Below are 72,089 nucleotides of genomic sequence, written 5' to 3'. Positions count from 1 at the left end.
GAAATCATGATTCTTTTATAAACTAAATTGGAAGAACATCATGAAAAACTTTGTAAACTTAAATTAGAAATAAGGACCAGTCACAGAATTGAAGCATGAAAAGTTCTGTGACTACTAAGTCCACTATAGACAATCATTCAATTTCTCTTTTTTTGATCAAATCACAGTGTCTGAACATATATGTTTATACATCTTTCATATTTTCAATTTTCTCATTAATCTAGCTTTCATATTCTCCTAAAGAGAACTTTGGAATATAAAACTGATGCTCTAAACACTGCAACAGAATTAAAACTGTCATTTATTTGTGAAATTAACAGGATAAAATTTGATGAGGAGAGGCTGAGGGACTTCTTGGCTGAAAAAAGATGCTCCTTTAAGGGAGCTGAATAGCACTTTTTTAATATTAGGGAGAAAGTCACCAAGTAAACAGAGCCAGGCTCATGACAGAAGTTGAAGGCAGGAGGGGAAGAGACAATGGATATTCATTTAAATGAGAGTTGTCATAAACAAGAATGTCTAATCTGATATAAGAATATATGCTTTCACATTTGTAATAATAAATAATAAATGTGGATAATAAAGCCTTGAAGGAGGTTGTCCAAAGAAAGATTTTTTCCCCAAGTTTCCATCCTTGGGTGTTTGCCCAACTATATAAATCTCTGAGCAATCTGCTCTATCTCACAACTCTTCCCTGATTTGAGAAGTTTTGACTAAAGTCCTCTCCAATCTGAATTATCCTATCAGTCTGTGAGTTACACTGAATGCCTTCCCTGAATATTTGGAAAACATTTTTCTCTCTACAGAAAACTGGGTAAGGGTGTTTTGAGCTTTCAGTAGAGATGTGTGGAAAATGCTAGAGTTTCGGTTTCATTGCTTGATTTGAGTTTTGGTGTGTGTTGGTTGGAGCTTTATTAATTTTATGGTTTGAGATTTTTGCTTTTTTTTTTTTTTTTAAATTTTTTATTTACATTGGGAATGTTGTGATTTATGAGATCAGGTTGTCATGCTGGTGAATTTATCTGATACGTTGGATCAGTCAGTAACCCTTCATTCATGCACAAGCCTCAGAGCTGTGATTGCAAAAAAAGCACAACTACCAGCAGGCAAAGACATCTTACATTATTTTGGAAATCCTAGCTTCCTGTTGGACAGCGGTTTATGCACAAACTTTCATGGTCATGGAAAAAAATCTCCTACCACTGGAGTTTAGGGCACAATCTAAACCAAGGCTTTTAGAGCCTAAAGGACATTGGATGGACCAGCAGGGACAGACCTGTAGAAAGAGAGGACAAGAAAGTCTATGTGTTTCTGCTCTCAGCAGTACTAGCAGCAGAAACAGCTGGACTGAGTTCCAGGTAGAACAGCTGATCATACTGGTTTGCCACCTTTACAATTTGCTGCTTGAATTGCTGCCAGAGGGAATCGTTCAACTGAAAGAGAATGGAAGAAGCATTTGAGATGCTAATCCCTGAGAGGTGAATGCATTTTATATTAAATATTGAAAAGCAGAATCAGTCATGGAAACAAAGACCACATCACCAGGCCACTGTTCCATAAGAAGTTTATCTTGTATGCTCTATTCTCACAGAAGAATAATATTTTTTGTTTATTTTTACCATTTATTTCTTGATTCACAAGTCCTGTTCAGATGATGATGATGATGTAGGATTTAGATGATGATTAGGATTTTAGCACAGCACTGCTCAGTACTGTTTCCCCATAACAGGACACTGACAGACCAGTCAGGCACAAATCTCACCTTTCCTGGGGCACTGACAGACAAATCCAACTCTAAAGGTTGAGGAAATCTCCCCACACTAAGGGTCAAAGACATCTCCCCATTTCACATGACAAACAAGTAAAAATGTGTTGGTGAGACATCTTTAACAATGTGAAAAGTAGTTGGAATTTTATATTTGTGTCTATAAAAACTGGGATAGAACATAGCAGAAGCTTTCAGATCTTTGTCAAACATGAGAAAATGATTTTCTTGCTTACATACTATGCAGGGTTCATCCTTGAATAACTTTATACCATTTTATTTTGTGGTTTTGTTTATACACAGGTAAAAAATGCATAATCTATAGAACTGCCAAATATTTGTCAGTGCATTTTGGTAGGATTAACCTCCCAGACATACTAAAATCTCTGAACACTGATTGAAGTTTCACTTGAACCACACACTACAAGAAAGTCATAAGGAAACAAATAAAAACCAAGAGAAAATTCTGGCCTCCCAAACTAAGCTAGGTGAACATATTTTTATCTTAACCTTTAAACATGTGATATATCCTGTAATATTTGAATTTCTATATATATATCTTTCATAACTTCTGTGTCAACTTGAGCCATTAAAGCAACAGGTCATTTTAAAAGTACTGAATAAAGTTCTTTGTGTAATAGTATCTGATTTTTTCAGTCTGTTAGAGTAAATGTATTTGGAGCTGTAGGATTGTTGACATAAAGTAGAAAGTAACCTTTATTTTTAAAATCAATATTTGTAATATAAATGTGCAATTTATATTTGATTTCAGATATTTTCTTTATCCCACTTTTTTTTGTCTTTCAACTCCTAAATCTAGAGTTGGTTTCATGTAGGAATTGATGAATTGTGAGTTCTCCCCCCGTTTTTAATCTCAGGACCAAAATTAAATCGTGTGATTAGAATTGGCTTCCTATTGACTTTTATTAGGAAGAGTTCTGATTTCTGAGTGAAACCCTGATGTTCTCCCACATTCAATCGACAGGGTGCATATTTTGGTGGCATTTTGTTATCACACAGACTTGTGTTAAACTAATTATAAAGACATATAAGTTTAGATTTATTTTAAGCAAAACTTCAGAACTACACCAAGTGCTCTCTGAAAGTTCCCTGAAATTGCTGCATGTTGGCAGGAGTTGACTGAGGGTATCAGATCTTCTGTGTGGTCATTGCTCCAGGCTGCAGTTTTTTTCCATGCCTACTAAGCATGGATAGTGAAGTAGTGGATGAACACTCTTGGATTTGATGGATCAAAGCATCGACCAGTAAGTGATAAAGTGCTTTCCCAGAGTGCTACTTGTTGCCCCGAGGTTGTCCCAGTGTCTTGCCAAATTCTTCTCCAGTACAAAGTGTAGGTTGAAAAATTCTTGGGACTTGATACACAATAGTTCAGAAAATACTATATATAAATCACACTTTACCTGTGCATTTCCTGTCTGCTGATTCACGGTCAAAAATTCATGTTGCTCTTTAGTGAGAAAGAACTTTTCTTCCCTTCCTTTTCTTTCCCTCTCTGCTTTTTCTGTCTGTTTAATTTTTTTCTCATTTTAAGTCAGCAACAGCAAGGATCATTCAATACATGATTGTGCTCATTTATTTTCTTTTGCTGTTACTATTTAAAAACAAAATAGACTAAGGTCACATTATTCTGGAGATTGCACAACTAGCACTTGAGAAGGCACAGTACTTAAACATATTTAAAATAAGGACATCACCAAGGTAAAGCAGAAGGAAACAAGAGAGACAGTAGTTTAATCCTATTTCTGGGAGACAAATACCTCAGCTTTACAATATTTGTTGAATTGGTTGCAACCCTAAAGGACCACAGATAATTCCCTCAACAAAGAATGAAAGACAAGAGCTGCCATTGTACATGGTTGTTGAAAACTCTTCTTTTAATACGAAAGATTGTTTGAACATAAGTCTCCAGAGTGCCTTTCTCAGAAAGACGTAATGAGGTCACAAAAGAAAGAATTTCAGAAGGAATTATCAAACAGAGGAACTTGAAAAGGAGGTGCTTTCAGGAAGTAAATAATGCAATCAAAGGGTGACTAATTGCAGCACATGGGAATCCTCTCAGGGGTAGGTGTAAGGATTATGTTTTAGATCTCAAACTGCAAATATTGTCCCTTCCAGATGTGCTTTGCAGCAGTCTTTGAAAAGTGAAGATGACCCAAACAGTTCCAAAACTAAGAGTTATCCAAGTTATACATGTTCTTTCTGCATAAAAACACCCTGAAACATACAGCCTGAAATTTTACCTATTGAGACATCATATTTCAAAGATACTTTCCAGACATTGAAAATATTTTGGAGATATTGCAATGCCATAGGCACTCACCAGCAAAAGTAAATCCCTAACTTTCAGTTTCAGCCATTTGTGTACTTCAATACCTAAACTCACTGCCACATAGCATATATCAGGCAGTGAAATAGGATAATTACAGAGTTTAAAGTCTATTATATCTTTGCTGTTCTCAGTAAGTTCTTTAAATATTAATCAAGGCTCCAGGAGATTACCAAAGGGATAATTCATAAAACATAGTTCTTCTAAGGAGATATCAAATGCAATATGAAATTATCAATTCAGCAGAAAAACGCAACAAAAAGAAAAAAAAGAAAAAAGAAAACATCAATATGGCAAATTTTTAGCTGTAAAATAACAAAACAGTATGGAGAAGAAATAATGTGAAGAAAAAATAATTAAATGCAGGGAAAAGCAAATATTTTAATCTCATCCAAATTAAAATGTCTTTACATGAAATTAAAAGACTACTTTTCTACAATGTGTAATATAGAATTTTGACTGGAACATAGATATAAGTAATTGTGTCAGTAATAAGGCCATCTATATAAAAATAGAATATGATGCATAACTTACTAAGTTCCAGTCAATTAAAAATATTTAAAAATATATTAAATCCATGTAAGCTTCAAACCTTATAGTTTGAAGACTACTTACATTAAATAACAATAAATTCTGTGCTACTGAATGAGGTACTTACTAGATTCATCTCATTTAGTAAAGTGCATTTTCTATATCTATGCACTGACTGCACAAGGCAAAATTGTATTAATTTTGCCAAGAAATCATACAGAGATAAATAAGAAACAGATTTGTGAACCTCATCTGGTTTTAAGCAACTTTTTCCTATTCTTGAAGTAGATAAGCATTTTTCTTGCCTATGGCAGAACATTTTTAAATTGTTTCCTATTCATACTTTATGTGCTCCATGTCCATAAATAAAATTAGTTCGGAAATTAGAATAAAGTTTTTCACAAATGTGTTTATGAAATTCTAGACTAATAATCCAGTAGGGGGATGTATGGATCCTAATATAGCTACTTTTAAGATGCTTCCATGTTAATCATTATGCTGAGTTTATATGGCACTGTTTTGGTAGTGAGAGGCATCAAGAGATTGTTTCTGTAAATCAATGGCAGAAGTTGCCCCCATGCCTAGTGCCAAACTGTGTTTTAGGGATGTTGAAATTAGGCCTTATACTACTTTAATACTCTTTAGCCAGCTTCTGTATTTCTTCTTTCTCTCCCATTGAGTTTTGATTTGGTACTGCGAAAGAGTATCTGCATCTGCAATGATAGTAAACCCAAAACTGATAGAGTTGTTAGGCTTTTTGTCTTAGGAGAATTTCTTGATGGAATCAAGGCCAATTACCCTCAAATTTTAGAACTTCTCCTCATATCCTTGATTCTTGTAAAACATCTCCTCTTTTTTTTTTTCCATTAAATAGCAAAGACCCTCTGAACTTGAGGAATCTATTTTCTCAGAATTTATGTTCTGAAAAGAGTACGTGCTCAAGATCTATTATTTGATCATTTCAAAATATGTTCTATTTCTATTTCACACCTTTCTTTGTTGGAAGAGTTAGATTTTTTTATATTTTTTGCTTTGGTTTATTTGTGTTTTGGGGCATTCTTTTGTTTTATGTTTGGGTTTGCAATGGGCTTTTTTCCTAGTAGTTTCATTTCTGTCTTCCCAAGGCTTATTTCAGAGTTTATATAAATTATGCTGTCACCAAGAGAAGAGTTTAACTTTCTGCTGCCTATTAAATCTGCACAACAAAGGATTTAATCTTAATTTAGTTTTTTGTGCAATGAAATTTCTGTTTGATTAGGAGAAAAGTTCCTGGTGGCACATGTCTCAGGGTCATTGAAAAAGGCTTCCAACTATGTCCTCTTTGTCTTGAAAGGATTCTAGTCATTCAAATCTGCAGACATATTCGCTGGCTCAGGATCTCCCAGACAGGGGAATTCTTAATTGGAAGCTGGATTCTTTTTTTGAAGTGATTTCCTTATATTCTCATTGTTTTATCAAAAATTGTATCCTAAGCATCTGCTATATAGATATATATTTCCAGTTTCCAACCACTGGTTATGAAGAAGCGCAGAATCAGCTGTACCTCTTAGTGATGTAGGAGGACTTAGTGTGAGCCAAAAAAATTTAGACATTTTATAAGCTTAGCTGTTTAGGTTTTTTTTCTATGACACACAACTTTAAATATTACAGAAATATTTAAAAAAATAATGAATTTCCTTTAGGAAAGTCAAATAGACTGATAAAGAGAGAAAAAGTGCCTTGATGTCCCCATGATTTTGCTCCTAAAAGGAAAGCTGGAAGAATTTGTGAAAGCTGAAACTACCCTCCAGAGCCTCAGTTTTACATCAAGAAATAGCATTTTTTTACTACTGCACTTAACATATTTTTAAATCTACTCCCAGTTTACAACTAAAGTTCCTTGGTGAATGAAAATATTTTAGTGTCTTTATGACCTAGGATACATTATTTATTGAATTCTGTAATATTTTTTCTACCTAAAAGGGAAAACTTTCACAGAATCAAAAACTAGGTCAGTTTGGAAGGGACCACAGTGCGTCATATTGTCCAACCTCCCCACTCTACCAGGGCCATCCTAAAGCACAGGGCACAGGATTGTGCCTAGGTGGCTCTTGAATGTCTCCAGTGAGGGACACCCTACGACCTCTCTGGACAAACTGTTCTAGTGATCAGTCATTCACACCACAAAAAAAATTTTCCTTATGTTCAGGTGGAATTACTGTGTATCATTTTACACCCATTGGTTCTTGTCCTATGGTTTGGCACAATCAAGAGCAGCCTGGTTACGCTCTCTTGATAGTCATCCTTTAGACATTTATACACATTAATGATGTCCCCCCTCAGTCGCCTCTTCTTGAGACGGAACAGGCTTAGCTCCCTCAGCCTTTCCTTGTAAGAGAGATTCTCCAGACCCTTGACTATCTTAGTATCTTAGTGCTTAGTAGCACTGGACCTGCTCCAGGAGCTCCAAATCTCCTTGTGCTGAGGAGCCCAGAACTAGGGCAGTTCTTCAAATGTGGCCTCACCAGGGCTGAGTAGAAGGGCAGGATCAGCTCACTCGACCTGCTGGCAATGCTCTTTCTAATGCAACTCAGGATTCCCTTGACCTCCCTAGCTACAAGGAGACACTGCTGGCTCACAGAGAGGTTGTTGTCCACCAGGATCTGCAAGACCTTCTCTACAGAGCTTTTTTCCATATTGGTTATGCTGCATTTTGTTCACTCCTACTCATACCTCATTTCCTCAGCAGCATTTTCTCCCCCTCTCCCCATTTATTACCAAAACTGAATCAAAGACCAAGATCCTAGTTGCATTTCTTTATATTTTTAAACTTATGATTGTAAAAAAAAAATACCCTTCTCCTCTTATAAATTGAATCACAGTGTAATAAAGTACTACATCTTACTGCTACTTGCAGTTTTCCTTTTCAATAGGAGTAAGACAGAAATGGCTCTCACAATTTTTCATTGTGAATTTCAGAGGATTAAAATCTGTGAAATAAACCAGTGCATCAAAAGGTACTACAATATCTCTGTTGCCTAATATCTAAACAGGTACCCTGTGAATGATTAAATAAGAAAAATTTCTCATGTGAAACAAGACAATGATGGTCAGGGGACTAAAATCATAGAATTATTTCGTTTGGAAAAGACCTTTGAGATCATTGACTCTAACCATTAAACCAGCACTGCCAAATTCAGCACTAAACCATTTCCCTAAGTCCTCATCTACATATCTTTTAAATACCTCCAGGATGGTGACTCAATCATTTCTCTGATTAGTCTGTTCCAATGCTTGACAACTCTTTCACGGAATAATTTTTTTCCTAATATCCACTTTAAATTTCACCTTGTTCAACTTGAGGATGTTTTCTCTTTTCCTGTCACTTGTTATCTGGGAGAAGACACCAACCCCCATCTGGCTAAAACCTCCTTTCAGGTAGTTGTAGAGAGGGAAAAAGTCATCCTCCAGTCTCCTTTTCTCTTGTTGGAAGGTATAGTTGGTCAGATGACAAAAGCTGAGCCATCCCTCACATTATAAACAGAGAGGGAGGTAGCAATTACTAGAGCAACAGACTGAAGCTCATTATAAGTTCTTCCATACCTCAGTCCTGAATTGTAGGCATTGTAGTGCCTCTATCTGAAATCTTTGGACAGCATTTTCATTTGTGCCTCTCTTCCACTAAGGGTAAAAAATGAAACTGCTGAACATAATTCAGCAAGAGGCCTGGTTATGTTACAGATAAGAGTAGGAAAGCAGAGTTGTGTTATGGTTCCATGATAGAAAATACTGTTTTGTACACCATGCTTTTAAAGCAGCTTGGAAAGCTATGAGGTATTTTTTATTAGACTGTACATGATAATCTAAGGAGATGGAAGGAATGAATGTCAAATAAAGTATATGCTCCTCTGGGGAAGATTTTAAAATGGCAAACTGCAGTGCATTCCTGTAACGGTCAGCTCTCTTCGCTTTTAATCATTTAATAACATCTACTCTTATGTAACAGAACTATGGACATGGAAAACAGATTTAAAGAATGATCTGGGAAAGAAATATAAATGACTACATATCACGGTAGTGAAAAGATATTCTGGTTCTCTCATGATATTTGGATGGGATTTCAGTTTCAGTGTAGAGTTTTTTCTAGTCATTAGATGGATAAGAACAGAGTTGATGGTCTTCCATGTTGTCTCAGAGTATAAGGAAAAAAGCTTAGTGGCAAATATGATGCCAAACTGAGCACTGTCATCCCCAAAAAATATTATTGGAAAACATAAATAAAATTACATAAAAATGTATTTTTAATTTCAATACATACATAAAGATGTATTTTTGATTTTAAACTCTCGATCTGTCATATTTAGCTTTTGAATGTACCAAACTTAAATCATAAGTACACTACTGCAAAATGTAAAACCCAATTTAGCGTGATACTGATTCTGATCATGAGCATCAATAATATTCTGGGCAGAAGTGCAACAAAATGAAAAGTGGTCATCCAGTTCCAATTTAGGTTGTATTACCATTTAAGCTAAAAACAAAAAACCCAGGTAACAGTCAAAGTAAGAAACCACACTTAGTTCCTCAGATAATTGATTCATTACAGGAATCTGAGTCAAGAAATGCTGCAAAAGCTTTCTTCACTTACAAGTGTTTTTTCATGAGGTCTAACATAACCTATATCTGTACTCTCTATCATATAAAAACAGTCATCAGCATCCACACACTCCCACTTGTGATTAGCAGGAAGAATATAGGAATTAATATTCCCTGATCTTACTCAAAAACGATGCTATTTCTGATAGGGGTGACTCCATCGAGCCAAAAGGCTATACGCAACATTTCCATACAGAAATTTCTACTCATTTATCCCAAGACAAAGATTTTTTAACTCTAATTTTGATTTTAATGCTAATTATGTGTCAATAACTTGCAAAGGGCTTGTGCATTCATTTTGAGATGACTTAACTGTGTAATCATGTGATAATTGAAGTTATACTGATTTTGAAATAGATCTCTGGATACCATTTGGGTAACAGCATTCTTCCTTCTGCCTTACCCTTTAAAACAAAGGCCAACACCAATGCATTTAGATAATTCACCAGGAGTCATGCTGACCACTTCATAGATAGCTGGCTTCTTAAAGAACTCATTATTTTCATCCCTTCTCATCTGGAGACCTGTGAAATCAGGTCTTCCTCAAGGATATAGAATGTCGAAATTATTGTAATGTCTTTCATATCTAAAGTTTTCTGAAGCTGAGCAACAATACAATCAAGTTCAGAAGATTCTCAAATTTAGTGAAAGAGAAAACAAAGACTCATGTGACCAAATCCACTGGAGGAAGATCTTGTGTTCTAGTTTCACTTCACAAACTCTTTATTGTAGAAAGTGAAGATTGCACCCTTCCTCTAAAAGCCATATCAGCTTACTTTTTTAATTTCTGCCATATACTAAATTAATGTCTTCAGTGAAATGATTATGGCTTGAAATTTCTCCTCAGTAATTTGCTGTATTTATTTATGAAATATAATATGATGATGAGCTGTGGTGAAACGTTCTGCTTCCTAAAGACACTAGTTAGAAAAGCAAGAGTCAGGCAAAAATAAAAAATTAAAACAGTGTTGATTACTTCAAAATATTCCATGGTGGACCTTATTTAGGAAAGCTCTATATGACTCCCAGGCTTCCAATGCCAGTAACACAAGGTCCTTGCTGAGGTAACTGACACAGCAACACGCTGTGTGAGTGCTTCAAAAAGTCAGGATGGATCGTTATTGATCATACCTAAATGCTGTCAAAAACATGAAAAAATCTTCTACAGCATAATCCATAAGTATCATGGATTGGAATAAAGTTCTGTTCATATTTTACATTCAGTGACCTTTAATTAGAACTATTTCTGCATTAATTATGCATAGTAGTAAAACAAACAAGTGCGCATATTTCTATGATAATTGTGCATTTCTCAAAAATTAAAGATAAAAAAAGCACATATCAAACCCAAAACCAGAATAAAACTATCTCAAAACCCAAAAGTCATTGTTGCAACCTGGAGCACACTTTAATATTCAACAGTGTAATTACAACAAATAGGTATAATTTATCACTATGTAGAAAATAAAACCATTTGATTTGGTATTAAATTATTCTTCCCAGTTGCATTCAGTAAGAAAACTCTGTTCAACTGAAGCACATAGGGGAATGGAAATACTTTGAGGAAATAGAGAAAAAAAAAAAGAGAAAGAAGCAAAAAACACATCCAGCATCAGAACTCTATCTTGAGCCAAATTTCACAAATGTATTCATACATCATTTTGCTCTCTGTGAGATTTGTTTGGGGGTGCATTGGTCTGTTCTTCTGTGACAATTCATACATTCTCATGTGGAACACTGAAAGGAATTTTATAAGACTGACATCTAATACAGGAAGTTAAATTATGCACTAGCCTTGCATTACATCGTCATATGCTGATAATGTGAATTGGTATGGAATGTTATTTATTCCAGTATTGCCCTTTTGTAAAATATTTTGCACATGGTACCTCTTTCATATAAAATTTTCTTTTTTTGGCAGGGCAGGTTGTGAATAGCAAATTGCCTTGCAAACAATTGTATTTTCTTGTCAGTGTTGATTCAGGGGAGTCTTGCACACTTCTGCATTTCAGGCCTGATTCTGTTCAGAGAGTTTTCATAACAGTAAAAGTCTTTGGGCTTTAACAAAATTCCTTCTCAGCCCACACTTTCTCATAGAAGGAAGAATGAAACTCTTCTAATGGTTTCCTGTGCACCATCTGCTCAATAAGATATATGACCTTCAATACATATTCTAGATGAAGACTGAGGGGCTGTTGATCTAAAATCGTTAATGCAGAATTGTTGAGTGGGAGTGAATTCTGTAAAATTTCTGCTGGCTGATTAAAGGATGGAAACTTTTAATTCACAGCAATGCTTTTAATATTTATTGTTATAGCAGTAAATGAAAATATATTTATAGTTTTAACTAATAAAAACAAAATAAGTACCTTTATTATTGTTGATGTACACAGTATGGACAATACAAAAATAAAAGGAAAAACCTCCAAACAGTCCCAAAACAAACAGAAAGAACACACCTGAAAACTTTATTTCAAGGTATTTTGGCTTGACTGACTTTGGCTCTTTTTTCAAAAAAAAAAGGAAAAGGAAAAGAGAAAGAGAAAGATCCTGCCTCATTTTGTTATTTAATATCCTTGGAAAGAAATTCCAATTTCTGACCTGTGAAGAGCATAAAAATACCGAGTACTTCACACTGTGTGTTAGTGATAAAGCCAAGAGTTAGAGCTGGGAATATGATGGACTTTGTAGAGCTGACCTAACACAGACACCCTGGTCTTGCTTTCAAAACAGTCCTGCATGCCCCAGTTCTGTCACTCCTCAGACACCTTTCTGTCATGTCTGAATCTGCTGTTAACGACAACATCTTTGGGACCTTCTTCATGTTTCTTTCACTATCACTATCCTACCTCTGGTTCTTTCAGGTTCTCCTTGTCATGCCAAAATCTACATTTGAATTATATGTGTCTTCAGGTGTCTCAGATACCTGTAGAGCAATCATGCCTGTCATGTTGTCTGCCAGAAAGGTGGTGCCTACCCTGTCATTATTTCAGCTTTTTAGAGCAGGGTTCTTTCTAGCTGTACCTTATGTTAGCTCTATCCTTCATTGCCGACCTTAACAATTATTTTTTATGACTTTTGAAATTAGGTGCTGCTTTGTATTACTTACGTAGCACCTGCTAGACTTAAAGATTTAGTAAAATAATCTATTTGCTCTTTCTCAATGAAAACAGTGTCTACTAAACTGAAGTTCCAGGGGCTTGTACATCATATTTAAAAAATCTTAGTAATGTTAAAAATGAAGAGATGTAAGATTCATTGTCTGCAGAAAATAAATTTCTGACTTAATAGAAGACTCTGCAGAAAGTGGAAATTCTCTTTGAAAATTTCTAATGCTAAATCAAGACGGAAATAGTCATTGAATAAAACAAGACCAGTGAAACACTGCTTCCCAACTCTGTTAAAGACCAGCTGTTGAGTTGTAGGGCTACGTTTTGAACACAATTTTTTTTCCCTTTGTAAAGTCTTTTATTAATCTTGAGACTGACTATCAGGAGATAATTCAGTTTCATTTGATATGCAGGGCTAGGTGGATTCTGAAGCACAGTAGTTGATAAATAAATCAAAATATTATCCATAAACTAAGCTAAGCAAATTTGCTGTGGGATCTGTGAGATGCAATAAACACAAAACCCCACAGAACCATTTCATAGTCACTTCATTGTAAAACTACATTTTAATTTCTCATTCCATCTGCTATATTGCACCCCTATAAAGTGCTTTGAGATGCATTTTGCCTGAACAGTATTAAAGAAAATTTAACTCTGTTTAACTCAGCTGTATGAGCTGCAGGTGTCTATCCACAAAAGAATCGAGGCATTTTGGAAGTAGTTTCCTAATGGATCCCATTCAACCAAGTGATAATCTGAAAATATTTCATTAGAGATATGTTTGGTATACTACTTAAAATTTTTCCATGTAGTCAAATGTCCACAGTTTTCTGATTTATCATCATTCCTTATCTAGCATTGGATGTAAGCCTAAATATTATATACTCAGTTGTACTGAAGTTGCTTAAAATTAAAAGGTGATGAAAGCTGGATTAGAAAATCAAAATAATAAATTTTTGCTGTAGCTATAGATCTATGTAAAATAGGGTTACAGTGTACCTGTGTGTATATATACATTTTAACAAGTGAAATTAACTTTGAGAAAAATTGATATTTCTAGTATTGAGAGAATAAACTGGTCCGATTTCCAGACTGGAAACCTTTCTCTTTCCTCTGTGAGAACAGAAAAATATTATTTAGAACTTTTGAAAGATATATATGGAGTCAGTAATAGATTCTCCTTTTTTATTACTGAGGTTGCAGGCCTTGTCTGGACATGAAAATAAGTTGACGATTACAAGATGGAATATTGTAAATGTGCTATAACCTGGGTGCTTTAATTTTTGCATGTGTTTACTAGTGCATCTCTTAGTTTGAGCTATTTTAGTAGTTTGCACATGGCTTCAATAGCAGGACCGAGACACTCTCTGTGACAGACACGGAGTGTATATCCTAGAACACAGCCTGTACTTGTCAGAGTGATTTGCTGGAAGTTAATGAGTGTTGAATACTAAAGCAAATCCTCTCCCCTCTTAGTCGTAGTCACTGATTCATAATCTCACCTGTATGAACAGATATAAACATATATATAGATATAGATATAGATATAGATATGCATATATATATACATAATTAAAATGAATTAATGGCTTCATCTGCCTACTGAATTGTTGGGTTAAGCAGCTTGCAGTTGTATAAAAGATGCTTTGCTGAGAGGAATTTCTTGACCCTGAGGAGTTTAAAACCAGAACACATGGAAGAGCAGGGACTTCACTGCACTTTTGACTACACAATGTCTGATAATTACAGACTAAAATTTTCTTTAAAATAATAAAAAAAAAAAAAAGTTGATGGGCTGTGTACAGTCTTCCACAGTTTTCTGGAAGGGACTGGTATCATGGCAGTAATTTCCCTATCTTGTCCAACTGTATACCAGGTTTTTTCATTACAGGGCAGTAGGTTTTTCATTGTCTGCAGCATCCAAGTGAAGATTCTGTGAGAGTCTTCACATTCTTTGTGAATTCTTTAGTTGGGCTTGAGTCTAAATATAAAATGAGCATGCTATTTGTAAATCATGCAAAACCACAATGTTACAGAAGATTGATGTTTGAAGTTTCATCTCAGCACCTGAGAAATATCAAGGTTTAATTAACAAGCCATGCAATGGTGTATAGAGTATTTGAATATTTATGGCGTCATTATAATTTTTGGAAGAAACCAAGACAAGCATGACATGAAACTAGGGAATATTTTAAAATGTTTTAAACAAAAACGTTTGCTAGCAGATCCAAAACAAAAGAAATTGAGGCATTGATTTAAAAATTTAAAAAAAATACAGAATGGCTGATGAACTTCTAAGTGATTGAAGTTTGTTTTTCTAGTGAATGTTTTTGGGATTTATCTGTTTTATGTTATGAGACATATAGTGCATGCAAATCAACATTCCTAGGATTTGATTTTTCAATTAAGCATGCAAAATGAGAATATATACCCAGTAAGACTGTAAACGCATCCCTAATCCACCTCCAAGTACATATTATTGAGGGGTAGGTAGTCCCTGTAGCTTGTGGCAATCTGTGTGCATAGTAAAAACCAAATGAAAACTCTCACTGCCAAGTCTTTTTTATTCCATAGAAAAATTTCAGCTTTATCCAACAACAACACATACTTCTCCACCTCAATTGTGGCTTGCTCGCTGATTTAAAAATTCTTCTTCTATCCTGTATAGAGCTGATTGTCTGAGATACCTCGATCCTTTGATTTTAAAATTGTAATTCTATTTTATGTGAAAAAAAGGAACTAGGGCATGAGAGGAAGAACAGATTGAACAGGAAGAAAAGAAAAGAAGTTTCCTAGATTACCTAATTTTTCAGCCAAATCTTAATCTTTGGGGGTTTTTGACTTCTCACAAATAAATTAGGCTCAGAAATGGACTTAGTAAATGTTTGAAATAGATTTTGCCTTAAAATATTTTTGAGTCAGAGCACATGTAAATTTATCTTTTGAAAGACAGAAATGTATTTTTTAGGTAGTCTATTTATTTTGAAATTTTATTGAATATGAAATAATGTTTAAAGATTTCTGAACAGATACTTATGTTCATAACATTAAGAAAACCTGTGCTATGCTGCCCCAATGGTCCAGATGGTTTATGCTGCCTCTTAAAGATATAATTTACAGATGATGCTGTGTAAGACATATTTTACTTGAAATTACCTAAGAGAAGATTTTATTCAGAGAAGAAATTTCTGTAATTTGGTTAAAAGAGTTAGTGATTGGGTAAAACAAGTAGGAAAGGGGGTTGGAGATGGTAGTTAAAACAAATAGAAAAAAGAAAATAATCCTACTCGTAATCGTAACAATAATGTTTTTTCTACTTTCCTCTTCATATCAAGATATTCCTAGGTATCCTTCATTGTATCAAATGTCATTAATAACAAAAGAAAAATTTAGCTATTTTGAAGACACAGAATTGAGAAAAAAACCTGCTTTCAGCATTATAAAATTAATTATGTATTTCATGTAAACAGTTCCTGTTTTGTCTTTCACTTTAACATAGCTTTTACTAACTATGCTCAAAGAAAAAAAAGTATTCTGAAGTCTGATGCTACTTTCCCCAACAATAAACATACATGAGAAATTAAAAGACATAAGAAAAGGTAAAGCAGATAATTTTGTTCTTTAATTGACACATCCTTGATGTGGAAAAAAGACTGAAATATAATCTTATCAGTTGCTCAAATAATTGAATTTTAGGTCATGGGATTTTTGAAACCTTTGTTTTTATATTGCCTTCCTAGATGTAGGTTAGGGATACTGTTACAGAAGATGAATCATTTTACTTGGCAAAGTTAGATGTTTTATAGAGAAAAAAAGTTTAAAAAAGGAGGCAAACAATAGAATAGTAAAAAGATGTGTAGAGGAAAGAAAATATATTAAGGAAAGACAAACAGCATGAAGTTTATGTCTATAGCCAAAGTGTTACTCAATGGTCATGTAATTGAAAAGAATATAGTGATATGATTCTATCTCCTGTCAGACTGCTACTGTATGTTTGAACTTTTTTCCCCTAACAATTCTATACTGCAAGGTTAATTGCTCTTTTGCTTTTCTCATTCACTTTGGAAAACTTAGGATCCAGGACAACCTTGATAAAATTCCACAATTCCCATATTAATCATGGTAAGCTGACAGCACTGTGCAATGTTCAAATCCCTGAAAGGATTGAAACCATAATTTCCAATACGAATTAAATAATATTGTGAACTTTTGGAAGATACTGAGTGGCTTGAAAGATGGTCTTTAGTGAATTTTAGTAATGATTGCCTACATACTCTGGTATGCAAGCATGTAATTTTATTTATATATATATATAATTTGAATAATAAATATTAAAATCTTTAGATAATCCTTCCTAATGTTCAGAATTTTAAGAAATATAACTATATTGCAGCACTGATAATCAGTGAGTAAGAGACTGTCAGAGACTTCAGATACAGAAAAAAATATTCACCTTTACTCATGTGACCTTGAAGAGGTATAAGCCAGTAGGACATCAGTGGCCAGGAGAGCTTAAATTTCCAACTTTATTATAACTTCACTGAACCCTCACTCTCCACAGATCTTCCGTATTTTCTTGGTGCTGCAGATATTCTTGCTGGATTTTTTAATGTACCAGTTCAAATGAGATCCATTTGCTACCTGTAACGAGGCAGGCATCAAGGATTGCAGCAGGCCACTGAAAATGTTAAGGGATGTTGTAGGCAGCAGAAAACCCTTTACAGGATTCTCTGGTGACATGGAATGCTGAATATTTATCATCAGACTTTATAATATTTTACTGACTTTTCTGAATGATATAGGCCATAGCTCTCTGTAATTCAGATTTTCTAAGGCCATATACATGCAAATAAAGAATGGATTGATAATTCTTTTTGTATTCTGTAAGATAGTGTTAATTTCTCTCAATTTAATACAAGATCTTTCTTGGCTTTATATCAAGTAGGGAGTTAATGATTCACTTTCTTTTTTTTTTCCAAATGTGAATTTTTGGGAATTCTTTTGGTCTCCATGTAAATTGCCTTCCAAAATTTAGTAGCTGAATATTTGTCTGCCTTAGAGAGGTGACAGACAGAACACATTTTTTGGTCTGCCAACACAAGAACTGAGAGACAGTAGAATTCTTTCACTTTATTTCACCTGATATTTTATTTTTATGACGTTACTATGAACAAAATAATCCAATATTTAATATTATGTGCTATCAGGGAAATTGCTTTCATTCATTTTGATGTAATTGTACTTCATGTACTCTACGAACTGAACACTCAATGAAATATTTATCAAATGTCTAACAAGGCATATTTATCCAGCAAGTAGTTACCAAAAAAAACCTATCAAGTGACTTCCCTCAGGAATGAAATTTGGCACATAAAGTTTTAAGCTACAGATCATTTGTAGCACAAGGGGCTTGTTACATTTTTAAATAGAAACCCTGCTTATTCACAAATAGTTCACAACAGTTCTTTTCATAACAGAAAATATGTAAACTGTACTGAATATAGAGAACCTGCAAAAGTAAAAATGTGAGAAAACAGGGACAGAGCTGTGTGCTGCACCTCGACTGGGCTTTAGAGATTTTGTTTCCAAGTATTGCTGCAACAGAACAATTAGTAAGGTCTGATGGCAGCTAATCAGAAGCTATGGGGTGGCAAAACTGATGAATAAATGAGGTAAAGAATTCCTTCAGCTCAAATATGTCACTTAGAGTGAGATTATTTCCTTCCTTCTCTCCTTTATTTAGCTATCAGATCTCTCTGTGGGTTTGATGTGCCCAATCTCACGTTTTGTATCACAAAACACTAAATGTTGTTGTCTTTCTAGTTTAAAATAGTTTGTCATTTTTTGTAAAATTTGTTATGGCCTTCAGTTAAAATATAAAAGTAGTGGCTGCGTGTCATTGAAATTTTGCATGGAAATATCCACACAAATAGATGGACCACTCCAAGATCTTTGACACCATAGTATCTTAAGCAGGAAGACAGTTTGAGAAAACAGATTGGTTTAAATTCCTATAGGTTTTCACATGAAACATAAGAATTAAATAGATTTGCTTTGTTAGGAATATAAAAATCAATGAAGAATACAAGTAGGTTATATGAGTGGACTGGAATTTATTGAAAAGCTCATGAGGTAGTTTTAAATTTGAAAGATAAGGAAGTTTTAATATGAGATTTATAAGATTAATATGTTTCCATCTGGAGGATTTTGGTAGCGTTTTGAGGAGGTTATTATAGTTCCAAATTTTTTAACAAATTTTTACATTGTGTGCCCTTTATAAAATTACAGATATAAAGGATACAACTACAGATTAAAGTACATGCATGAAACATGCCAAGGGTTTTATGAAATATGTTAGTATGCTAGAAAAATGAAGAAGAAAAAAATCAAATTAAGAAAAGAAAACCTAAGATAAATATTCTGTCTCTGCATGTCAACCTCTTATAGCAGTTCTTCATAAGGAGCTCTAAAACAGCTCAGTGTTAATATCCAATATTTTCCTCTTCTACTATGGGGAAAATTACACAATGCCACTTCCCACTTCCTATATAGCTTTTGATAGTGTCTTTCTCAAAAAGTAGTAAGCTTTCAGTGGCCTACTTCTATATTCTCCATGAAGAATTAGGAGGACTTACAAAACTCTTATTAAACCCTCTGGAGTTAAAAGAGCACTAAAAAGGTTTGTTGTGAGGCACATCAGATTTCCTCTATAAACCATTCAACTAAATACATCTTTCTCTCATTACCAGGATGGTCTAGAACAATTTGTTCCTCAGGTACTCAGGTTGTGATGGTGTCAATCACATCTTTTGTGGAGACCCTTACAATGCTAACCCCCTCCATTTCACCCGTTTCCATATCAAAGTTGCTTTTCACAGCAATGTGCTTTTTCATGTTATGACAGATAACTTTGTCTCATCATGTGCTGAACTTCTTAGAAGCCACTTTGATTCAGGGTGTCATGGTTTGACCCGGAAACAGGATTTCTGGGATGCTGTAGATAGGGCCAATGAGTGCTCAGATTTGAATATTGCCATCTGGCCCAACCACTGGGCATTGGATCCACCTCTGAGAACACAGGGTAAAAGCAGGGCTCTCCCCCTGGCAGTTCCTCTTTGGATTTCTGGCGGGAAGGAGTTGGGTCTCTCCCCCAGCCCAGTTGCTGGCTGGGCGGGGGGAGGGGAAAAGCCATGCGGCCCGGCCCGGGAGAGGTAGGCCTGCCCCCCCCCCCCCCTCCAAGGGTGGAAGGAAGAAGTAAAGAAATGCCGGGAAGCAATGGGTAGCCTGTTCCCCCCCCGCCTTGGAGACAGACAGAGAGAGTGCAGCCTGTGTTTGTGTCCCGTTACCTTGAAATTTAGTAAACATGTGCTGGCAGCAGGCAGCCCGGCTGAGGAGATGGGTGGGGGTGCAGCCAGGAGTCCAGCTGCTTGGATGAGTTTTTAACCCTTCTTGGACAATGAAAACTTCACAGAACATTAACCCTTCCTAGACGAGTGATGAAGGTCTGGACCAGAGAGAGAGAGAGTGAGAGATGTTGGAAGAATGGAGAAGATGGAGTGGCATGTTATGCTGGACTCTTTCGTGTAGCCATGGACAGAGCCATGTTTCCATGTGATACAGAGACTGAGTCCAGGGGGAGAAATGTCCCAGAGCCAAAGAAGATTCAGTGTGGGTACCCCTCGGCCCCAGGGGGTATATAAAATATGGGGGGGACAGATGTCCCAAAGGTGTGAAGGTGAGATACTGTGCTTTTCTGGAACTGGACAAAGCATCCTTAAAAAGACAACCCTGGAAGCAGTCCTGATCCCTGTTCGGTGGTGAGAGCACCGGAACAAGGACGGAAGAGGCCACCATGACACATGGAAGGACTCCCTCTCCTCTTGAGGAACCGAAAGTTGAGCATTCTAAAGGGGTGGTGCTGGACCCAGAATTGGTGATTTTGGAAGACGTATTGTATTGGGAATTTAGGGGGGAGGAGGAGGAGAGTGTTTTTGTGAGGTTTTCATTTTCCTTGTGTTTTCTTTTCTTTTGTGTGTAGTTTAGTAATTGCTTTTGTAGTTTAGTTAATAAATTTTTCTTTTTTTCAAGTGGGAGCCTGCTTTGTTTATTCCTGGTCAAAATCTCACAGCAGACACCAGAGAAAGTATATTTTCATGGGGGAACTTGGCCTTGGGCCAGTGTCAAAACTTTGACACAGGGATTTTTGAATAAGTTCAAAAATATTTGAGTAAATTACTATAAAGTCCATGATGCAATGCATCAGCAAAATTTCTTTATCTTTTGTATAAAACTTGGATTGCAATTTTATTATTGCAGCCAAAATTTACTGACCATTATACCTCTATGAAAATTTAATGTATGTGTTATATATTTTTCCTAGGCAAAGTGGTCAGCATACATGAAATTATAACTTACAGGACACTGTTAAACTTGCACAACAACACATCTACATAAAGCCAAGAGCTATGTGAAACACCCTGAAGTATGCTCTTTACAACCTTACACACAAATACACTTAATGACCTATACTGGAAAAGAACTTACCTTGAGAGAAAATTTTCCAAAATCATGCTTCCAACAGATCCTTCTTCATTTCCACACCAGAGACAAATGCCTTAAATGAAATGGGCTGTCCAATATACCAGATCTCCTCCAGCTACATTTGGAAGTGAAATGGAATAAATACTATTCATGAAATGGTGACCGCCTCTTCCTGCTCTTTGTTTGAAACAAATGGCCAAGTGGACTTGGAACTACAAAGTACACCTTCATTAGTTCTTTTGAATTAATTTCTTGACTGGGACAGTAGAACATGTGTATAAGAATCCCATGCTCATACCATAGCATGGTGTCTATTTTTTTATCGTGTTTATACACAATGTATTTGTGTCTATTTATTTATTGTGTTTATACACAATGTATTTGTTTATACAATTGCATAATTAGATTTATTTAGAGCAGTTATTTGAATCTCTTCATATTTAAGATGCTCACACACTACGTTTGCACAAATTTGGTCTCTAATTGTGCTGACACTAATTTATGGGAACTAGGGTTTCCGAATATTTGAAAATCAGTCTTAGTAGGTTTTCCACCTGTTCCACCTGTAGATCTTACAACAGTCAGGGTGTTTGTACAGTACACGGTAAATTTTACTATGTCTTTCTCCTTATGACAAAAGTAAATTGTCTGATGGAATTACCCAAAGAAAGGCCTAATACATAGTCACTTGAGTGCAACATACCATCCTAAATTGTACACTAATAATTTCTTATTGATGTACAATTTTTGCCTAGAAAATTTAAAGTGACCGCTTCCTATAAAATGAATTTTGAAATTTACAGAGCGAAATGAAACAGTCATCCTTATCTCCTTGAGGTATAAAAAACAATGTAGTATACTGAAATATGCCCTATGATCCAAAGATTTGTATTGCGCTTTCCAAATTATCATTCAATGAAATTGAATTTGTTCTTTATCAAGTATTCAGCAGATGCTTCTAATACCCTTCTAATTCACTATGTTCAGACTCATATTATTTTAATGTAAAAACTTATAAAATATTTATAAGGAGATGGTGCAAGACTACTTTTTAATTATGTTTATGTCTTTCTGCTCCATTTAAAATATTTATTGCACCATAAGAAGATATTTAAATTTGGAGAGAGTGAGCTAGAAATATAGAGACTTTTTAAAGCTTATATAGATTATGCCAACATCAATATCTTACATTATTTTATCTAATTAAAGCATATTGTGGAGAGTTAATAGGAAAACTCCTTGTGGGTTTGTTTGGGTTTTTTTGTGGTTTTTTTTGTTTGTTTGTTTGGTTTGGTTTTTCTTTTAATGAGCAGTAAATCCTTTACAACTTCCAGAAAAAAAAAGGGCGTTGGCATTATAAAAGGAGAAATCAATTTTTCTGTTGCTTTTATCCTCTTGAAATGTTTGTGTTCTGTAAGCTTTTAACAGAATGTTTCAACAATGATTTTTCCTGTCTGTTTCCAAAGTGTAAAGAAAATTGAGGATAAATTGAACTCCTACATATATAGAACTCCCTTCAAATGATTTCAAAATTCCCACAGAAGCTTGGATTCCATGCCTTCCATATATCTTTTATCAATAGAAGACAGCCAGAAGTATTGCAGATCTCAACACATCCAAGATGCCAAATTGCTCGTGGTTACATTTGAAACTGGAGCTCTTCTTTACAAATAAAATATCATATCTACATACTGCAACTTGGCCTTTAAATACTCAAAGAACAGAAAGTGCACCTTAAAAAAAAAAAAAAGAGTTGGTCTTTTTAGTTTTTTGTCTGGTCCCCTGTTCTACCAACACAAGAGGGAGATTAGACACATCTGAGGGGCTCCTCCCCATGGAGTTTTGAGCAGCATGCGTCACAGTCATGAGCAGGGTTACAGCATCTTGGAGTCACGCTTAGAAGAAGGCTCAGCTGAGAAAGCCAGTGTCAGTGCAGGACACACTGAAGTTGGGAAGCTGAAGTCAGGAAGAGACATTCCAAAGAACCAGGATAAGAGATAACTGAAGTCAGTACTGAGCAGCAGGAAGTGGAGTCAGAAATCCAGTCAAGAAAAAGGGCAAGAATAAGGACTCCAACTCTGATATTAAATTCTAAGGATACTTCCTTTTCCCCCCAGGCACTCATATGGTATCAGTCTAATGACCAGAGGATTTTACTTGGTGTTACACTATTTTCAAGTAAAAAGTTGAATGGTTGTTGCTCTCTCTCTATGACCGACTTCTGGAGAATTTTTATCATCTACCAGGGCCCTGTACTCTGGTAATGCACAAAAATCAATTGCATTTTGCATTCAATAACTTGGTGTAAGCTTTTCCTACTTGATATGATTGCATTTGATTAATTTAAACATTTAACTAAAACACTGAAGCTTTTTCTTTTGAAACCTGTTTGGTTTTGACATCCACTGTCAAAATGGGAAATATATGCCAGTTGTTTAAATTGGGTTATTTTTTGAGACTGACCAGGCTTTCAGGTAGGATTAATTGGAAATAGAATCATGCCTTAAAGAAAGTGATCCAGAAAGTCCTCTCCCAGAATTCTTGGAATGAAGAAGCACTTTAAAGCAAATAGATACTCCTTAAAAATAATATTCTGAGTTATAGAGAATGGAAATTTAATGGATGTTGATCAAAAAATGTAGCTATATTTTCAAGCCAGAAAATTAAGGAAAAATGAACTGGTCTTTAAAAGCTGATTCTCCAGTAAGTCATAAAGACTTGAGACTAGACAATAATAAGGTAAGAACCAGTTATCTCAAGAAAGATCATCTATGTGAGGTATTAGGAAAGTTAAGGTGCTAAATTCATTCTCATCTAATTTGTGTATTACTGGAATTTATACTGTAAAAAGTACAATAAATCTATATGGACCAGACTGACTGGAAACTGACATTTTGTCTCACTGAATTGAATTAGGTGATTCATCCGAATGCACCAGCAGTAAATGTTCCTCTGCAATTCCTCAAGTTTCCAAAGCTTGATGCTACCTTTATAGTACACAGCAATCCATTCAGATTAATTAGTAGTTATAGGACAGCCCCTCAAAGTTCATTGCCCTTCAGAGAGGTTCCTCTAAATGAACTTGTTTGGAGAAAGAAATCACTGAGTTAAGGAGATCTTGAAGACCTCAGAATGTTTGAAGGAAAGATGAAAAGAACTCTGCTGCACCTCAGCACTGCTTCTTTTCAGCTGCTTCCACAGCAGAACTCATTCTACTGCCACTGGCCCTCACAAAGATGTGAGTGATTATATTCTGCCACTGTCTTGGGAAACTGAGAGCTCTGAGGGCATAAAATACTAGGAAAAACTTTTTAAATTGGTAGAAAGTAGAGAGCCACCAGAGGCCACACAGCAATTTCCACTTTGCTGTTTCGTTTGCATTGATTCCACTCCTTCCAGTCAGATGAGAGACTCTTCAGGACCAGGTATTTATATAGTAGTATATCACACATTCATGTGCATCAGAGTTTCATCCCCCTCTCAGAAATCAAAAGTCTGAAATGTGCCTGCTCTTTCAGCTCTGACAGTCAATGTCAAAAGCAAACAGATTTTTAAGGGAGAAGGTAAGGGAAAAATCAGTGTTTAGCAAAAAGTTTAAATAAGTCAGTCATATGTTATTTTCTCAAGCACAATGATCTTGAGCCAATTTAATGAAGGTAAGTTACAATTGACTTTGAAAGGATTAATTTATACTCTTGAGTCTTCTCAGACGTAGAGCTAATAGAAAACTGTCTGAGTACTTGAGTTTTCACACATCTTGCGGCTCAACTGGAGATTCAAAAGCTAAATCAAATACTCAGGGACACCTGGGAGGACTCAGACTGCATACAGCAGTGAGGTGATTGTTCTGATCAGGAGAGTTTTATTCCCATCTATAACAATATTGATAGAGATCCTCATGTACTCTATGTTAACATTATTCTTCTAACAATTAGCCAAACAATTCAGTACAAATAATTATATTAGTTAAGTGTTACCAATTTTACCCTTTCAGAATCCAGTAATTTCACAAGAAATGGAGGATTATTTACAGTATTTATGGTGCCTTTTCACTGCAGTATCAGAGCTCCTGACAATTTTTGAGAATACTAATCCTCATATCAGGTCATTTGATGTAGAATGTAATGGGGGAGGAGGAAAGATTAAGTTTATCTGGCTCTGCTCCAGGCTCTGCATGTATATTACATAGAAACAAATTCTCTGATAAAAAGCAATTCAGTAAAAGAAAAAAAATAGACCTCAGGATTTTCTGTGAAGTGCCTCAACTGTGGCTCAAGATGTTGCTCAGTTTTGTTCAGGCTGTCTCTGATCCTGTAAATTTACTTAAGCATGCCTTCAGACTGTCACTTGGAGGCTGGACTGTGGTCCAATATACCTGTTCACACGAGGAAAAAGTGACTGCCACACCATGGAGCAGCAGCTGCTCCTTTATAAGAAAAGCAGGGCAGTGCCATGCCTCCAGCCCTTGTGCTGAGTTTCATGGGGCAGGTCAGGCCGCTGCACAAGACTTCAGCCAAAGTGGCAAACACAGTGCTGTAGATTGTATCCATGCTCTTGTACCTTATCCGTGAGCTTGAATTTCAGACATGAGCCCCCTCACTATCCAAAGAGAATGTGAATTATTAGCACAATCATGAAGAAAGCTGGTGATCACCAGCTCTTTGGAGAAAAAAGAGCGTGACCTCTTCATATAAGGTATCTGTTATCTTCTGTGTGTTTCAACAACTGAATTTTAAACAAAATGTTCAGAATTTTTACTCTCTGATCCCAGAAAAATGCCAATGTCCCATATCCCATTATGCAGTTCTCCATTACAAGATTTAAATTTGTAGCATTGCTGTTTGTAATTCCATTTGCTTTAGTCCTTCACTATCACAGCCATTGGGAGTATTTTTCTGTCACCATTGAGTCAGGAATGGACAACAGATGACACAGACTCTAGGTCAGAAGGCTGAGATGCTAGAAACCCTCAGTTTATTGGAACCCCTTCTTTTATACACTGTTCTGATAGAGATGGACCTGATTGGTCATTTAATCAACACCTTTCACATGATTGGCTAATTCAGAAGACACCCATTGGTAGACATCTTATAAGAAAAACAACTTATTACAAACACCCCCTGCAGATAGTTTACCATTTGTTTACCTTTCTCTCTGCCTCCCTACAACTTCCCAGACCAATTCATGGAAAGCTTATCTGGCTTTCTCTTTCTCTGATCAAACTGTCATATCCACATTTTTCTTCTTGTTTTACTTCATAATGATAATGAATTTCTGTAAAGCAGATGAGCTACATCAATAGAGGATTGACTATAGTTGGTGAGGGACCTGAAATATGTATCTCAATCACACCCTAATAATTCAGTGATGAACTTTGCTGATAAATGGCAAACATAAGGTCAACGTTGACGTCAAGAATTGGTACCTAAATATGTGTTCTCTAAACACATAGATTCTGATAAGGTACTGTTTGCTGTTAGTTTCCATGGTTGGTTTTTACAAAGAATTTAATTTAGCTGGTTAATGCTATCTGTACCTCAAATAAAACACTCTGAGCTTTCTAAATATTCAATTAGAAGTGTAATATGATTTGCCTCAAATATATAGGTAATTCTTTAAAGTATTATTAGTCCCAGCTTTTTAGAAACAGAAAATTTCTATAGCCTCACAGCCTTGGCAGAACAGCAACTGGAGGAAAAGATTGCTCAGAGTTTCTTTACTTGGCCCTGAGATTTCCAGGAGCAGCCAAACTGACCTTGAGGCTGAGCCCCTGTAAGGCTGCCCTAATCTGCAGGGTTATTGGTCCTTAAGCAAGTATGAGCCTAGCAGGGGTTTAAAAATGCAGTTAAATTCTGGACTAAGTACACCTAAATTTGGGAAAACAACGAGACAAAGGGGTTTTTAAAATCAGTCCCTTGTTGCCAAAAAGTGTCCCTTTAAGACCAATTTACATTTCTCTGGCAGTGCAGTGTAGCTTTATTGGACCAGGAAGAATGAGACATCAAATGCAACTAAAAATTGTAGGACATTAATCCATATAGCCAATGTGTGACTGAACTTTTTTTCTTACTTCTTCAAAAGGCTCAAGCCTGAAAATGTAGATAAAAAACACTTCTTGATACAAGTGAACTTTTCTGGAAGATGTTTAGTGGTACACAAGTTACCAGATTGTAGACAGAAATATTGCAGTGAAACTTTATAATTTGGTTACAGATAGCTCCATAAATTATTGTTTATTAGCCCCTTTTGTCTGCAGAAGAAGAGGGATTTCTGTCTTCTTGTGACCAGTTGAGGGATATAAAAGCATTATTTTATCCTGCTTCCTTTGAAGAGATTGATCTAAATGCAGGGTTGGAACAGTTTGCTATATTGTTTCTGACATCCTTGTGCTTTCCCACTGTTTTGCATAATGCTCTTTATGTCTTCATCACTTGAGTCAGCCATAACTATTATGCTTTCTGAAAATCAGCTTCCCTGGCTGAAATCACAGTAAAAAATACCTCTTGAATGCATAAGTAGCAGTTGATGTTTCTAAGCCATGTTTGTACCTGAACCTGCTGCATACTCTTTGCATGAACATAAAGTGGAATTTGTGGTGGGGCAGAAGCAATGAAAGATGAGCTTTGTTAATGAGCAATGCCTCGTTGACTCTGCCTTGATTAATGTCAAAGACTGCTGATCAAAATACTCTCATGTTCTCTCACTGACTGATTTCTAAGTATCAATTAAAAAAATCTCATGAGAATGATATTAATAATGGTGTGAAATTCTACATGACAGAGAGGGCCAGTAACAGAGCCTCTGATTCATGTGAGTCTCAAAAATGGGTCTTGAGTGAAGATTAAATTGAGGCTATAACTCAGAGAGCCCTCTGATCTAAAATTTGCTGTATATTTGTATTTTCTTTCATTAATTCATGATTTTCCTTCTGAATACAACAGACAAGTCCTACAAAGACAGAACATTATTCCAAACTCATCAGAATTTATTCCAGGACTTTGGATTTTTCCCACAGCATCTTCTTTATTCTCTTTTCTTTTGTGAACCAGAAAAACATGTAATGAAAAGGTCTTTGTGAAGACCCAATTAAATGTTGAGGATGCATCATAACAGAAACCTTTTTTCTTTCTTCTCTGAATATATTGTGTGCTTCCAATCTTAATTTAATTTCAGACTCTTTTCTCTTAATTTCATTTCAGGTTCTTTTCTTATCTCAGGAGGATACCTGATAAACCTTGAGAAGCCTTATAAAAGTCATATTTCCACTGAATCCCTCTATTGGTTTCAAAATGCAGGTGTTATAGCTAAGAACCAAGGAAAAGGATTTATTTTCTCTGTCAACACTAACTCTTCTGGTGAGCAGAAAAACAGAAATGAATCTTCCTTAGCTCACTAATATATCTGTAAACAGCCATTCAAATGTGCTTCCCTTCTCCTGTGTTTCGCTGATTGACATCTTATGGGCAGAACAATCAATTCATTTGAGCAAATGAGAAGGAGCTAGCAAAATATCACCAAATGGGAGTCAGGACTCTGCTCCTGATGCCCTTCAGCTGTGCTGCTAAGGTGAGGAAAAAAGATGCCCCTGTGGCCTGAGAAATTTGGAATAAATTAAATCCATCACTCCTTCTTTGTGATTGCTGCCCAAATCCTGGAAAAAGAGGACATAAACCATAAAGATACAGAGATTTTCTGTAGAGGACAAACGAGGAAGAAAATATCATGTAGAAAAAGCAGATTATTGGAAAAAAATAGCTCAGAAGGCAGAAAATGTGAGTCAAAGTAGAGAGTTAGGCAAGAAATGCCATGCATTGTGCACATTTTTAAATGCAAGACACAATAAATACAGTTTAAAATGTTTTAAAAAAAAGAATATCAAAACTTTTCTACAGAGCTTTGTCAAATTACTCCACTTACTCTTATTGGTTTTTGTCTTGAATCTTTCTTTCTGTCTCTACTGTTTCTATTTCTGCTGCGCTCCCATAAGATATTCTGGTTGTTTATTCACTTTGGTTTTCTCCTAGCTAGCCTTTGGACTACTGTTTGCAAACTCTTCCTTTACTGTATATCTAATGAAATTGTCTTGACCCCAAATAGACATTGTAGAGTGTCCTGGCAAAGTTGGTTGTTTCAAAGACAGAAAATATGTGAGAAGCAGTTGCAGGATAGATAAGTTCTATTTCAACCATTTCCATTTACCAGTGTGCAGCTTTCACAGCTGGAAATTTGTTCAGCTAACATGAAGTTGCTAAGAGCAAAAGCTTTTCTCACTGGTGTCTTCTGGGCCACTTCTTATTTCCTGTTTCCAAAACAACCAGATGCTTTTCATGCCCAGCTCTCCTAATAGAAATTGCTAACTCATAGTTCAAAAACTCTGAGCCAAATGTATTTCCAATGTGACTCCATAGCCCTATATCTGGCCCTCTGTTCTCAAAACTGCTTCATGACACATTCAGACTCCTCTTTGTTCTACATTAGCTGGCATTCTTCAGGAACTATTGCACACAGGGATATTTCCTGCTGGAAAGCTCATGCCAGCTTTCTGAAGTACTTGGCAGTAGCAGAGGATCATTTGTAAAATTGGTAGCCCACTTTTATCTGTTCACTTACAGCATTATTTTGTTAAGTGGCCCATTCTCTGAGAAATCGAGCGGAGTACAATTCTGGTCTTTGTTACAACAATTGAGCAGTGCCAAAGCTCTGCTATTGAGCATAAATGCAATGCTATGAAATATAAGTACTCTGCCATGGAAAATTTAAGACAATGTATTTTTTCTCCTCAGACATACTGTTCTTCTGTTTAATTTATCCATCCAGCACAATGGTGACTGATTTCATCCTCCAGAGAAATCTGTCTAATTCCATTTGTCTTGGAACATGCAGGAGCAGAATTCAGTCTTGCAGACTTTAGACATCTAACCTGCTTTCATTGTAGGAGTAATTGTGTACCTATTGAGTAAAATAAGAGAGAACAGATTTCCCTCTTTTTAACTATTGCTTTCAAAATAATTTCTATCCAGACACCCATTACCAAGTCTTAACAGAAAAATTTGAATTTCACTTAACATTTCTGCTCTATACTCATAATGAAATATGTTATGCGTTTGCAATTGTTACTTTATAGGTATTTGCACTAGAAATACCATAAGTACCAGATTTAGCTTTATACTCTATTTGAACAGGATTGAAAATTCAGGTTCCATTTGCCTCCCTCAAGGTCTGCCTTATCTGAATAAACAATGTGTGCCAAAAAAAAAAAGCAGCAAAATATGTTAACATGACATTTAAATAAATACACATATTTTAACAAGGTTTGTTAGGATATTATGATCAAAATAGTCCTTGATAGTCCCAATGACATCACAAAGTTATTTTAATGATTGAAACATGGTAATCTTAATGCTTAACCAAGACTCTTAAACCACATTTTTTCTGAGAAGTGGGGAAACGTGGCTGAGCTGGAGGCGTCATGCCTGGTCCTGACATTTGTGGGCAGAATGCACACAAAGTTGTTGGCAAGATCAAATGTAGCTACTATTTATAGTACAATCCCTTTGCAGTATTTGCCTTTCCCTGCAGCTTTGCTGCCCTGTGGGGAACGCAAGGGGACAAAAAGGCAATTGCAAGAATGTGACTGTTACTACACCTCCAAATTCTCTCTGGCCTGCTGAGTGCTAGTGGCTCTATCCCCTCTATGTCCTCAGAAATTTTGATCATTTCCTCTTTCATATATAATTCAGCAGAGTAGAGCTTATGAATTTTCCTAGATTCTGTATTGCTTTTGGAGGAAGCGAATGAAATATGGGAAAATTATCAAGTACACAGGTAATACAGGAACATCAAAGAACTTTGAGACTGACAGTCAGTCCAGGACGACTTTCTTAAGTACTCCTTGTTTATTTTCAAAGTAGAAACAACAAAACTCATATAAATAGATGCTTCTAAATATCTGAAATTAAATGACAGAACATTGTCATTCCCATTAATATATTTTTGAATATATTAAAATATGTAAGTAATCAATGTGATATAAGAATCTGATGAAATCTAAGTGCTGCAAAGGCCCATCATGTGCTTTCCACTATTTCAGTTATTTTAATAAAATACTGAGATTTCTGGTGTAATCCACCTAACCAAGGACTGTGGAAGCTGATTTATAGGAAGCTTTCATTTGGTAGCAACTTTTTGAACTGTGTGAGTGATATAGATAGAAGGACAAAGAAAATTGTGATTCTGGAAAATTCAAAATTCTTTAAGGATCCCATCCTACTATCCTAGTGCAGGAAAAATTGTTGACTGCAATGGAATGTTCTATCATAAAAGTTGAAGAGCTAGGTTTTGAGGTAACTTCCTCACATTTGAGAAATTCAGTGCAAAGCACATCAAATAGCAGTAATGAAAGTCGTGCCAGGTGTTTTCTGCAAATGTCCCGAAATTATTTAAACAACTATAAGACGGTGTCTGCTTACACACATTTCCCACTGTGCAAATCTGTTCACCTGATCTTAATTTCCTTCTACTATGAATGAGCAAAGGTAACCGTTAGCAGCAAGATGATGAGAAAAGGTTTTCATAAACAAGTAAGCTAACTCCAGCAGGAGTGTCCTGATTCAGTAAACCTGCAAAAAAATTCTGAAACACCTCATGAGATCTAGAATTGTATTTTTAAGACCTATTCACAATTTTAGTAACTGTGAATGTAGATTATTCTATTGCCTATTGGCAAGAAGTTTAATTTCCCATTCCTCAGTAGAATGTAAGATCCGTCTACATGGAATTTTTTTCATTTTTACTAATTCTCATTTCTTCATTAATTGACTCATGACTGCTCTATTAGTTTTTTGGGGTTTTTTTCACCCATGGAGAAACTAGAAAGTTCCCAAATCTAGCTGCACGCAAATAAAAAGAAGGAAGTTGCAAGTATTCGAGTATCTTCCATGTGATAAATTATATCATTAATAACAAAAAAAAATCCTTTAAATCCACTTCAAGATCATGATTCTTGCTTTCTTGCTATTAGTTGTCTTGTAGTTTATATAATGAATAACAGTTTTAGGCATTGTATGTAAAATAATTGATTATTATTTATAAATATTGACCTAAAATAAAATATTTTAAAGTCCTTCCATAATAATTTTATTCATAAATACTTCATATTTCACTTTACAGCCATATGGTGACATGAAACTTTTGTTTTCAGAACTAGGAAATCAGCTCTTTAGTTTGACTTTGGAACATTTGCATTTACCTTTTTTACATTTCCTAATTTTACATTTCCTTCAGCCTCCACAGCATTTAGAAAATCCTGATCCCCATCAGTAAAGTTTCAGAACAGTGAACCGCAATTGCCATTAATAATTTCCTCTCTTGGAGAAGCTGCTTGGGACACAAACCCAATTAATTCTAACAATATTTCCCATGACAGGTTTTACTTTTCAAACCAATCTCTTTCAGACCCTTTTCATCTGTGTCTTTTATGATACTAAACTGTTCTGTGGATTCATTCTGCCTGACTCAATTAAAGGAATGTGGGTGGTTTTATTATCTCTTACTTTCTACTATCTCTATCTCATTAGCACTGTACATTACTAAGAAAGTCTAAATTCAGTCTTGGGTGTGGGTTAGCTATAAAAACTGAACTAAACTAAACTAAACTAAACTAAACTAATAATTCCCTGTGGTTTTGTTCATTCTCTAAGTGACAAGTACTCATGCATAACCACCGAGAAACAATTCAAAAGTGGAGGAGATCTGTCTGACTGAGCAAACTCAGGAAAGGCATTCTGCCTCAGGCCTGCAGCAACTGAGAGATTGTGAGGAGTATATGAAAAATATGTCTGCTTATTTATATCAGTGGGACTTTGATAGGACATTGTTTCCCTTGGAAAAAATTGATTTTTCACAGCAGTAGTGAATAGAATGGCATAATGCTAAGTTTCATAAAATGACTAAAGCACTGACACCAGCCATTTCATGAAATGCTTGACACTTTTAGGCATTTCATCTAATGACTCCATGGAACAGTTAAATAGTGTAATAGAATGCCTATAATTCCAGGAATGACTTTCAGTCATATCATGAAATGAATGATTTCTCAAGATGACTGCAAGGTATTTATAAAATCTTCACTGTGAGCTATGAAACAGGTGCTGTAAGCTGGGAGTTTGCCAGTCAATGTTCCAGTCCAAAGACAGATTGTTTCTGTGAAGTGGTATCATAGATTTGACGAATGGTCTGAATTAAAATGTCCCTTTTGTCTTTTAACCTGATGCATCTTTTGTAGAAGAACAATCTTCGGATAACAGTAAGAGCAACAACATCGACGACAAAGTTATTGCTCACAATACATTTTTAGAGAAAATAAACACTCTTGCTGTCCAGGAAGCTGGCTGAAATGTTTCTTGGAAAATGCATTTTTGCTGAAGTATACTTTTTAATGAATGTAGATCTTTCAGGAAGTTGTATTTCTTGCCAGAAGATTGTGGAGGTTCAAAGTTTCCAAGTCACCATCTAAAGTCTATGTATGTGTGTGTGTGTGTGTGTGTGTGTGTGTGTGTGTTTGTGTGTGTGTGTGTGTGTGATGGGAGTAAAGCATTAGAACTGCTGGCCTGACCTTTCTGGGCAGAAATGGATGGCACGTGATATATGCACTTTTTTAAAGAATATTTGGCAAATTCTGTCTTCATTCTCACATGAAAATCAAGTATATTTAACACCTAGGGTTACCAGAGACCAGAATACATACCCTCCTGTCCATTTACACCATGTACTCAAAAAAGCTAAAATCCTATCTCAGATCCTAACAGCTCCTGTATATTGCTACAGTAGGATTGATACCAACACATCTGATTGAAATTGGTCTGGTTGGTCTGTTAGGAGGCGGCACACTTTTGTGGCACCATTTTTTTAGAGATGTGATTCAAAATGCTTTCAGCCACTTTAAAATGTTTACACATGGTAGACACTGTTACTCTGCAAAAACATAGCATCAAATGTTTTAATCAGTTTCAATTGACATACAAAAGTTTCTAATCTGCATGTGCCCAAACAGATGAAACATGAAGAGCTTGGGTATAAATAACTGCAGCACCACTATTCTCTTACTCTACAGTAATTGCATTGACTTCAGTGGAATTAGACCAGCGTAAACCTGGAATAATAGATAGGAAAAATAGCCCCCTGTGTTTTATTATCATGGAGAAATTCTGGTTTGGCTCTTCCTTTTAAATAAAAATTTCGATAGCAACATAGAGAAGCAATGAAAGGAAGACCCATACTCTGAATAACGAGTTCTGTAATGAGCAGCAGGGATGGAAATAAACTAGTATGTTAAAAGTATTGGTGGATTACGATGTGGAAAGTGTTTTTCCAGTTCCATGGAAACAAGTGACAAGCAAATTCACCAGTCTTTTCATGAAAGAATTTAGCATTAATAAGATTAAAAACTACTAGGGACTTGCAAGAATTGTAGGTGATATGTCTGATGGATAATGTTTTATTTGCTTCTGGGCAAATTTAAGAGTATCATTTTACTTTTCTATTGCTTACAATAGAAAAGAAGATATTTCAGAACTTGAAAGATAATCTTGCTTAGGTAGATATACATAATATATCGGCTTTGCAACCATTAGGAAGCACAAAAAATATTTATTGAAAAGATCTTATGACAACAATTAATATAACTGAAATGAAAAATGACAATGCAAAAACACATGATGGTATTGGATCACATCTCGGTTATAGAGGAAGCCTGACTTATTTAAAACATTGTCATAGCCTAACAGCAATGTAGTCTTATTACAAAATTCAGTGATTTTTGTAAAGTTATTACTAAACAATGTTAATTTTGTAATATACTGCTGTCTTTTAAATATTAAATCTTTTTGAACAAAAAATTATTGCTCCATATGTGAATGTTCTCAGTAAGTTAATTTTACAGATTCACTTATACTTCACTGACTTAGAGTTCTCAATTGAACTTTTTTGTTAGTGTGACTGTATCATGACTAATGTCTTTATTCTTGGTAAAGGAAAATAGATACGCACACAAATACAGCCTTATTTAGATTTAGAATCTCATGTCTTCTGCCACATCTCTTTACATCCTATTGTATTAAGAACTGCATTTGGTATAATCCTGCTTTTTTTGTGAAAAAACAAAGAGAAAGACTAATTAAACCAGCACATATCAAATATTAAAAATTTGTGAATTGCATATTGAAATGAACACTTATGTATATCTTTCCTTTATCTACAGGGAGCTTTTATCAAAAATCTCTTTACATCAGATTCCTTTGGGTATCAAAGATGATATCACCACCCTTTATGTGGGCAATTAGAGAATTTTCCCTTTGTATTACCTATTTCTTCTACCATAAACTGAGAGAGCTTTAATTTAAAAGTTTAAACACTAAATTAGGGCAGACGAATACCATCCTCAGATACCTAAATTTCATCATATGCACCTAAATCTACTTCTGGATAATACACTGTGCTTAACATCTCCTGCATATTAAATTTGTCTCATAGATTGTTTGGTCTTTCTTTCCTTGAAGCATGTAATCCAAACAACCCTTGTCATCAGACTTTTCTTTAATTTTCAGAATTCTGGTTTGCTATATATTGCTTTCCACTTGTTTGACCTGATCTTTGCTACTGCCTGAAAGACATTTCTTCCTCTCAACAGTTTTTTGATAACAGCACTGAGACAGGTCTGGAATCTTTCACTGGAACATTATTCCTCTGATAATCTGGAGAATTCACTTAGGACTATAAAGGCTTTGCTGTTACCCTGATCTAGAGATAAACACAACATTTAATAAGGCATCTCTTGTCACTATAATGTCAACATAGTAATTTTTTTTATACTATTTTAATAGGACTAGTTGTCTTTTCAGTCTTCTAACTAAGCACTATCATGATTCTTTATCTATGGAAATGTTACATATTTGGCAGAAGTGTCATGTAGTGACATAGTATAGTCATATAGTATAATGATACTATATGCAAAGAAACAACTTTGTTTCTTTGATGTTTAGAAAACTTTGTGATTGAGACTAGCCATAAAAGTTATTAACCACTTTGGAATGTAAACAGCTTTAAATTTAAATTTTAAGAAACTAGAATTCTATGCACAGTGAATGTTTTCGGATCACAATTATTTCCCATCTTCACCTTGTTATGATCCATCACTAGGGGCCAAGATGTTCACTATGAATTCTCACGAGGCTGAACAGACCCTGCACCATGTGTCAGGACTCTCTTATGATATTTATGCCAAGGGAAAGCAAGTGAAGGAAACAAAGAGTATCAGCAGTCCTTAGATTTCAGTTTGGTGCTGCATGCATGGTTTGGAGTTGCAAGACAGAGAAAACAAAAGGGAAAGAGAGGAGAAAGCAAGAGAAAAAGAGATAGAGGAAAGAGAGGGAAAAGGGTGAGAAGGAAAGCCTAATAAAAAGAAAGAGAGAAAAGAGAGAGAGCTGGGCCAATCTACTCCCTTTTTTAGTTTATCTGTTGCACACCGCTGATGTAAATTTAGACTTTTCAGATATTTGTTCACACAAGGGCTGACAGCCCTTCTCCAGGAAGTGAATGGGCAGGGAGGGCAGGACAACGCTGAGCACAAGTCTCCAGGTGGAGCAGGATGTTGGCTCAGAACACCTCTGCCCCACCTCTCAGGACCCTCTCCTCTGACCACCTTTCCTGCAGCAATACTCAGAATGTTTGGGACAAAACATGCATAGGTCTGGTCCTCTACACAACTGTGCAAGCTCAGTTTCTTTGTCACTTCTAATCCTACACATCTTGTACACCATTTTGCCTGCCTGCGTAGTAATGCCCACTTTTTACCTTTCTCCTGAGGATTCTGAAAAATCTCCCTTTAGAATCTGGCCCCATCTGCTAACACCTGGCCCCACTCTGCTTAATAATTTAGCTTCTGGATCTCTAAGTTAATCTAGGGCTCAGACTAAGATCAGTGCTTTTGCTGCTTGAAAGATCTCAATAGAGAGAATTCTGATAACTTTAGAAGCCAAATGATATGTATGCTATATCAGCTGCAATTTTTGAGACGTTCACAGAAGGGCTAATATTTTATCTGCCTGTTTATGTTCTTGAAACCATACAGAATTCTGAGCCTTAGTACAGAGCTTCTCTCTTTAAGCACATTATACCTGATGTAGCACTTTTTATTCCTTGCTAGTTGGTAGATCATCATCCTTCACTGTCAGGCTAAAATAGTTGGAATAAAGAAATGGGATAGAGTTTTCAATCATAAACTGGGATATGGATATTAGGACCCAATTTGTTATATTTGAGAGCCCTAAGTGCACTGTACTATTTACTCAGCCTATAAATATGAAACTGCTGTCTTTCTTGACACAACACAATAGCTGTTTTAGTTAACTTACAGCCTCCTGAAAAAAAAGCAGTCTATATTTGCTTACATTACTTGACTTTCATAGAAAATTTTTCTTCATTTCCACTGACTCTGACAACCACACAGCACCTACACCCAGTGGTATGGGCTGTGATGATTTAATAGACTTGAAAATTTTAACAGGCTATTGCTTTTCTTAATACTCTGGTTTAGGGGAAGATTCACTCCACTTTTCACCCTATAGAAAAGCAAAAATTCAGAAAGAAAAATATTTAGGTAAGATAAATGGAGAAGAAACAAACTACATGAAACAAATCAGTGTTCTGAAGTTATATTTTTCAATTAATTTAGAAAACCAGACTTTATTTATCTTCCATATTGATTAGGCACCATGACCTGAAATAACTTCTATCAGTAGATTTCAGTTTCTAACATGATACAAGAAAAATTCAGAATAATTTTCCATAATTTTCATCCTCTTACAGAGGAACAGAATTTTTTCTTCCTCTTTAGCATGAAATTTTCTATTTCTAGAGGAATATTTTTCTTGCTTCTATTCCCAGAGGACTACACAAGTATGTAAAGAAAGTAAAATTTCCACTGTCTCTTTGCTGTCGCACCTTGGAAATATTTTTTGGAGAGGACTGTGGCTATGATTGGAGAAAGAGTGATATTTCTTTCAAAATGTGGGCTTACTGCTGATGGAAAGATGAATTTTAATTTAGGAATGGGGTACTTAGTCGCTCTTTCACTCTATGTCATGACACACCTTTGACAGGTTTGTTGCATATTTCCTTTTCTGAATAGGGTGTGATAAGTAGGTGGTTCTCTTTTCTGGTCTAGACATAACTGCTGTAATTGAATCCCTTACAGGCTAACAATGATCTGTCACTGCTTTATACCTCTAACATCTTAGCAAACAAAATTAATATAAAGCACACCTAACAAATTGCCTGCTTCAGGCTCTCCAGAGAATTTAGCAATAATCTGTTTGCTATAGCTTGAAAAAAGCTCACAGCACCTAAGAATAATTACCTAAATTTCTACATTTAATTTATTCTGCAGGAAGCAGTCAGTCTAGTTCTGCAGAGCTTTTCCAAAATGCTGTTCTAGTGTTAGACCTGTATTGCATAAAATTCTGGGGTTCAGTAAGTATATGCTGTAATGACACAAAAGTTACAACTCCACAGGTAGACAATAGGCAATCTATCCTCTCTGAAACATTCTGTACAGAAAAAGTCTCTTGTATGCCAGATAATCTAAGTGTTAGGTACCTTATGGTGTTATCATTAACTGTAAAACTGTTTCTTTCTGTATTGATTTGGTTTAGGAGCCTCTGGCAATAATCTTGAGCAGGAGTTTGTGCTTATGAGACAGTCACCAGAGGCAGTTTCTCTCCCTCCTCCTCCTCTTCCCCTCCTGGATTCTCTGATGTCTAGAGAGAAAGTAATTTATGATGCAGTCTTAACAGCTAACAAGAAAAAATTCATTTGATTCATTATTTTTTCTTCAGGAAATATCTTTTTGCTCTTCTAGTTGTTTGGTTTTATTTTTCTTTTTTTTTTTTTTTTAAGGGACTAGTTTTTTGAGTCTGTGGGCTTTAAAGCTGAAATTGGTACTAACATTTTAGCCCATGTTATTGTCATATATATTCAGAAACAGAAAAACATCTACTGAAACATCTACTAACTCTTCATGAAATGAGGAGTTATCTGATCAGTCCTGGTATTATATGCTTGCTAATTAAAGCTTTTGATGAATGGAGGAAATTTTCCCCCAAGTATTTTCTCTCACAATTCAACCAAGAACAGGGAGCTAACCTCTGGCTTAGACTCACCAGGCCAGGCCCCCAACCCAGGCATGAACTCCAAGTTTGCTCAAGCAGCTAGAAGAGTAGTGGTTGAGAGACATGTAAATTCTAATTTAATAACTTTTTTTTCATGTAGCATATGAATATGACAAGAAAATCTATATTTATTATGGACGTTCATAGGATTATGATTCAGAGGCTGTGATTCTCTTTTCTTGATTTCTAAGCATTCAGCTGTTTGGCCTCATATATAAGAGCCTACTAAATATTAATTAATCAATCAAGAGATCCAAGAGGTAAAGTTTATTCCTGTGCTAAGATTTATTCAGTTTTTTTCTCTTGCATTTCAGAAGACTTAAAAATAAATAGATTTATTTCAAATACTTCAATACTTCAAATACTGCAGCCAAGTAATTATTATCTTTTAACAAGCTTATTAGTTTATAGACTAATGTTGAATTGGGCTTCCCAGTTATTCTATTTAATTTTGGGACCATTATTTTTGAAGCGTGATAGGATGATTAGTGTCGTATTAGAGTTTTACAATTTGCAAAGCTATAGACAAGAGTTTGCCAGCATTAACATTTCATATCCCTTTGGTTCAAAAATGGCTTCTTCCAACTTACCTATTAAAAGAACTTTTCACTGCTGGCCCATGAGTCTGTCTTTCAACAAATTTGTATAAAATTATTTCTGTAGGTTTCATTAAGGATGAAAGAACTTGTATAATTTTTGCAATTTTCTTTATATAACCAAATTTTAGAGTTTTGATTGAAGCCACACTTCAAACAGCATTTTAAAGAAAGAGACAATATTTTAAAGGCAAATATCCAATATGCATGATAGATATTTGGATACTTAATATAATAAGGGGCATAATTTGTATTTTCCTTTCTATATATCATGGAAAACATGTAGCTTAAATAACTTAAAACTTGTCAACATCATTATGGCAAGGGCCAACATAGTTAATAAGAATTCAGAAAAGTTGAAAGCCTTCCAAACATACATAGGAGTTGCCTACCTTGTGTTTGGTAGTGCATCTTGCCTAAAATGATGCAGTCTTGATTCTTGACTAACATGTTTATGGTTTCTTGACAATCTGCAGGCAAGAAAAAGAAAATTTTGTTTCCTATAGCTGACTCACATTCTCATCAAAAGCAAAGACACTGATTTTTCGATGCAGCTATTCAGCACCTTACATTCATACATTCATGCATACGTTCACTGGTATTGCCATCAAAGGGATAAGTGCCCGCTCTCCTGGGCTGGCCTGCAATACTAAAGCAGTCGTTCCCACGCAGCTGAGCCAACTGTGACATTCATCACAACTGAGCAACCATCTGCCTGCATATATAACAGGTTTTTTACCATAGACTAAATGCTGTACAGGAAATTTGTCAGTTCTCAAAACACAGTCTGAATGTATTTAACTTAGCCATATTTAACGCTGTTCTGTGGAATGAGCAAGTGTAACTGTAGCCTACTACCCAGTTGGTTTGGGGATTTTTTCTGACAAGAATAAATGTTAGGAGGGGGATTCATCCAGAGATCTAAGAAATGTGCATTATTTAATGCATTATTTAAATGCACAGGCACTGGTTATATGGTATGGAGAATGGAGAGGCACAAACAGGGCCAGCAGGTTTGTTAACTGTTTTTCCAAAGACTGTTATTTATGTTTCTTTTCCCAGAATGGATGAAGAGAATTCTTTTCTTGGAATGAAGTTTCTTTATCTATAAGACTGATTACCTGTTACAAATCTTCTTGCCTCGTTGTGAACAGTTATGTTTTCATCATGTCATGCTCTTACAGATGAATCAAGGTCAATCAATGGTAGAGGACACGAAAAAGAGGTATTGACAAGGGTTAGCAGGAAAAAGTATTAAACAAGACAGAGAAATGATGAATAGAGAGAGACCAGCAAAAGCTAACAAAAGAGCATTGGAAACAAGGCCACTACTGTGCCCTTTGGACATTGAGCTAAGAGTTTTGAGGACATCTCTACTCTCTGATTGCAAGCTTTACAAAGACATGGAGCAATTTTAGACCCATTCCTGACTCTGAGACTAACTAATGATCTAAACAGATGCCAAGGTGGCTTCTTAGCAAAAGTCAATTTCTTTTTTCTTTTTTTTCAAGGTGGCATAAGTCTTTTATCTGTGTCCAAAGTACATTTAAAGTCTGAGTTACTTGTTTTTCTATTTTTTTTCTTTACTTTCAGCAGCTCAATAATTTAGTGAGTGCAATCAGCAGATTGGGAGATTAGTACCACAGAAGGTTTAATTGTGATTTAGAGCACTATTTAATGAGATTGTAACTTAACAGAGAACTTACTACAGTCAGCGCCTGCTGATTTTAATGCTGAGTTACATGAAAATATAGTATGGACAACTTTCCAGAGTGTTGATGTCCACAGTGAATTAACTCATCCAAATCACAGAGGTGACAAATAGCTCCAAGTCCAGGTTTTTCACTGCAGCTGCAGTGCACTCACCACTTATTTCTGTAGTTTTATATAAGAGCCAATATCTTTGGAATGTTCATAAATTAGTATTGTAAGTAAATTCTAAAGACATTGTGAAATTTGATTCTGGGTAAGAGAAAAGTTGAGCAAATTTAAATTACACTGATTTTTTTTTTTCTTATATTCTTGCTTGGTTTGAAGAGTTAGATGAATTTCCATATAATTTTGTGATACAATACTTTGTAATAATTCAAAATTGAAGCACATCTACATTTAATGACCCATTGAATGTTAATTTCTTAAACTGAAGCTGTTAATTTCTTAAGCCACAGTACTTTCTAGAATAGGTGTGCACCAACTTCTCTTTGCCTGCTTGTGAATCCAGTGATACAAAGCATAGCCAAAGAATTCTGCCCCCACAAAGTTGTGTAAATTGATCTGTTCTTCAGATAAGGTCCAAATGGCAATAAAGTTGGAATATCTCCATTACCTGCATCAGAAGATGTTATGGCCTGAAGAGATCGAGTTTGAAACCTGTTGGTCTTTGCCGTGGTTTTTATCATTCTTTAGCAAGGCAGCATGATGAGGTAGTTGCAGCTTTGTCATAGATATATAGGTAAAAAAACAGCACCCTCAAACTCTTTCTGATGAGAAAATAATTTTCTGTGACTAAGTAAAGCTATTAAGGTTTTGGAACCTTTTGGATTTTGTAATTTTTCCTTGCACATGGATATAGTGACTTTTTATCATGTCTGAAATCATTCCTACAGTTCACTGATATATTTTCAAGGGGCAATTACTTTTAGAGCCTTAAACTAGGCAAAAAAGAACTTCTTCTCTACTACTTCAAAAGTATTTTCTTTTTTACTTTGTCCACAAGCATATATTGAAGAGGAATGTGCCCCTAGAATCTTAAAATTTTGGCATAGCCTAGTTGCCTAGCTTAGATTTGAATCTGTTCTTGCAATTACTTTCTCTTCCTTTTTGCTTTCTCTAACGCTTGCCTCTACAAACAAGCTTAACTAGCTTAGAAATGTAACAGAAGTACCCATGACTTTGATAAATGTATATAATACAATAACTCCCCCATTTTCCTCAAATGCCACCAATATGTTTCGTTTTTTTTTTTTTTTTTTCTGGGAGACTGATATTTTCTGTGTCCAACTGATAATTAAATAGGGAAAAGATGTACATTTAAAAAATATATATATATAAATGTTGCAAAATATACATCTCTTTAAAATGTGTCCTTTGATTAGTCAGTGTAATAAATACCAAAATTTTGGTGAAAAAATGCCTTTCAGTCTCTACTGAAGTAGCATTCAAATGTTATGCATTCCTGAAAAGCTTTTGCCAAACAGATCCTGTGAAGATATTTACCACAATTTTTCTCTTTGTCAGTACTGTATGTGCCAGTCAAACTCATTCAGTCACTAGCTGTAAAGATTAATTAATATTTGCAGTCTTGGTCATGCTGCACATGTAAATCTAATGTGCTTTCAGGGAGAGAAGAAGCATCTAACAGGTGCAGCTGTAGATATTGTGCTGGCAATAGATAATATGATTATTTGGATAAAAAATTCTTTAGAAATAGTTGAGATGAATATTCTATGGCACTAATTCAATTTTTTAAGATCCTGTTTATCTGCTGTGCACTATGAAGGAGAAGTAGTGCTTGAGAGTTGTAAAATGCTTCATATTTACATGCTGTTTGATTGTTTTAGCTTTGCATTTTAAGAAGATTAATCACCAAGAAATGCATCTTACCACCAATTTTTTCAGAATTGTCATAGTATACATGAAAACTAACTTTGAAATCTATTTATCAATAATCTTATTTTAAAAGAAAATAAATAACAATGAAAATTGAACTGCTTGTATCCCTGGGGACTCTGTACACTAGACTCATTTATCAACATAACATAGTCCTACAGAATTTTAATTCTAAAGTCTCTTATTTTCCAGGTGTGGAATGGGAAGATTAAAAACAAAAAAAATCTAGGAGGTAAGATAGTGATTTATAATCAGGGAGATCAAAGTTCAAGTATCAGTCCCACTGGCTACTTAGGTTTTTAAATTAAATTGAAAAAATCCAACAGAAATGTTAATTCTGGTAAGAAATTTTTGCTGGGAGTTTTTATATGCAAGTCCATACTTCAAAAAAGTTCTCCAGCCTCTTGGGTTATTCCAGTGGCTGAGGGGCTCTCTTTGCTTTATATTGAAAAATCTTTGGTTCAGGAGAAGCTGGATGGGAAGCCTTTCAGATTTCTCAGAAAGTTTCACTTCATTAAAAGTGGTTTCTTTCACAAATTTACATTGTAAATGCCCAATTAGCCGATCGTGGATTTGAGTTTTACATATCAATACTGTCTCGTCTTTCATGACAGAAAGGTCTACACCAGGTGCTATGAAATCATAGTTTCTTTAGAGAAAAAAAAGATATTTCTCTATTTTGGTTGAAGAAAGGAGGAGTGTGAAATGAGATATGCTAATTGTCATGAATACTTACATAGATCATCACAGCTAGGATATTAAAGACTTTTACTTCAATCACTTAAACCAATTATGTAGATATAACATTTCAAAAGCCTTTAAAATTTCTTTTCCAAGTTGCCATTGTTTTCTACTTAAACTTCTTTGATTCGCATTTGATGAGAAATCTGTTCCCTCCAACAAGAAATAATTATCTTTCCTCATAAGGAAGATGCTGTTGATTATAAACATGGATTTTGTTGAGAGTAGCAACAGGGATTATAAATTATCTGATATTCATGAAAGCAATGATCTCTCTTGTAAATTGCCATCAAAACAGGGATGTTTTGATTCCTGCTTTGTTGAAGCCGCTTAATGTCCATGTAAAACTAATGTAAGTATTAAATGCAAATTCTCTATATTTCAAGGAAACCAACAAAGCTGCATACTAAATTTGACTAATAGTCTATTCTATAAAGTTACTACTTTCTCTTTGATATTTAACTGGTCTCAGAAGCTATAATTACATTATAATCTGATTATAAGACAGCTTTCCAACTCTGAATGTTCAACAATGGATTCTAAAGTTGAGAGATTTATATGCATAATAACATATACTTCTAATTATATTATAGAAGTTTGTGTTTCTATTCATTCAGTCCATTTTTTAAATCTTAAGCACTTAGCATTACAGCATTACAGGAAAAAATAGTACCCATATTTTAAATTATCGAACTTTCCATTTTGTATAAAATCAGCTTCTTGTCATTGTGGGAGATGTGACAGATCTGACTGAGATTTCTTTATGTTGAAATGATAAAATATATTTTTAAGATAAAAAGTAGAGAGATATTTTTACTAGTAAAGGTAAGGTACTGGTATTAAAATGGCAAGCACTACAGATTGTACAGCTTGTTCATGGTGTCCAATTTATTAACTACAAAACATACAACGTCATATAAATGCACCTATCTTCAACAATGTCTAGAGATGAAAGGCAATGAAACCACTGTTCTTTTTAAGGTATAAAATTTCATAGAACAGTAGAGCTACAACATGGTTCTCCTGACATTTAAATCAAGCAAAATTATGCACTTTTCATTTTTTTATCATTGTGGTAGAAGCAGTGACATACTACAAAGGAGAACTTAGGAACATTACCATACCATGTACAGATGGTATTAGGAAAGACCAGGCTCAATGACAGATGAAGCTTGGAAGGTACATGAAGGGCCTAAGGAGCTTCAACTGGTACATTAGTAGTGAAAATCTGAAAAAGGAAAATGTGGACACGGCTGAATGAAGCAGGGGATTTATTGGCAGTGAATGCAGACAGGTCTGAAGTATTCCATGTGTTCTTTGCCTTGGTCTTTGCCAGTAAGATCTCTGCCCTGGCCAAAGAAATGGTTCCAAGAGAAGAACAGGCATAAGTGAATGAGGGTCAAGTCCAGGATTGGAGATCCTGGAGATGGCTTGACTCATACAGGTCCATGGGACCTGACAGCCTGTAGGCAAAGGCATGTCCTCACAAGGCTACTCTCCACCATATCTGAAACGTCATGGAGGCTGGGGAAAGGATCCAACAACTGGAGAAAAGGAAATGTTCAAAAATCCATCTTTAAAAATGTAGGGAGTAAAACAGTCTCAAGGTGAGTCCAAAAACTTGCCTTGTTACCTAGGGAAATTCTAGAACAAATCCTCTTGGAGCACATTTCTAGGGACACAAAGGAGAAGGCAGTGTTTGGGAGCAATCAGCATAACTTACCAAAAGGTAAATCATGTCTAACCAGTGTCATTAGACCTGAGGGTCAGAAGATTGGATTTGTGCATGAGGAGAGAACCATAGATATAGTGTACAGAGCAATTTTTTGACAAGTTCTGCCACAAAATAAAGTTCAAACTGAGATATCACAATCTGTATGGATAGGTAAATAGATGACTAAAAATTAGATGCAATGCTGAAGCTCCATGGTTAATGGGGCTCACTCAATAGTCAGGCTGATAAGTGGAATACCACAGGGGTCTTATTTTGGGATATCACTTGGTTAACCTCTTTATTAATGACTTGGAAGAAGCAAGTAGAATCTGTTTTATGCTCTCAGTCCAGTTTGCAGCTGACATCAGACTGAGATAACCTAATATACTCAAGAGAGATGGACCTAGACTAGTGGATGAACGAGAAACAGGAACCTTGTAAAACCAGTAGAGTCAAATGCAAATTCCTTCACCAAGGTAGGATGAACTTTTTCATTAAGATACAGGCTGGGTACAGAGTGTGAGGAGAAGCTCTGCAGGAAAAGCTTTGGAGTCCTTGGCAAACAGAACTGAGGATGGTCCAGAAGCACCCTGGTAGCAGAGAAAGACAGCAGCAACCTGGACTATACGAGCAGGAAACCAAAGAGTGTCAGAATCCCACAGGACCTGGATGTTTCTTCAGGGTCAGGGTTCCTGAAAAACCATAGTACACACACAATAGATTCAAGTTTGTCACTCTCTTGTGATGTAACATATAAAATGCTGAATGATTTTAAGTTCTTCAATAAGCAACAATGACAAAACCAGAGTCAAAAGTAAACAAAAATTATCTCAGAAACAATTTGAAGATTACTTTGAAGGGGATTTGCAAGTTTTGTTTGCTCTGGATGTCAGATACAGAGCTGATGTGACTTAATTTAAGGTCTTTCATACCTTGTTCATTTATTTTTCTGCTAAAGATATTTTTTAACAACATCATCGTATAACTTCATGTTTTTGCCTTGCTCTTCTATTGTGAACTGTTAACTTCAAAGCTCTGGAGGCCTGCTGTGACTCTTTTCTCATATATTTTCTCCAGGCTGAAATACTTAATTACACAAGATCTATAACTTATTTTTTTTTTTCTGTTAGGCAGCCAAAACTGTTCATCATTCATCAGATGTTCAAATTATTTATTTAGTTTGGTACAGTTTCTAATTTTGTAATTTTTCTGTGAACTTCTTAAAGCAGCAAAAAACCCCTGGTAAATTAGTGTTAGAAGTCAAACTTCTATTATAAAGGACAAATTTTTATTTTACAATGTACTGATATGCATATACACTTTCATTATTTTGTGTGGAACATCAAGTAAATTTCTGGAGATTGCAGAAGACAAAGGCGCATCTATAATTGGAGCAACTACATTGAGGCAATACAGAATTTTCTCATTTTGGAGTGAGTAACAGGAATTCCCGCTCTTCCAGAGCTTTCTGAAAGGCAAAATAAATGCATCTACTGTGATGTTCCCCAAGGAAGAGGTTATTTTTTTTTCTTAGGGTAGCTACAGGCAATGTGGGTTGGAGTTTGACATCCTGATTACCTTCCTAGGAGTTCTGTGTGTGGTCATTTGAAGGTAACACAGAAATAAACAACAGATTCTCATTGCAATATTAGGAATAAATGTATGGTCTGTGTGCAAATTTCAAATGTATTCATGATTAAATACTGAATGTTAGGACTTGAAGAAAACTGAAGAAAAAGTGATTAAGATACATAATGAATGTGGCAATTAAGCACATGAAGGTCAGCTAATATAAATATGGCTGGCAGAGTTGTTAGACTTACGTTTAGATTTCCATTCATACAGATATGCAAGCTGGATATTTTTATTTCTAATAAATATATTAGTTGATTATTAAGTGCACTTAAGAGCAATCATAGGAGGAACTTAATATTAATCAGAGGGCAAAATATTTTCATTCTCACTTGTTTTGTTATGAGCCACATTCATTGTTTATACAAAAACAAAGTAGATTTCTAAGAATTGTCAGTCGAATTCTTATATTAGTGATCTCATTTTTAGCAGACCATCTTTAAAGAAGAAAATAGTAAAAATACTACTGACTCCCAAATAATTTTAATTTTGGTGGTTTGATTTCAGAGGTGTTAAGTTGCAAAGGACACATTTTTTAGAAATCGTAGATTCTTTTTTTTCCCCTGAAGGTTAGATTCAGTGTGGCTACACTGAATGTTCAAACCCACTAGCTGTTTTTAAAAATTTTGACTTGAGACCTTTATATGGTAAAATTGTCTGCCCATCTTCAGAGGAACTGTTAAAATTAGATCATGCATATTTATGCATCCATGCTTAGGCACTCTATTAGAATCAAGTATATATCAGATCCGAGGAATAGGGCTGTTTTCACTTCTAGCCAGTACTACAAAACCAGTAAAAGGGCATTCAAATCTTAATAAAAGTTTTTATTAGAATGAGTACATGATAGTAAAATCAATGGGTGGAAAATACCCCTACACATGTGTAACTTTACTGTGGGAATCTTTCCCTACTACACTGGTTTTTGTTGCTACTGCTTTGAATGACTTCCCAGATTGCAAGAACACTATTCTGTCTTCCAGCTGTTCATAAAAAATAAGCTCACTTTCTGTTAACTTTCAAATGTTGCTTTTTTCTTACTTCTACTTAACACAGAAATCCTTCAACCAACATTTTTCCCCACAGGCTATCTCCTTCCTGTGAATCTCAGACTGCTTTTTCTCAATATACTTAATCTAATTTAGCTATCAGTTCTCTCTAAGGAGGGCTCTTTTGCTTTTCTACTATCTTTCTATTATAATACACCATCTTCTTTTCCCCTTTGCTTTGACTTCAGTGCTTGTCTGGCACTCTGTTGGGTTTAATTCATGACCCCTGGAACAGATATAGCAGAGGTGGGAACATGCAGCTGGGCACAGAGACTAATTTTTCAGGAGCAACATGATATTGGATTTCAAAGTGAAATATCTTCTTTATCATCCTTGCATGGCACACCAGATTTTTTTTTCCTAGTGTGAATTTTTGATTGCTTTTAGGAAAGCAATCCCCACCTTTGTTCAAATGATCACACCTGACCCTGAGCACAACAGCCCGATTTCTGCTGTTCACCTAGGTCCTTTTGACAAAATACTATAATCAAAAGACTTTTCATATTTTTCTTGATTTGGAGTAAGCAAATTATTGAAATAGATACCAGATTATTCCTTGAATTTGAAATATTGGGATGTGGGTATTTTTCTTTTTGATGCGCCTCAATAACAGGAAAAGAAACACTAATGACAACTATTCCAGGATATGAATGGATTTCATGAACATCTTGCATGTACCTCACCTCTGTACCTGCAGGAGAGCTGTGCTATGGCTGAGAGTGGCTGTCACATCCCTATTCTTATGTTCCTTATGTTGTGCAAAGGCAGGTTACATTAATGAATATCAGGCAGCCACAAAAAACCTCAGCAGCATTTATGTGCCCCTAATTAACTGGATTATTTTCTCTCCCCACTTCTGCTCTTCTTCCCCCACCCCAACATCAAGTTTCACTCAGAAAATGGCAGGTCACACTCAGACTGAATGTTCCTTTTCTTTCTCACATGCAGGGAATGATTTCCCCTTTGTTTATTTGCTTTCTTTGGCTGTTGAGTCCTGACTCTTCTTTCCTTCCCTCTGAAAGAAAACAGTTTTTTAAACCTTAAAAACTTCAGCTTTCAGCAAGTTTAATCCTCAGGGGTGGAGGGCGGGGGAAGCAACAAGCAATTAATTTTAAAAAATATTTTCTAGAGCTAACACAGGAACTTGCTTTTACATCATAAATCAATATTCTTGATATTTTTTACCTTTCATTTTGTTGTTGTTACCTTTCAGCTTAATATAGAACCAAGTCCAATAGGAAATGAAAGTAACATAGCGGAAGGATGTTCTTTCGAGATGAGGGAAACTTCTGAGAGGAAGAACAATCACAAACACGTTTGAATTAAGTAGGAAAGTTGCAACAGGAACAAATAGGAATTTCAGATAGTCTGAGAACCAATCTGTGTCAAAGAAGGATGCTTGGCTTTCCAATTTTAAGAAAGAATGATAGCTGTTATATAGGATTTTTGAATTATTTTATGACAGCTCTATAGCAAGAACTTATTTTTCAATTTTATTCTGATATTCTCTGAAGGAAATAACCTGAACCACAGGACACAGTTGGTTGACTTCTTCACTCATCTGTCAGTCAGGAGAAACACCACAACATTCTGCCTTCTCACAGCTGGAATAAAAATGACAGTGATATCCCCTTTCTTGATCCTCTGTCTGGGAAATGAAACATAGTGCTGCTGCTTGTCTGTAGCTAGTCAGATGAGAGAAACCAGTGATAAACAGCTAGCATGACATGAATTTTTTTCACATATCTGGAGAAAAAGATGTTTTACATATATTATACAACTATGTGTTTAATATCCATGCTACTACATTCCTAAATTACAGTTTTGGAAGTAGTTGCTCTCTTAATAATGTGATTATTGAAACTAATGAGGTTTTTGATCTTTGTAAATTTAAGCTAATCAGTTTAGCTTCCATGGCACAAATCTTGGCAGTCCTATGTTTTCTTTTAGGTTCCTATTGATTTCTGCCAGGAAGCAATACTCTCCTTGCATGGCTCTCAGTGCAGGGCAAAGCCTTAATATTTACTGTATTCCTAAGTGAACACAGAGATGTAACACCTAATTGGTAATCACAACAGAATTGGGTTTTTAGGTGACTCCTACTCTATGTTCTTCATTAGCAACATCAACAGAACTTGACTTTGCTTGATTTGGACTTTTCTTAAAATCTTTAACCCAGCTGGAGAAAGAAAGATGCAAACATAGTTTAGTTTGCTTTGGAGCATGTCTTTCTGGTGAAAACTTGGAAAGTTTGGGAAAATAGTCAGTGATAGTAACTACTGAGATTGTAAAAGCACCTACATCAGTAACTACTCAGCACCTACTCAGTAACTACTGAGATTGTAAAAGCACCTACACCTTAAAGAATAGCTTTTTTTTCATAGAAAATTTGGAGTCCTTTCTCTCCTCCTTTCCCACAGATGTTTTAACAGCTATTTCAAGAGTTTGTAGTTAGTCATCAGAAGAAGGATAATACCTACATTTATTAATAAATCTTTGGGGAAGAGCAAGATAATTTTTATCTTCCCGGTACTTATGAATTATTCTGTAAATCAAGTGTAATTAAATGAAACAATAAGTTTCATACAGTTTATTATTCCAAAGATGGAATGAATCCTACTGTTTACAGGAATGAATCCTACTGTTTACAGCCAGTCAGGCATAAAAAGCTCTGTGTACCTGTAAGGTGTAGGCTCTGAGGCAATTTTGGGGTGTATGTTTTTGCATTTTCTTAAACTGAATTTTCATGTTAGCTGATGGCATTGTAACCTTGGTTTTAAGGTGCATGTCCTACTTAACTGTGTACTCTGCAATGTGTTTGTAGTCAGAACATCTGGAACTAAATGCCAAGAATGCTGTGTTGGTCTGCTTGGAGCAAGTTCAAGATGCCAAGGGAGCACAGCTGAATTTCCACAGCTGAGACTGTGACACGGGAGTGTTGCTAATACAGCTATGCACATTTTCCAGCTTTTCCACAGATTTATATTTGACTTGATGGAGGGCTTAAAAGTTATAAATAATGAGAAATCAAGTTCATCCTCTGTCACTAAAAATAGTAAAATCATCTCAATATCAACATCTGTGGGAAGTATTGCCATCTAGTTTGCAGATTATGTGGACAGGAAGATCTCTTTTGGATTTGCAATCCATGAAGCTAAAGACAGTAGAAATTTTATCATGTAGGAACTCAGGGACTTGTAAGCTTTGCTGAGGCCAGTAAATCAGGTAACACAAAACCTTTCTGACAGAGTTCAGCAATACTCAAAGAAAGCTGATTTTTGATTGTGGGGGCAAAATGACAGACTGTCCAATACAGGCAAGAAGTTTTTGCTTTAATTTCTGAGTTGTTTTCAATTCCTCCTACTCTCTGTTGGTTTCCCTTGGTGTTGACAGGAAACAAGCAGGAACCAATTGACTTTATTATGCACAAGCTATTCCCCTGCCTGAAAGGCAGTTGCAAGCGTAAAAATGCTACATTTTTAAGCAGATGGATCTCTAAATTAATTTTAGGTATTAGCAGTTTCTAATTCAATGAAAGGAGGAGAAAAGAAAAAAAATACCATAGAAAAACATTACAGCACGTGTTATTCTTTCCATGTTTTGTCTGAAAACAAAAATTCATCCCCCTATCCCCCCCAGAAAAGTGGGAGTGGTGTGGGTGGTGATCCATCTATGAATTGTAAATGGATGCAGCTTATGCACTCTCAGCTGGTCACACTCCTTAGTGTTGACACTTTGAAAGATACCACAAGTCCTAGTTCCTAGGTACATGGCATCCTAGAGATGATAGATAAAAAATGTACCAGATCCACAGGTAGGTGGGGCTTTTGAACAGGGAGACACACTGCAATTATATCTTTTTTAAATTATCTGTCTATCTATCTATCTATCTATCTATCTATCTATCTATCTATCTATCTATCTATCTATCTATCTATCTATCTATCTATCATCTGTCTCTGTGTATGTGAATAATCTGAATTAATCTAGCTGCTTCTTCTCTAGATTTGTCAAGATTTTAATTAAGGTGTCTTGAGTATATATTCTATCTTTGAGTGAGCACCTGCAACATGTTTTCACTCTCAAAGACTCAAAAGTTTTCTTATTCTGGCTAGATTTGTGCCCATAGAAAGAAAGGAAAGAATGAGCTTCCCACACCCAACGAAGAAACTCAATTTTTTTCCCATAATTCATTATTTCTCAGTTAGTTCCAATTCAAAGGTAGTAGGTGAGACATAGCAATACTTAATTTCCTGAGTTTGGTAAAAATATAATTAAAATAATATTGCTGCTTTAAGCAGAAGCATATTTGTTCTCAAGCAAAGTTTCTTCATGAGGAAACCACTCCATTTTTGAGAATCTGGAATGTGACTTAATCATTGATGGTATATCCAGCTAAAAAAAACCACAAAACCCAGCTACCTACCTGCACTTATCCTGATTAAGGCAGTACTGTAATACATAGCTTTATTTCTGAAAAACAAAACAAAACAAAAAAATAACCACAAACAAAAAACAAACAAAAAATCCAAAACAAAAAAAAAATAAACTGAAAAAGTGTACACAGCAAAAATTAATCTTGACTTTTGATAAAAATTGGAAATTTTAAGCTATAAGAGGAAGATGCAATTTTTTATTTTATGGGATTGCAGAGAGAGAGAGATAAGATAGATGCTTAAAGCTCCTGTCACTCACTGAGTCAAGAAATTCTAACATAGGTCAAAAACTGCAAAACACTTTTGTTTACTGGATTTTTTTTTTTTGCTAATAGATTAATTTATACCTCAATGCCTACCTCAAATGAAAAAAATCCACAATCTACAGATTTAAAAATCCAGATGACAACATGTCTCCATACTCTCACTAGTAAGGGTTGCTTTTATCTTTCTTGTCATCATCACTATTTCATACAGTCATTGTCAGAAAAAGAAAATAATCTCTATCATTAGTAAATGGTCTGAGAATGATAATCTGGTTACAAAAGTAGATTTCCCATGTCTCACTCTCCTGAGGGTGATGTTTTGGTGACAGCTAAGACCTTTCTGATTTCTGATTAAGTTTTTCCATTGACAATACTAATACTGTGCCTGGGGGAAGTAAATCTTGCTAGTTTCTTATGATTTTCACCCCAGCTGTGAATCTCCATAATTTTCACCCCAGCATATCAACTATGTTTTTAATTGTATATTTGAATGCCTATATAGTTGAATGTAATAGCTGGCAAAAAATCTAAACATGGGCTGAGCTATAAGAAGAGTTGCGTTCCTTGTGTGTTAATATTCAACATAGTTCCAAACACAAATTTAGGAAAAAACGTAAATCTTGCCTTATCTCAGTCTTTATTGCTCCTTTCTACTTAATGTGTAATTTCATTACATTGCTAGGTTAATTTGTCAGACTGGGTTATTGCAGTGTAACTATCATCATGCCCCCATTCCTAATTGTCAGAAGTGCTTATGGTGTCTCCATTTAATGTGTTAATGCTGTATTATGTCAGGTATGTCAGGATTTGATTCATAAATTGAATTTGATTCATGAAGATAATTCACTGAGTCATAGGCTGTAGTTGTCTTTTTCCATGGGCACAGAAATTACTGGTTGTCACCCAATGTGAAATGCTGGTAGGCTTCCACAGTTCTTACATCTTCTTGCTCTGTTTGCTGACACAAGAGTTGTCTTCTTTGTCCGGATGCTTCTGTCCAGAGTTTTATTCAGTTACTGAGACAGAAACTTTTAAGAAACTTTTGGTACTGAATAGGCTTTACTTTCCCTCCCCTGACTTGCTTGAAACCTTCTCCTCAACCTAGTCTGTTCATGAGGCTTTTTTCCCCTCTTTTATTCACTTCTAGTTTCTCACATACACATTTATTTTCATTAAAAACTAAACTTATTAAGGATAATAATGAAAAAATTCTCACCTTCATTTGTCATTTTTTCTCTTAATTGTTCTTCCTCTTTTTTCCTCTGCATATTTATATATCTACTATACTTAATTACTATTTTCATCAAATATGAAGGTGAAAAATATAGATCTTCAGTATTCTTTTAGCTGTCATTAATCTCCATAATCCACAGTTTACAAATGATGGGTAATTTTTACAGTGTGGGAATTTGTTACCTTCAACTCACTTCTGTCTGGAGTGTCAGGATACATTACTGTCATAAGAAAAAGTTTTGACTACTGGGACCTGCCATTTGCCTTTCATAACCCTCTCACAAACCTCTTAAATTTTTTCCCACATTTCACATTTTGTTTTCATGCAAAGTATTTTCATACCTGCAATGTTTATCTCTCTGCTTTTGGGTTATGTTCTCTGCTTTCCTCCCCCAGATTCTTTTTGCCAGAGGTACCTGTTTCTGAGTTCTTTCAACCTTGTTCTGCTTAAATTCAGTTTTGGAGTTTTGGTTCAACTTCAGCTGTCTATTTACACTTGAGCAGTTTATAGCTATAGTGTATTTCTGGTTTTAGTAACTACCTGCCTGAAATCTGAAACGATTCTCAGACACATCCCATCCTACAGATGACCACCAAATTAAACAACAAATCATGACTGGGCATGAAGTGAGCCAAGATATTGTCATGTCTGAAATTAGTGGTAGGAGAGGTATGTAAGCTTAAATACCATTATTGCCTCCTGAGAAGTGCTGGTGTTTCAAAATAAAACACAGTTTATTCTATCTAGACACACCTTCAACAATAAACGTAATATATTTCTGTAATCTCTCAGTGCCTTCTTCTCTGAACTATACAAATTTCTCAGGCCATGTCAGTTTTTTTCCATTTATCATCCCACTCGACATATGCTGAATTTTCTCCATCCTTCCTAACTGACACTAGCTATACAAAATGGATTTTTCTTATTTGCTACAAAGCATTCCACACAGCAAGGAAAATTTCTACATCTATAGAGATCTAGAATAGAACAGAATAGAATGGAATGGCTCCAAATTTGTACCATTATGTGCCACAGAGGATTTTGTGCCTCAGCAACTGTAGATGTTTCTTCATTTAAAGATAATCTTATGAGCACATATCTAGAGAAATTGTTTTTGTGTGGTGCAGCAAGCTTATTAGCTGCATTACAACTGCAAGCACAGAACATGTATGTTAAGCTGTCCTGCTTAACTTTAACTCTAGTAGAGATGTACTTCCGATATTACCAGGTTTATACTAAAAGATAGAAGGTGTTTGTGAACAAATAATATTTCTAAATTATTTTCTTAGAGTCAAATCTGATTTTGTCCGAATTGAAAGGTTTTTCCTCAGGTTAAAGATTTAAATTTTTCTTATACTCTACCATTCAGTTGGATGTTACCACAGCTGAACATTTGTAAACATGGCTGAAAGATCTGTTTTATATTGACTTTTTGCAATTTACTGTCAGGTTTGAATTTACTTTATTTAATGTCTTTCAAAAGAACAATTCCAAAGTGAGCTAAAATTTCAAAACACACACTTTTCAACCAAGAAAATCAAATACCAAAGCATGTCAAAATAGGTTCAGAGAATGAATAATAGCAAAGCTGTGAACAACAGTGCACTCCTGACAATATTCAATCTGTTCTTCACAAAAATAAGGTATCCTTAAACCAAAGAAAGTGTTAGCTTCAAAAATAGGGCTTACTTTTTTCCTCAGAAATAAACATTGCTACACACTACATATAAGCAAAGATCAGAGCAACTTTGCAACATTAAAACAATGCCTGTGGCACACAGAATTTTGGAAACAATGGTTTACAATAGCTGTTATTTTTTTTCTGAACTCACCCAATATCATACGGTATTTACTTACTTTTCCATCTGTCACTGAGTGGAATGACTGTGTCTGATGTGTGATATGGCACTGAACAAACCTGTTACACAACACCTGATTCAATACCATAATGTCAGCTATTAGTTTTTCTGTCAAAAAATATCCTATAGTTAAATTTCTTAAAGGATCTGAAATGTTACAGAGCCCTGTTTGTCGTGAAGTAGAATTGGTTCATCCTTTCTGTAAAGTGACCACTTGAAAAGCAACAGAAACTAGGTTTTCTCAAAATGTAATATATCTTAACAAAAAAAAAAATTAAAAAATTAAAGCTTAAAAAGCTCAAAATTATTATATGAAAGGTTGCAATAGAAATATTCTTTCAGCAAATCCCAGTCCTTTGTGCTATGCCTTTTAAAAATAGGTCCCTTCTTTCTCTTGTGCTCTCAGTCAAGGAAATTTGATGATATTTTTGGTTACAGCAAAACTTCCTTGCAGCATAAAATCTTAATTCCATAACCCCAGGGTTTATCTGATTTTCCTGATCTATTTCTATATTTTTGTGGTTTCTACATGTGCAGTAGTTTTTCAAGGAACCGTTCAATGGTTTTACTTTTATTCGGCACTGAAAACTACACTGTCAATGCTTTTAAAGATATTTCAGATGTTACATATTCACATTAAAACGAAGGAGCTAATATCAGAATGTCTTTGAAAGCAGGAACATTTAAATAATTTGTATGCAGAACTTTGGGGTCCAAGATAAATCTGGAAAAAACATACATCACATGACATTGTGGTATGGTGTTGATGCTTCACAGAACAATGCCTCAAGATCAGAAATCAATGCTTGGCAGAGATCAGTTAAATGGCATTGAATAAAACAAATTATGCATCTAAAGCAGTGTAACCTGAGACTCATGCTTCAGATTTCCCTCAGACTTTACCTGATTTGCAAAAGGGGGAGAGGTCATATAAATTGCTCAAAGTTAATCAGGAAAATTTTCAGGATTGGAATGCCTTATTCAACAAGGACTTAGGAAGTGATCTCTAAAACTACAGACTCATAATTGTATTTTACTTGGAAAAAGTGAATTAAAACTGTCAGAAGGAAAAAGACAATAAAGGAAAATTGAAAAAAGTAAAGCATACTGAAACAATTCAAAATGGCAAAAGGAAAAATATGTCACTCATCCTTTCATGGTTTTTTGATATTGTTGTATTTTGTGTTTTGCAAGTACTTTACTTTCTAAAGTATTGAGACTGTCTCTCAGCAAAACAAAATGTAATAGAAGACTATTAATTCAAAAATTGTGAAATGTGAAGACATAATGATAGCTTTCTATTTCTCATAGACTGAAAATGAAGGATTTTTACATAAAATTATCAGACAGCTGGAGTAAAACAATAAGAATACATATTTATTTATTTGTTTACTTACTTACTTACTTGTTTACTTATATATTTCTTTTTCCTACTAAACAACTCAACTCTGGCACTCCTTTATTAGGTCACAGCTCATAAGAACTAAGCAATGGAAATAAGCATCACTATCCTATGGAGGTAGACATCCCTAAAACTCACACATATGGCATTTGAGAGTATATGTCATGGGAAATACCAGTAAAGAGTCCAGAATACCTCAATATTTCTTCCTCAGCAAAAATCTGTGGGTAATGTCAGAATATAAACAAAAACTGGATTTCTAGTCAGGCACTGTCTGCCTGATTTAAGCTTTCATTTTACTAGCCAAACCATTGAAAGACAGATATTTTTGAAATATTATTATATATATTAAAGAGTAAATACTAACTTGCAAATTAAATACTATAGAACATTTTTGAATTGTGTATAGGATAATCTATCTCTTCTGGTTTGTCTAATTTTTAGGAATGGTGTTGCTTAAACCAGGGTTTTATGAAATGCACATTGGCTTTTTGAAATCTGTTTCATTTAGATATGATCTGAGAACAAAACATCTAAATTCAAACTGATCCTGTAGGATTAGTGTTTGATATCTTCTGCTGAGAGTCCAGAAATGATTTGATAGAATTTCATTGTTGCTTTTATCCATTTTCATCCTGGTTCTCTTTCCTGCTTTGCAGCAAATAAGATCTGTGTAAGAGAAATAGAACAAGGGTTAGCTTTACTTGTTGCCTGTGCCTGTGGATGTGAATAAATGGGTATATTTAGCCTCAGGAGAATTGGTAATACTTGCAGGAAACAATTTGATTACCTGTGGCTCAGTGGTGAAGGTTTTATTTTGATCCAGTGAAGCTAGAAACTAATTCAAAGCCACTAAGTAGTCCAGTAGAATTTATCAGGAACATTTCAGACTACAGGATTCATTTTTACAAGAGTGCTGTTTTTTCAGTGTTTTAGGTGCCTTTCTTGTCTACCTTCTGTACTTTCAAAGATTTCACTTGTCTTTCGCTTGCTATTTCCTTTAGTGTGACTGTGTTCACAGGGGTTTTCAGGGGAGGGAAGATACTAGAATGTTGACTCCATGTTCAGAAGTCTTGATTTATTATTTTATGATATATGTTGCATTAAAACTATACTAAAAAGAATAGAAGGAAAAGTTTCATCTCAGAAGGCTAGCTAAGCTAAGAATAGAAAGGAATGAATAGTAAAGGTCTGTGTCTCGGTCAGAGAGTCCAAGCTAACTGGGCTGTGGTTGGCCTTTAATTCTAAACAACCAAGATGGGCCAATCACAGGTGCACCTGTTGCATTCCACAGCAGCAGATAACCATTGTTTACATTTTGTTCCTGAAGCCTCTCAGCTTCTCAGGAAGAAAAATCCTAAGAAAGGATTTCTAATGAAAAGATGTCTGCGACGCTTTAGTCTCACCCAAAATGAGACTTTGCTTTCTCGTGCAAAATAGGAAATTCTTTGTAGAATTGTCTTGAAAAATATACCTTCTGAACCAAAACTAAAGTTGTTTCACCAGTATATGTTGTCAGCCCCCAAGACTGCATACATCTCCTATAATGTATACTAATATTTTGATTTAGAAAGGCATAACAAAATGGTCATGATCCTGAAGTTTTCCTCTGTGACATTTTACAGAGGAAGGTCTGCATTATATGAAACAAAGTCCTATGACAATTCCTGTGAGAATTATTTGTTTTTAATTATTCTCCCTCAAATGTTATGTATTGAGCTTCTGTCTCCTATACATTTGCATGAAACAAATATTTTTAAAAAATATATTAACATATACCATCAGGAAAGCAATTATTTAAGTATTGGAGCCCGCTTGATACATTAACATTTTTATACATTCTTCCTTTTATCACTATATGTAGTTACATTTTGAATGCATAAAGTACCATGTTAAATCAGAACATCAGCAATTATCACAGCAAGTTTTAACATGTTCTTTGCCCGTTGTTTGATTTCTTGATTTTAATTTTTTGTCACAAGATAATTAGCCCACTAATCATGTAGCTACTGTAAAAGCATGCACTGTGCAGATCTTCACCATTATGTAAACATTGTGTTAGTGAACACTGTAATATTTAGGACGCTTGCAATCTGACCCACTAAAAGAAAAACTTCCTTGATATTTTTCGTTTCCTGTAAAAATATCTGCTTCATTTGTCTGGCTCCATATTATTTCTAAAAAGTTTTTTCTGGCACATTGTTCTCAATTTTCTTCTAAAAAAATTTCTTCTAAATTGAAACACAGAATTTTATCAACAACCTTTTTTAGCCCAAGATCTGGGAAGACTTTCAACACAACATTTTTATATATTCAAATCAGCGTATTTCCCTTCAAGTTTCTTAAGTTGGGATCAATGTATGAGAAAATATCTTATAATTAAGTATATTAACTTGAATTCAAATTATTTTTTTTTGGCTGAAAAGCTCATTTATTTATACATTTATCAGAGAAGCATGTAACTGGTACACTAATTTTTTGTGTCAGTAATTCTTTATTACTGTTTGTCTTCTGAAATATTTCTGGTTTTCCTCTTTCAATAATTATTATCCTAGAGGATTTATATGCAAATTTTTTTCTTCCTTTATTTGTTTTTATATATTGGGGAAATACATTCTTGCAAATCATGGTAGATATAAATAACACTTAAGAATGGCTGTGACTATGCATTATACACTAAATCCTACCAAACACAGTTTGATAAAATTTCAAGATGTCTTTGACACTTATTTTGTGGGGAAAACAAAGTAAAACAGAGAAAAACTAAACCCCTAAACCAAAAACCCCCTAATCTCAAATGAAAAAGTTCAGTTCAATGCTCAGTTCACTCCAGGCCAAGTGGGAAGAGGACTGGTGAATGCAGAAAGAATGCCTAGCCCTAAAGAGATAATGTGAATTCTTCAATTCATTTCTGCTCTCTTGACTGATGAAAGGGGGAAATTGAAGGTTCCCCAGAGAGCTTCAACCATTCCTCCCCAGCTGAATCAGAAGGGGCAGGAAAAATTGTGTGTGTAAGAGAAAGTGATTAATATTAAGTCCTGAAAGTAAACAAGTCCATACATCAAATTATATTAATATAAAAAGATGCATATATATAAAGTACTTGGGATACACAGTATTTCTAAACTTCCATACAATTTGTGCCTCCTGTTACTTTATAAATTCAGAAAATTCACTTCTTTACTGCTCAAAGTTATATTAAATTTTTTTCTATTATTTTATATTAATTGATTCATTATATAATTCTGAAAATAAACACTGGAATTGTTGGAAAAAATCTTTTACAAATGTAATTGTGCTTATTGTGCGGCACAGAAAAAAATCACAGTATTGCAGTCAATCAGTTCTATAAGTTTATTATTTCTTTCAGTTAGTAGCATGACATTTCTCTTTGTGATGAACCCTGTTACTATTACTAACAGAAAAAAAATCCACATCAAAAGTTCTGTATTAGGAAATGTTCAAAAATTTTTTATAAAAATTACGAAGTATCATAAAGAATGCCATATTTTTCCCAGCATCAACAAAGGCCAATAACATCTGAAGAAAACTCAGTATAATTTTCTAACTGGACGTCTTTGCCATAAGGTCAGCATCCAAAATGGGCATGCTATCATCTGCACAGTTGTAATTACCTTTTTGATGGCTTTGCCTGCTATTGATTGCTGTGCATATTTCTCAAGAGATAATAGTGATTTAAAAGGATAATTCCTGATTAGGCCTGTGAAATATTTTTCTTCACACTTATTACCCTATTTCTTATAATTAAATGACATGATGTTGAATTTGCATGCAAACTTACACCAATAGAAAGCATAAAAAAGGTATTTACAAGAAACAGAAAGCAACTCTACATGTACAACTGTATGAAGATAAAGGACACAGGATCCTGATGAATCCTCTGCTGCAGTCAGTGCAGATTTGGGGTCTGGGCAGGAAAGCTGTGTGTCTTTGGGATTTTTTTAATGTTTATTTTTATTTCATGCTTATATTATTGAATGTCAAATGGAGGGAGCTTTTTTTTCCAGTATAAATTGATGAATTTTAAAGAGAACACAATTAGAGGCTTAGTCTTACTGAAGGGCATAGGATAGCAGGAAAGATCAAGGGTCTCTGCTGTGCTTTTTCCAGATCCCATGTGTAAGTTAGGTATAGAAGATTTTCTATAGTGGCCAAGTAACTAATTATAATCATGTCTAAACAGCATTTGTCAAGGAGTTAAATATTGAGCAGAACTACTCAGTTCTCTTACACTACTATTGTAGTCTAAACAATTTTGCACTTTTGTTCCTATCTGCCTATATCAGGTTTAATAAAGATTCTTGTCACCATGGTATCATTATTCTTTTCCCAAAAATGAAACAAAAGTGTTTCTGAATTTTTAAAAAGCAAGCAGCAAAACAAAAAGTATAAATTCTGGCATATAAAAGGAAAATCTAGCAGAAGAGACAGAGAACATATTTTTCCTCTCTGTGTTGTGATAATAAATGTTTTAATGCATTTATGATTTTTTCCCAAACTGGTTAGATTGATCACAAATCATGCCATAATTGATGTTAATGCAAGCAAATTTTCAAATTTTTTATTTATCAGATTGGCCTTGTAAGACCTTATTTTTTATGTTTCAACTTTGATAGAAATTTTGGGGAAATTAATAAAATCTGAAAGTAAGCAGCCTGGCTTTGTATTGTTTGCCACAAGAATACCGGAATGCTTCTTGTAAACATCTTGCAAGGTTTACTCAATGAAGACTGAGACTCCACATAATTTAAAAAGAAATCTAAGTGTCCTATTCATTTTCTGATTTACTCACGTGCAGGAATAGGGATGCATTTCCAATTCTGACATAAGACATAACAGCACAATTAAAAGCCACTGTGCACCTTTTATTTTAACACCTAAATGAATTGTGGCCACCTGGTGCTTGTCGGACTCAGCAGCAGAGCAGGTTCTTCTAGAAAGCAATACTCAGGGATTGTTGGAAGAGACAGTAGGACAGAGTGGAATACCTTTCTTAGAATTTTTTTGTCTGCTGAAATCACACATTTTTATAATGAAAGAGAAGAGGGATTGAACTCATCATGGTTTGAATGACTGCAGTAGTTTTTATGCTGTAGTACTACTAGGAAAAAAACTTATTCCTTTATTCAGAGCCAGTGGAGAAAAATACATACGATTCACATCCTGCTTTAGTGTTTCAGGCTGAAACTCTTGCTCTCTGTCAAAGATTTAACTCAGGACTGTATGTGTTCATTTAATGTGAAGACTGGGATTTCACAGACAAAGAAGTCTGTGTGCACTCTATTGAGCAAATACAGGGAATTCAGCAGGTTCTGAACATATCACATTTGCTGCATCTTCTTTAATCACCTGTACAATCCTGCATGAGCTAAGCTCAGCATCTCTTCATAGACCACTGGTGTTTTGCAGCTCATCTGATGCATCCTAGGTATGTTAATCTCTTGCACAGTCATCATATTAATAGTGTAATTAGTACAAGAAATGTAAAAAAACCAATGAAATTCAAACATCTTCCAGATCCACCCAGTCAAGATTTCTTTGTGAAAGAAAAACATGTCAATGCTAGAAACTTATTACTATTATAGTTCTAATGTCAACCGCAGCTGCACATGATGACGACAACATATCCTGGCATGCCAAAGCTTCTTAGATAGTGCAAAATGTACATTATCCTCATTTTTGGAATTAAAAATATGACTAATTAAAGTGACTATGGATAAAGAAAAATTGAAGTTTATTTTCTATGTGGTTGTTTTCCAGTGTGTTTTCAAATTTAACCAAATGTGTAAATTCAGATCCATTACAAAATTATAATTTGGTCATTGTGATGGTCTCTTTCATGCAAAACCTTCTATATCTTTTGGAGGAATTGAAAAGAAAACCACAAAATTTTTATTTCCCTTTCTAATAACTCTTTCAAGCTCTGAAACTTTCATCTAAAAGGTTCTATTTTATTTCTGTATTTATTTCTGAACTTGGAGAAGGCACTTGTCATAGCCTTGGACATTGATCAGAAAGAGCTAAGAAGAGTTGACATCATGGTGAAATTAAATTCCTTGCCATTCTTGGCAGAAGGTGACATGCAAGCAAATACTTTTTTTCCAGTTTATCTGATGAAATTTGTCTGGACAATGTAAGGATCCAACTCACAAGCAAAGTCTAAATTCAAACTGCTTAAGTGAAAAGAAAAAGCTGAAGGTAAGTCATATGAGTTGTTACAAGATGTTCTGTGTTGTCATTTAAGTATTTTCCATCAGCTGATTGTATTCCACTGGGATGTTTTTGCGTTGAATCTTTTGTGGCAAAGAACAAAATGCATTAAGATGCTGAGGTTGTTGACACTTGACACAATATTAAGGAGATTTTATTACTTTTCATTATTAGTCTTGAACTCTAAAGTTTAGAAATATTATGTCCTTTAACCCTAAACTAATCTATATGACTGAGAAAAAAAAAAGGATTACAATGACTCTCTTTGGTTGTATAAATTAGATAATCATATGACTATTTGCCTTGGAAAGTAGAGGAAAGAATTATGTCCTCCCATAAGTAAGAATATAGGAGGCATATGTGTCAAGTGCTTTGTTTTACCAGTGTCTATCATGGCATTAAACTTCTGTCTGAAAGTATTATTTTTAAAGGGAATGTTAAAATTGGAAGGATAGTAAGAAGCAGAAAGAAGCAGAAAGTTATACCATGTCAAGTGGGCAACTTGTTTAATGAAGTAAAACAATCACTTAATTTTATATATTATAGGCTAGCAGCTTTTGGTCAGTCACATGCCTCAGCTGACTTAGATGTAAATTGTTATGCTTTAATAACTGGCTTACTGCCATCTATGTTAAATGATATGTCACCATTATACTTAACATTCATTTCAGGGGAAGTACTTGTACTTACTAAATAATATCAGCCTTATATCTCATTCTTAGTAAATCTGAATAGCAATTGCACTCTCTGAATACTTTATTGAAAACCAAGATAGTGTGATTGAGAGTGGGCCAACCATCAGCAAATGTTATCAACATCCAGTATAGGGAAGACATAATTCAGTCTTTACTAAAGTGTGTATGCATCATGAGATTAAAAAATCTGATGCAAGAATAAATGTAAAGTTCACTTGCTTGCTTCACTATTTACAGAAAACATCTACTAAAGGGACTTTTTTAAACTGATGTCTCAGAGAATGACGTTTTGCTTGCTGAATTCTTCCCCTGGAGAATCAAGGTGTGGCAGCGTGCACAGTCCAATTCCCCTATGCACAATACTAGCTTCAGTTCACCTTCACTGAAAGTGAGTATGTAAGGGAATATGTAAGGGAATATTTGTAGCTGTGTGACACTGGAGGGGCTGTTGGTTCAACACAATCCAGATGCATGTGTGTGGGGTAAGGGGAAGGTTGGCCCCTGCCCTGGTGAAGAGATGCTCTCCCTGCACACCCCTCACAGCCAGGATCCCAGCATGGCAGTGGCTGCCAAACCCTGGCTCAGCAGAGCTGATGCCCCACACCTGCCCCTGGAGCCTCTACCCCAGCTCTTGTGTGGCCAAATAGCCTGAAGTCCCACCTGGGTAAATGCCAAGGGGTATTTAAAGTGAAACATGCAACAGCCACATGTATTGACTCTATCTCACTTGGACTCTCTACCAGCTGAACAGTGCTGGAACAAGGAGAAGTAGCAATGTTTCTTCTTTTCCATGTAGTTTCTCTCTTGGTCTTTCCTTTTCTTCTAATTCCCTCTTCTTGCATTTTTGAGTAACTAAACTCAGAGGCTTAGAGTTTCCTGAGTTGAATGGGTGAAGTTAGTGCTTTGAGAAATGTTTTAAGCTGACTGAATGCTGCTCTAAATTTTTTCACAGTTCTCTGATTTTCTGAAGTTCCCAGTAAAGTTTTTGTTGTTTTGATTCCTTGAGAATATCTCATTAGTATTTCTGCCATGTGTTTAACTCAGAGTACATGAACAATCATAAGTCCTGTTAAGTGTCTCATGAAGTGACACTTGAAAGTTTTGGGGCCTGAAAGTAGGGAAGAACCATGTTCATTTGCAGTTCATTCTTATTTGCAATCTTTAAGGAGACTTGCTGCACCAAATAAAATTGAAATCTTATTTAAACCGTCTACTCCACAACCTCACTGTGCAACCTATGCCAGTCATTCTCAGAGGAAAAAAAAAAAAGTATTTTCTGATGTTGAGACAGGAACATCTGTATTGTGTATTGACCCCTGAGTCAGTAGTGACCCATTAAATACACCACTAGTTACTGGTCCTGCACTAGAAAAGATGCCAACGATCATCTGGGCACAAGTGTTTAATCCCTTTTTAATCCAATTCACTACTGTTCACCCACCCCATGGTTCAACAGCTTACCTGTGATAAATGTATGGTATGTTTAGTTTGCTGAAGTGTTCTGTGACTGTGGTCACAGGGGTTTTCAGGTGAAGGAAGAGATGAGAATGCTGACTCCATGTTCAGAAGGCTTGATTTATTATTTTATTATATATATATTGCATTATAATATATTAAAAAGAAATAGAAGGAAAAGGTTTCCTCAGAAGGCTAGCTAAGCTAAGAATAGAAAAAAAAAGAATGAATAACAAAGCTAGCTCTCTTGGACTCTGTCCGAGATAGCTCGGTCCTTGATTGGCCCTTAATTATAAACATCCATGACGTCCCAATCAAAAATCCACCTGTTGCACTCCACAGCAGCAGATAACCATTGTTTACATTCTTTTTCTGGGGCCTCAGCTTCCCAGAAGGGAAAATCCTAAAGAAAGGATTTTTAGTGAAAAAGATGTCTGCGACAGTGTTCTTCAATATTTGTGTTAGCTGGGGTGAGTCTGCTGTGAAAACACATAGGCAAACATATAAGCAAGAAAGCACTGTGGGAGGTTCATCTGGGGTCTCTGTCCCCTCACTCCACTGCTTCACTTAAGCTCAGGCCCTTGCTCTATGTCCTTGAGTGCCCAGCACTGCACCCACTGTCCCTGAGGTGGCATCACTGACCTGGCCTCCTTGGGTCCTAGCATGGTCTCAGACTGGCATTCTCACCATGGATATGATAAATGTTGTCTGACTTACTGGTCCTTGGCTCCTCTCTTCATAAACACTTCTCTTTAGCAGCTCCTTTCAAGATTTGTAAAGCTATTGTAAACAAAATCATAAAAAGAGGATTGATGATGCACTGGGACTGCGTTCTTTAATAAATTTTGGCTGGATGTTCGAGCTTTTAAGTACTGCTTTTACAGTTCTCTATGGAAAAATTGCAGCAGAGTGGCCATTCATGAAAAGGGACTACATTTCCAAACATTCAGATGTCTCATTTAATTGGTCAGGTTTTTGAAAAGTGTAGGTGAAATTACATCAAGCATTGTCCCTGCATATAACCACACAGTTCTATGACAGATATGAAATTCAGATCTTTTATTAAGGTGTCATTTAAAGTATAATGCCTGGTTTGCTTGAGTCAGCAGCAAATATTTTCTGCCTGGCACTAAAGTCATATTGCCCTTCTCAATCGAAAGTTACAACACTTCTTGATAAAAGAAAACAGCAACACTTCTTGATAAAAGAAAATCTACCTGGCATTTAATTACAAAGAAGAAGCAGCTGTTGTAAGAGTGAATATTCTACATAAAGTACTAGAAGGTCATTGTGATTTCCTCCATTTTATTAAGGGAAGAGCCTGAAGCAGAAAATGACAAATAGTTTGCTCAAGGTTATCTGGCAGTTGCAGATCTACAAATAAGCTTAAGCCTTCCTAATCTTAGAAAAGGTGAAGAAGACAAGATTGGTTTGCTCATAGAATGTCTTGTGCCTTCATTCGAACTATTTCTGAAATAAATGAGAAAAAAAGAGTATTTGTGCGAAATTATGCAGTAATTTTCCCCTGCCCACTCAAATATTCTTTATATTTCTGACTACTTAGTAATTAAATTTTTTCCTGGTGTTCTATCTCAGGCATTTTTTATCTGAACAAAAAAATTAAACCATTTTATATTCAAGATATTTTTCCATTTGACATGCTATATTTAAGAGGAAAAGTTTGCACTTGTGACATTTTTATAAAAAGCTCTTCTTGTTTATATAGACATATACAGTGAAAGTGTCTGAAAGAGTCTTACTTACACTTCTCTTGTATTTAGAAGCTCAGATTATAGTGAATTAGAATTTACATATACTTCATTTTAATCTGATTTAAATCTGATTTTTAATCAGGCCTTAATTCCTAGAAACATTTTTTTATTCATGATAATCTAAATAAGACTGCTTTGGAAGCTGAAATAATTTTTACTGATGCCTTTTTTACTGATGCTTGAAAAAAGTATCTGTTTTGGAACTGCTGAAGAAAATACTTAAATCCATAGTCTGAAAAGTGGATTTTTGGGGGCTTTATATAAACATTTGGACTTATTTTTGTTCTGAAGGAAAATTATTTTTTTCCCTTCTGATTCTCTTTCTACCTCTCCCATATTACCCATCTGTTTTGGTTTTTTTCCCTCATCATTTCTCACATACTTTATTTTTCTACCACAATGTTAAGCTTTTCTGTGCAGTAGTCAACTGAAAATGTGAATTTCTTTCAGCCATATATCAAGGACCGGAAAGTTTTCATTCTTCCAGGCTTCATGTTTTCATGACATTTAAGTCCAGTACCATTAAAGAAGCTGTGAAGAGTGTAAGATTTGATCATCTGAAGGTGCTTGGAGGTATTGTTTTAAAATCATGCTCGAGGTTCTTGCAGGAGAATGGCTTATGAACCTGAGGTAGTTTCAAGCAAAAGTTTGTGCATATGCACCTCACCACACAGAAACAGAAAACTTGGTGTTGTTGAGAAGCATAAGACTGACATATGAGTTTGTTAAATATTCATGAAATATCTTGCATGTGCAAATCTTTGATAAAGATGCCTGATTCACTGGGCATGCACTGAAGTGTTTCTTCCTGCATGGATAGTGTGTCTATTTGGGACTATTGCATGGAAATTCCAGTAGAAAAAAGGGAAGCTAAATACACTGATGACTTAAATTACTAACTGAAGAAATCTACTTGCAATCCTCAAAGCTTTGGATGGTAGTTGCTTTAAACTGCCTTCTCAAAATGTGTGTCAGGTTCCTAATGAGATAGAACTCCCTAGGTCTGAATGAACTATATATTTGGATCGGCTCACACAACTTGCTTTGTGTTTTGAGTTTCTCTGACATCTTTATTCTTTTTTTTCACATGTGCCTCTATAGTGTCTAAGCAAGAAATTTGCAAAGTCCTGCTTGCTTCAACAGTGTCTGCCCTGTCTACTGGTAGGACACTTAGATCACTGAGGTCTCCAGGCTTCTCTGATCCTGCAGTTTCTGAAAAAAATACTATATGAACACTAGTCTTGCTGATCTGTTTTATCAGAGCTCCCAAATGAGAGTATTATTTTTTTTTCTCCAAAATCCTTTGTGTATCTGTGATTGTGTCTCCAAAACACTGAAAGCAGGGTTATCAGTTAACAGGAAATTTGGTCAGAGGTAAAATGATGAAATAAGACACAGTGAAAATATTGGAGATAGATGATGATCTTACTGTAAGGACTAGTGAAGGATAAAATATACACTTTGAGTACCAGCAGAGAATTAGGGGAAAATGCATTAGGTTGATAATGCATTAGGTAGATAATATTAGTCAATATTTCCCTGATACATCTCTATTACAAATTGAAATTTGCTATGCAAATGATTACAAAGCATATAAGAAAAGGATGCCCAAATCAGGAAACTGAAAACAAGTAACTTTGTAAAATAAATTAATTAATATTCATTAATATTCATTAATATTCACAATTGTCATTGTGATTTCAATGACAATGAAGTCCTTTTGTTCCTTTCAAGCAGCTGAACTTCAAGACCTTGGAGAATTGACTTTGGAAAGGTTCTAATGAGACCTATACTGTACATCACTGTTATGAGTTAATTGAGCAGTTACTGGGACATGTACATTAGTGAACAAAAGTTTTGTTTCTGGATTAATGTGCAATGTGTGTACTGTTACTGACAGAAATATAGGCAATTTTTCATGGTGATTAGGCATTAAAACCATTTAACTAGTCATTGCAAAGTGAAACAGAAAGATCTATCCAGCCCTCAATTATTTTTTTTCTTAATAGAGAAAAATGAAATAAACAGACATTTTCCCGTCAATAGTGTGTTTGGAATAGTTCACTCAATATAGATTTTCAAGGGCCCTGAGGAAATGAAATCACTTTTGATGATCTCTATTTTACATCAAGCCGGACCAAGTCCTTAATGATTCTTCCATAAGACTTAGAGATAAAATGTTACTGGTCTCTTATTAATATAGTGCTTTCAAATGATGACATAGAAACTTCAACTGCAACTTCTCCAAATCTGTGTGAGACCTATGATAGTGAGCTGTTTTCATTCACTTCACTTTTCTGTTTTAACCAGAGTATACAAGGTATTAGGAAAAATAAAAATGAAAAAGTAACAAAACAGCACTGTTCTACTTCTTGTTTGGCTTAAAGCTCTTGTTTACTGTTCATTAAGTTGAGAAGCTTAAGGAAAAGAGAGAAAAAGACATAGCTCATGTTCAGGTTTTACAATTACTATCAGTGATATTGGTTTTTCTTAGGATGAAATTTATATGAAGGAACATGTAAATTTCTGTTGAGGCTGAGAAACTGAGAGGCAATTCTCAGAGAATTCCACTGAAATAAAACATAAATATTCATGGAGTGAGAAGTGTTACATGGCTGATATGGATCATGCCATGGTAAGCATTCAACAGAGCTTTATATTTCCAGAACTACAGAAAGCTTTTAAAGATGTGAGATAAAGTATGATTCTGGCTTCTTGGCTTTTCATTTTTATTTTGTTTCCTTTTGAATGATTTATAGCTGTTTTACCAGTCTATCCACAAAACCAGATTTACTGAATCATACACATAACTGTTAGTGTTCACAGAATCAGACTTACATTAGCAAAATGCTTTTATTTCCAATAGCTTGATGTGATGAAGTCATTTATTCAACCCATGTATAAGTGAGTTGACCAAATTCATCTCAAGTATAAGTGGGCATAAATCAAGATAAGTCATTGGAATTGCCCCAACTTTCATCAGTGCTGAATTTCACTCACTCTATCAAGGAGTGGTTAAAGTTGACTCAGATTAGTAGGTAGTTTTACAGCATTGATCCAGCTAAGATGAATAACACGTCATTACATAGAAAGCTAAGAATACGTCCTAGTTTCAGCTAGGGTAGAGTTCATTCCTCCTCAGTACTTGTTACAGAGTTGGATTTGGAGTTAGAATGGTGTTGATAACACAGTGATGTTTTGGGGTTTTTTTGAGTTATGTTTTTCCTAGGAACCATTCCTTTCCTTGTCTCATGCTCTGCCAGTAAGGAGGTATGCAAAAGAAATTGGGTGGGAGCACAGCTGGGACAGGTGACTCAAACTGACCAAAGACAGAACATAGAGACACAGAACATCATGCCCAGTATATAAACTGGGGGAGAGTTACCCAGAAAAAGGGGCCAATCTGGGTTCAGGAAGGGGAATTGGAATCTGTCAGTGCATAGTGGGCAGTTACATTGTGCATCAGCATTTTTTCCCTATTATTATTACTATATATTTTATTGTATTACTTTATTGTATTACTAGTATTTTATTGTATTTTCTATTATTGAACTGTTCTTATCTCAACATCCAAATTTTCCTTTGATTTTCCGCCCCTTTCCACAAGGGCAGAGTAGAGAGGAAGGGTTCATGAGACGCTGTATGGTGTTTCATCTCCAGCTAGACTTAAAATCACAACAGAATACTTGCAAAATTATAGGTTAATATCTGAAAACTCATTAAAATACATTTTTACCCATAACTATCTGTTTTACAGGCATTGTTCAATCTTAAGATCACCCTCTCACCAAAAACCAAAAGCTACTTTGCACTTTATTTTTCCTATGCTGAAAGACTAGGATTTTCAAAAATAAGTACCCATCAATTATGTGGTTTTTTCCTAAGGGTGTTTAATTTTTCCACACTATATTCTCTCCTGTGATATACTCTGAAAGTGTGTCTTTGCATGCATTATGCAGTATGGGAAAATTTGTCTCAGTATTTAGAGAATTGGGACCACAGTGGTGGAATTTCTTTTAGAAATGTGTTTGGCTTAGAAGGGTATCTGGATGTAAAATTATAGAAATAGGTTAATCAACTATTGGCCTTGAATATGGAATAGTGCTAGCTATGGGAAATCAAATCTGATTTAGTTGACAATAAAGTAAATTCATCATTACTACACATATTTTTCCCTAAGTTAGGGAAGAGCTACTAGTCAACTTTCCAAAAATAGAGATAATTTTTGTCCCCATGTATTCAAAT

This window comes from Melospiza georgiana, chromosome 4, assembly GCF_028018845.1.
Source record: "Melospiza georgiana isolate bMelGeo1 chromosome 4, bMelGeo1.pri, whole genome shotgun sequence".
Lineage (NCBI taxonomy): Eukaryota > Metazoa > Chordata > Aves > Passeriformes > Passerellidae > Melospiza > Melospiza georgiana.
Note: the sequence above shows the minus strand (reverse complement) of the source record.